Here is a 72,089-nt window from a genome sequence, read left to right on the forward strand (position 1 = left end):
GATACTTTGGCTTAAAGGAGCCTACACTACTTTATTAAAATAATATTAAAGAGCCTACAATATTTAAACTGAGAAAAAGTCTCAGTTACTAATGTAACCTCTGTTCCCTGATGAAGGGAATGAGATGTGTTGAATGAGAGACACTGGGGTCGCACTTGGTAGCCCAATCACCTCTGACATTTTCAGAAAAGGCCAATGGAATTAGTGTGTGAATTTGTAAGCCAGGCCACACCCCTAGACATATAGGTATAAGGCAGCTGGAATGCACACACACTCCAGAGTAGTTTGTAAGGGGGCATCTTGACCCCTTCAGTGAAAATCCAAATTATGGCAGGAGGGACGCAACATCTCGTTTCCTCCATCAGGGAATGGAGGTTACAATATTAACTTTCCCTTTCTGTCGCTCACTTCGGCATTGTGTTGAATCGGAGACACTAGGGGTCCCTATACTAAATGGCACAACCTTTGAACTATGTCACGAGACTTGGCGGTGCAGATCAAGCAGGCAGGCCTCCATGTGTCAAACAAATGAAGCGACGCTCTTCACAACTGAGTAAACCTGTTTGTTAACATTGCTTGAGAACCGAAAGTTGAGGTCATCAGAACATTCTTCTTCAGAAAGCATTTGCACTTCTGCACAAAAAATTCAATAATGCACAATACATCATATCATGAACAAGATTTAACAAATCAAAATCCTTCAGACCAATTTATGACCCATATTTTTGAATATGTCGTATGTGGAAAGTAGAAAATCATATAGAACAGTGAAATCACATACCGTAACATTATCTTCTCCATCTTGCTGATCAACTGGTGTCTCACAAGAGATGGAGTTCTATATACTGGCTTCATTAATGTTGGTATTCGCTGCATTGAGTAGCAGATCATTTGCATGAAGTGAATCTTTTATCTACTTTGTTGTGTTGTTGGACAGTATCATCCTGTCACTGATGCTTTTGCTGCCGGAAACCATCAGGTCTCATTGAAAGTTAACGAGTTCTGGTCACTTGGTTGCTGCAGATCGATGCCAATGTGAACTCTGCTTTAGACTCTGGTAACCTGAGGTCCTTTAGGTTCATATCCTGGAAAAGGGACATGAACTGATTAGTTGTAATGCTGTGGTTTTCCATTACCATGACCTTTTGTTTATTGTTGAGTAAAGATACTATAAGAAAGGAAAAAAAAAGCTTGATCGTGCAAATCAGAGACTGCAGTTCCAGGACAGAAATTCTAGAGACCCTATGTATGTTACAGCTTATCCAATTTTATAGGACTTACTATTTAATACATGTTTATTATTTATTTAATTAATTTATGTAATTTACTTTACATAACCCTCTTGAAATGTTTTACCTAATAAGTTTCATTACCCCTATAATCTGGGTATTTTCTGAGTACACTTTCTGTGTATGCGGAACATTTCTTTATCATTAGCTGCAGAATGCAGAATGTGAGAACGACTTAAAGTGCAGTAAACAGTGTTTGAATTCTATGAATTAAAATGTGATAATAAATACCAATTTACAACATCAAGTAGTTTAATTAGCTGTTTTTGCACAGATAAATAACTGATGTAGAAGAAATGGCTAGGTGGTGCTGTTACAATATATATATATATATATATATATATATATATATATATATATATATATATATATATATATATATATATATATATATATATATATATATATATATATATATATATATATATATATATATATATATATATATATATATATATATCTGCCTCCTACAAAGGAGATCCTAAAACTGCAACCTCCAGCATTGCAGGATTATATTATAGCAAACCACGGATGTGCAAAGTTGAGTCTTATTTCAAAGATTACTCCTGTAGGTTGCAATTGTTGGCTGCAGATGTCATTGAGGCTGTCTCATTTAAAAAAGTAACATTATATTGAAAAGTTAAAAAGAAATGACAATAATTTACACCTCATGCAGCATAACAGGCAACTTTATAATGATTACTTTTCTTAAATGACATATGAGGCTGACAAATGCGACCTCAAGAAGGCACAGCCTTCGAAATGAGCCACAGCTACAGTTACATATGCTTTTCAGGAAACACGATTTAGTCAGTTTCTTAAACAAAGTCTTTAACGATATTTAAGTATGTTACAACTTTGAATGGGAAACACGCACCAGATCTTTAAAATTTCTTTTATTTCTGGATATCCTAGAAGATTAAATTTACCATAGCAATGCAGAAATGTAATTATTTAACCTATGCATGATTCTACTTCAAAATGAAGTTTGATTATTGGAACAGAATGATATTGTGCACAATGGTTCTTTGATAAACCATCACAAATAATATGAAATAATATTTGATAAAAAGAGATCTCACTGTGTTCTAAGTTGGCTGTAGACACAGAACAAAAGCATTTGTGAAGCCAAAGTTGACCAACAACAGAATTATTACACAACAATAGCACTTGGCATTGAACATATGTCCTTTAGACAATGCAGAAACTGTTAAGCTTCCACTGGAAATATTCAAATGAATTCTCACAGCTAAGATCCAGTTCAGGGCAATCTTGACTTTGGCAGGTCACAATGAAAAAAAAAAAAAAACATTTTTCTTCAGAAGAACCCCTACAGTGAACCCCCGCTTGTCTATTTCCCAGCAAAAAGCCTCCATTATCTGTTAATCTGTTCTTGGCTTTTGAGAGTAATAGAGATATCGACCTAAACAAAAAGTTTTAGAAAAGAAAGTAAGGCAACCAGAAGTGCATTCATATTTTTTATTAAAATATATACTTAAAAAATGTGGATATAAAACACTTTGACAACATTCATTCACACAAGCTCGGTGTGCTGCAGCATTCTTTGTGACACTTCTATTTGATTTCAGTGTAATCTGCAGTTTTGCAAATTAAGCAAACTTCACACAAGCAAATTAAGTTGAATTGAACTACATCTCATACAGATATAGAAATACTCCCCTGTTTCTCTGTAAGCTTTCAGTGCTGTAATGATAATGCAGCAATTATGTTTCAACAAGGGAGCACTTCACAAGATATGTAGAGAGGCCGAGTCTGTGGTTTTTCTCCTCTCACATTCAAATGTAGCCAGTATAACTGAAATCCCTCTATGTAAAGTCCTGTTAAATAAACAGTTCACCCAAAATGAACATTCTGTCATCATTTACTTACCCTTACATCGTTCAAAACCTGTACGAGTGTTTTTCTTTTGTGGAAAACAAATTCTTAAGACTGCCTTGATTGCTCTATTTCGTACAATCACAGTGAATGAGAACTGAAGATTTCAAGGTTTAAAAAAGTAAGGAAGAATCCATACAACTTGTGTGCGATAGTCCAAGGCTTCTAAAGTCATAGAATAGCACTGTGTGAGATATACACAAAAATGTAAAGATTATTCGCCAATAATCGTTCCTTCATTGAGCCAGTGTAGATTGTGGGGAACTTATCAACCCAAATTGTGAATGAATAATTTAAAAACAATGTAAATATAATCAGCCAATTCATTGAAAAGATCAGACTGATTTGAGTTCTTAAAGACTGATTAAAATTATCCTCATACAAATGATTTCATAATAGATGAAATACAGTCGAAGCACTTTTATATTTTAATAATGTTTTTGCATCTTTTTTGAAGCTTGAAAGCTTTAGTTCCCGTTATTTGTAACTGCATAAAAAAATCTTTTAACAAAGAATGCAAGCCACGAGGGTTAATGATTCAACTAATCCTTTAAAAACATCAAATTGAAAAATAAATGCATTTGTAGAACTTCAATATATCCGTTTCGTTTTTTCGCCAGTTACTTTTCTCTTGATGTCATGGAATCATGAAGCATGGCATTGTAGCACAAAGTGATTTGTTATGCTGAATTCCTGGATACGCCACCATCGTCAAAGGATGGCCCTGTCCCAAATGGCACACTTCATGTGCACTTGCGCTCTTGTGGACCTATAATGGATGTCCATTAATTCCACAAAACCGTAGGGTGTGCTGTTTGTCGTTTTAGGTTTTAGAAAGGTGTTTGAGAGTGTCCCCTTTGCGGCCGTTTTGCGTTCTCAATGCACACTTGCTGAGCCTGCACTAAAGGCCCTGTCCCAAATGGCACACTTCATATGCACTTTCGGTCTCGTGGACTTAAAATAGCGGCCATGTGCACGTATCCGTTAAGTCAATGACACTGTGGGATGTCCCCTACCCGCGCGGCAACTTTGCAGTCGGTATGTGCCCTCGATGCGCTCTTTTTCTGAACTTGCACTGGACAAAGCTCCGCAGCAGACTTCTTCCCGACAGACAAAGTTACTTTTTAAATGCAAACTCATAGGAAGACCGTGAGTGTTTAGGGTGCCATTTGGAACATGCCTAAAGCAAGCTAGTCTACCCAAGCTAGTCTAGACAAAGCAGCATTAAGGTGTAACTTGGAGGAAGATCGCAAGGGCTTAGGGTTCTCTTTGGGACAGGGCCAAAGAGAAACAGGGAAGAGTTCATTACAATCTGTCATAAGACGAAGGCAGTCTTATCGCTGTCCATGTTTTTAAAGTCACAAAATCATCTATTGTTTTTGCTCCTCCGTCAAGTTTTTTTTTTCTTTTTTTTTTCTGCTAGCAAACAAAAAACAAAATCACCATCTCTTCTCTTAACACAAAATCACCTTACCACAACACTGTCCACAATTTTTTTTTTAAATCCATCATAAAAGTGAAATTCAGCTTGTGTCGGTAGAAAACCAAAGAAAAAAGACTTCATATCTGAAGTATGTTGATGTTTTTTCTTTCAGAGAATATGAATGTCACTGAATGGCAGCCTAGTTGGCAACTCCCGTATCCTTTCCAATGTACATGTCAGCAAGTTTTTTAAACTGCGGCCCCCAGTTAGAGAGGTAATCATATTCATGGTCTCCCTCAGTCACGGAGGACTCCAGAGAGCTCAGTGACTCAGCGATTGATCCATTGCCCTCATAAGCATAAGTGGCGAGAGAGTCGTAGGGAGGTGCGAAAGGGTCTGTATCATTTTCCTGCAGTCTGCTAATAATGAAGTCTCTGACATCCGCGCACTCCTTCATGGGCGAAGGTCTGTGATAGGGAAACAGCATCTCAGGAATGATGTCGCGCCGCAGTTTGTTGCTTTCGATCACCTCTGGGTGGCGCAGTGTGCCGATGTCAAAAGCTTGAGTGTCCTCCTCGCCACCCCCTTCGTCATTGTAGCTGACTACGTTATCCCTGACATCCTCTTTAGAGATGATCAGCGGTTCCTTCCTCCTCTGCTTCTTCAGAGCTGAGAACAGCACCACAATCACTGGAAAAGAGTGAACAGATATGCCTTGGTTAATGTTATTATTGTTATAGTTGGCATGAAATTAAAATTCTCCATATCCATATCTAAATGCTGCACAATCTTATTGTGAATGAATCAAACTATGCATATGTTTTTTTGTCTTGTTTGTTTGTTATATAGTCATAACTGGATTGTCTGGAGAAATTACAGATTTTTCTCTGACGATGCATGCTGAATGAGCGTTTAGTTAACTGCAAGCTCGCGCTCAATCCATTCAACAACCAATCAACACTCAGATGTACGTCACAATACAGAAAAAAAGATCCGTGACAACTTTCGTTACCATTATTGGGGGTAACGCACTAGTAACGTGACCTTCATAATCAGATTACTAATTAACGAGTAAAGGAACGCATAAAATGTGCAACCAAATATCTGAGTTACTATTTCAAATAAGTAATGCAAGTTACTTTGTTTTCCCATTTATTGACTGACATCTCTCTTGTTCCCTTGTTGAGAGAAATTGTGAGTAAAGTGCAGCGGTGTTGTGTGCGCTGTGTAAGCATGATGGTTATTGTAGTTCTAGAACAGGAGTATCCAATCCTGCTCATGGAGTGCCAACATTCTGCAGATTGAACATTGTAAAAACAGTCCGTAAAAATAGGGCACAATGTACAGTATAAATATGAAGGAATTTTCTGTATTGTTTTTTACAGGTGTTTTACCTGTAATTACACATTGCATTAGTTTGTGTTTTAAGGGTTAACAGAAATTTATGTAAAATTACTAGATAATGTACTGGCAGAAGATTACCAGTACATTTTCCATTTACATTTTTTACAGTGTAGCCTCAACAAGCTCCAACCATAGACCGTAAAAAAAACACCAACACCCTTACCTGGAATTTGTTTGGTAATCCTGAAGACCTTGGTAAGATGATTCAGGTTTTTAATTAGGGTCCAAGCTAAACTCTGTAGAACAGTGGCCCTCCAAGAACAGGTTTGGACACCCCTTTTCTAGACTTAATGTGAACATGCATTTACTCATCTAATTTGCACAAAAACAGATTCAGTATTCCTTAAAGCATGCACTATGTAATCTTTCCATCTGCTAGAGGGTGCCTATTCAAAAACAAAAATCATAGTTTGATCACAGAACCTTGGGACGTGGTCTTCACCAAAAAGCCTGTGAAAAAGAATCGGGATAGAACTTATTAACGTAACTGTAGTACTGTATGTAGCAGAGCAGGACCGAATGTTGTGGGAGCTGAGCAAGGTTGCGGCCTGCTGGAACGATATTTTTTTAGTTGCCAGCGTTATTTCCGCTGCTCTGTTTATCATATTAGATACAATGATTATGACGTTACTCTGTGTGTTCGCTCAGCAGTGTGTAACAAATGTCACAGCAGCCGCTAAGAGTAAAGCATTTCTGCCAAATAAAAACCTCCCGAAACCGAGGGTAATGCAGATATGACGCAATTGACAGGCGAATCACTTAGTGATTGAATCACTTAGTATGCTCAGATGTCCCGGCTCCTTGGTTAAAATAGCAATTTTCTCACAATTTACAAATAGTTGGAAACATTTGGGATATTGTAAGAACTCAAATGAACAAAATATATAACACCGGCCTAGTGGTTTTTGGATATTTTACTGCAAAAATACTACATTTTGCACCTTAAAAATAAATAAAACAGTGAAATGCAATAATTAAATATGTTATTTACAAATAAACCATATGCATTTCATCTCACTTTATTAACCAATGTCTTTTGCTGCTGACCAAAAAATGACATCACATTTATGTTGGACTTTCTTCTCCTGTGGAAAATTCTTCTGCAATCCAAAAGGGCAGCATACCTGAAAGGTTTGAGTTGCGCCCCATACAGTAAAGGTGGGAATTTGCATTTCCTTCAGCCTGAGGCTTATTCATTTCACTTTTGGTATGAAAAGGCCTTTACATTTAGCCTGGTCCAACCAGACTCTCGTACATTTCACTTGTACAGAGAGTCTGGCCACTTTCCATTGACAAGCGCTAACCACTCAGCCCAGAGCCACTCTGGATCTGCCATAACAGATGATGTTTAAGTTGAAAATGGAGTGAATACTCCATTTGAGAATACATTCTATGGGGTGGTACTTCCACCTACTTCTAGTGTGACGTTTTCGACGTGATCACGCAATCCTTGGCATGTTGCAGAGCAGCGGAATATGACCAATTTAGGTTAAAAAGTACATCCGTTTTTTTATTTTATTTGAAAATGACCAATCGTTTCACTAGATAAGACCGTCTGAAGCCCTTTGAAACTGCTTTGATTTGGACCTTTAACATTTTGGTTGCCATTATGATGGGGAGAAAACTCCTGGAATGTTTTCCTCAAAAAATTTAATTTATTTTTGACTGAAGAAAGAAAGAAAGAAAGAAAGAAAGAAAGAAAGAAAGAAAGAAAGAAAGAAAGAAAGAAAGAAAGAAAGAAAGAAAGAAAGAAAGAAAGAAAGAAAGAAAGAAAGAAAGAAAGAAAGAAAGAAACATCTTGGATGAGATTAGTGTGAGTAAAATGTTGGGAAATTTTCAATTTGAAGTAAACAATTCCTTTAACATCGGTAAGCATTTTTAAAAGAATGCAGTTAGCACATTATCTTTGGCAGCCGTAAAATACTACAACCAAAATGATAAAATACTCCAAAAACTGACACTAAAAAAACTTTATTTAATGGTAAACAAGATCTATAAAAGGTTGCAACTATAAACTATAAAACTATAAAAGGTTGCAATGTGAATAATAGGACTAGGACTTTTGCTAAGAAGGATACAGTGAGGTCGGTGGGTATGAACTCACTAAGAAGGATAAGGATGCAGAGAAGTATGGCCACTAGCGCCCCAGTGCTGAGGCCAGCAGAGAGCAGCAACGCATCGACACTGCAGGAACGCATGTTGCCGGTGGCGTCACAGCTGCACACACGAATGGTCAACGTGCTGGTGCTGCTCTGGATGGGGTAGTCGCTGTCGGAGATAACCACTGGCAGATAGTAGACACTCATTTCACGCCTGTTAAATCCACTTCTTCTGGTCAGGATTCTGGCTGTGTTATCTTTGGGAGAGGTGGGGGTTAAGAGAACATTCAAACAGTCAGAGCTAGAGATATTATCTCATGCTGAGTCAGACAACAGGAAAAATAAAGCTGTTTTTGTTAGAGCCAAAAGAGAAAAAACTAAAAGATTAAACATGCTTTTTCCCATAAGCTTCGAGGTTTAAACGTCAAAGGAAATATTTATTCACCTTCATTATCAAAGATGGTGAAGTTTGGATTCAACGAACTCAAGCTGAATACAAATTTGTGACCCACAAGAGGATCGTCTGTGTCGATGGCACTGATAGTCTGTATGAGCTGGAATGGTAGACATGTTTTTGAAAATGCAGAATAATATGTTGTTTTCAACCATTTGATTTTATATTGTAAGCATTCATAATTTTATGAAGCCTTTATGGTCATACAGTCAAAGGCAAATATGAAGTATAAATACCTGCCCAGCTTTGACATTCTCACACACAAATGTCTCATAAATCATGGCAAACTCTGGCGCATTGTCATTCACATCCAAAACTTTTATCAAGACGGGAACACGGCTTCTTTGATGAGGGTTATCTGATGAGAGTATCACAGTGTAAAATAGCCAGGAAAGATATTTTCATACTTATTTAGGTTTAAAAAATTGCTTTGCCTGGTGCCACATCATATATATATGCGGTGTCACCATGCGACGCTATTTCATTATGTATGTATTTACTTACTCATCTCACTGGCCAGGACTGAGATGTTGTGCCACTTTGACACTTCCCTGTCAAGAGATTTAAGAATCGTGATGGATCCATTCTTGGGGTCGATGTGGTAGAGTCTCTCTGGGTCTGTGTGGTGATCTATTGCATATCTATGGGCAGGTTTAAGAAAGAAATAAAAAATTATTTGAATAGGCACTTAATATATATATTATATTATAATATATATATATATATATATATATATATATATATATATATATATATATATATATATATATATATATATATATATATATATATTTCATGCATACTGAGCTTTTTACACTGTTAAAGACTTGGATTCCCATCCTAAACATAGACAAAGTTTCAAAAACTAATGTTGGAGGTTTGATGGAGTATTTCTGAGTCAAAAATACTCCTTCCGGTCACAAGTTTCGAAGAGTTTTTTTTTGAGTATGGCTCGGCTTGACGTTAATAGAGCGGAAGGTCCTTGTATGGGCCGTACGGTCTCTTCTCCTATTAGGGTGCGCGTGCGTGACTAGAGCGAGAGAGGAAATGCACGCCCATAAACACTCCGCACCGCGCTCCACTTTATTCCTACGGGTGACATCAAGCGACTTCAACGCTTCAGCACAGCATTCCGGGAAGGCAGCGCTGCATTTGAACCGATTTGAACGCAGAAATGACGGGAAGCTTCACAATATCGCTTTAGTCGCATCGCAAAGTGGATCTCCACCGTTCACTGCTGTCAGCACTTTACCAAATAATACCAAAGAATTGTGATTTTGATGGAGAGGTCCCAGCGAATTAAGGGTTCGGTCCTGCTTTGGAAGCAGCCGGTGAGTAAAACTGCTTCAAATGTCTCTGCTGTTGGCTATCGTCGCGTGAGTAAACATCAGTAAATGACATGATCGCGTGCATAGTCATTCAAATGCACTAACGGACTCCATTGTTGTTCTATGTATAACGTTACACTAGTCTGACGTGCAAAACCGTTTTGCTTGCTACTGCTAAGGTTTAGTCGCATACAATAGTCCATAAACCGAATCATGTCCTCATAAACTGCGAGTAAACACACACAAATGTTGACAGGCCACTAAATACAGTCCATACCACAGAGACGGACGTCCTGCTGTTGCTGTTTCTCCTGTTCAATTTATTTCAGCCTCTGAATGATTCTGGATCATATATCTATTAGCAGAGATCAATAGCCATGAGTTTCTCCACGCTTGAGGACGTCACCGCTTTGCGCGCTCGTCATTCTTTATCTCCGCCCACTCGATACGCCTCCAGACGCTCGTTTTTTTTCCGGAAAGACTCGGTACAGCCTATATTTCTTTTATAAATATAATAAAACTAAAGACTTTTCGGAGATATGAAGGATGCATACTACTCTATAGGTACTCAAGATTGACATGAGATTGACTGAAACTGAGTGTTTCACCCCCCCCCCCCCCCCTTTAAGTAAAGATCATAATCCATAAAGATATTTTGTGAATGTTCTACTTCTACTATATATATATTTCCAATAGCAATTGTAACTTTTCATCTCACAATGTTCACAGTTTTATTGTTAACCTTCTCATACTTTTGTTTTATTTTTTTACCTTGAGAGTATTTTTAAGTTTTCATAATTTAAAAACAGTAGTTTGCAATGCTTAAACACTATCCTGTACTGTTCATACATATTAAACTATACTGTATATTAAAAACCAAAATAAACTTACTGGGGCAAATTCACCAAACAACTGCACCACATTTTGCATTATATTTCAGTGCAAAAACCTGCATCTCATTTGCTAACCACCCACAATCCATTTTCACCATGCACTATCTGCATGTTTAGTACCATGGCATGTGTATTTAAATTGTCATTCGTTTCACTGCACACAAATCTTTTCTATGTAAATTAGGCTTATATACCAAAAGTCAGCACTATTGCTGTGTGTGTTCATTTTCTAGATATCTTGGTAGCAGTAATTCATCAAATGATAATTATATACAAATAAATTGTTTGGATATATTTTTGCAGTTGAGTGCATTTGTGTAATTTTAAAAAGTAATTCGATTCAGGCAGTAGAGCAATGCAGCTCCAGGGTATGTCAGATTCCGGTAATGTGCTTTACCTTCCACAACCTAGAGCAGAATCAGCCTGCAGGACAGGGAATTGCAGCATGCAAATTGCATTCAACAATTTTTTTAGGGTGTGTCTGAGCCGTTGTCTGATTTGCATAATTTATTTAACGATTCGTGTGCAGTGCTGACAGTGTGCGCAAATAAACTACTGCCAGCAGGTGCAAACCACTTTGGTGAATTCCCTGCAGTAAGTGTTGAATTATTAAATATTTCAATTGCTCACTGGATTGGGTAATCTGTGGCATCAGGGTCCCAGGCTGTAATAGTTCCAATTGCTGTTCCTTTTGGCGTGTCCTCATTGACCTCAAAGACATACTGTGGCTTGCTGAAGATAGGAGGCTCATCCACATCTTTGGCTGTGACCTTGACGATGGCTGTGTCTGAGAATGGGCCCAGATGAAAGAAGTTGGGGTCCTGGTGTGTGTTAGTCACCTCCACTTTCACAGTGTACACACGCTTGCTTTCATAGTCCAGTTTCTGGATGAAGAGTGGTTGTACATATTTTCACAGCGTTATCAATCATAGCACATTCATAAATATTGACACAGGTTTTTACCTTTTTGACAACGATAACACCCTCTTGGGATAGCTCATCTGTTATTATATCGAGATATTCTTTGCCGTCTCCTTCTACAATTCTGTATTTCATTTCAGCATTTTCTCCCTCGTCACCATCATTGGCTTTGATCCGGCCCACAGTTGTTCCAATTTCTGCTGACTCATAAGTGCTTAGGTGGTAAGAACCTTGAAAAGGAAAGAGGTTCTATTAATTTCCATATGCAGTATTTTTTGCTTATTTTATTCTTAATTTTAGGCTTTCACAGCCTTTAAAGTCAATATTGACCCTAACTACTTCATGACTACAGTGTCTGTTTTTCTTAAAGCAACAATGTGTGATTTTTTTCCTCATCCAGCGGATATTAGTTTCTGTTCCTCTCAATTGGAATTTTGTTTGAACTCCTACGGTGGCCCATTTAGTCCAAGATTAACATGATCCCCCTCTTCACATTCGACACGGTGCCATCGAGTGTTAAAACGCGAAAGGCAAAGCTTGAATTTACGGGTATGTCCCTCTTTGGCTAATGTACTTTCAAGATGGAGGGCAACATGGCGACCGGCATTCAAACCCCTCACCTGTATGTATTTTCAATGGCACATTATAAACTTACGAGAATACTTTATTACTTGAAAGAAGTAAATATACATTAATGAGCACATATATTTTTGAAAGAACTAAGTGTTTTTAGCTAAGAATAAACTAAGTTACACAGTGTAGCTTTAAGACAAACATGATCCTCATTTTAACAATAACTTGTTCTTCTTCTAAAATGAATTTTGTATTTTTTGCCACCTGTTAAATATACTATCTTACCCAGCCGGATCTCACGGAAAATGCGTATAAATAGCCCCACTACCCTAAACCTACCCAAGAGACCGTGTCATATATACGCCATAAAGTGCGTATCATATGCACGTGAAAAACAGTGTATTATATGCACGTGAAAAACAGCGTATCATATGCACGCCAAAATTAGTTTCGGTGTATACATTCCACGACATTGCACACTCGTGATCGATTGTGTGATCGGGATGATCTTACCTGGAAACATATAAATACAAATCACTGTTCAGGAAGCACAATACATCAGAAAATCTATTCAAACAGTAGATAGGTTAAATGCTCTTTGACTTTAAAAAAAAAGTAACTTACACATAAATTAGAGACTTACTGTAAGCAAAACGTGGTGGGCTGTCATTAACATCTGTAAGGGTAATGTTGACCATGGTGGTTCCAGACAGACCACCCATCTGTCCTGCCATGTCCTTGGCTTGAATAACCACCTGATACTCCTTCCGAACTTCCCGGTCCATATTGGAAAGTGCTATTCTGACAATTCCTGCAATGAAAACAATGATTAACCCTCAAGCATGAAGACGATGTAAATGTAAAATGTGCATATTTATATTATAGGTCAGGGGTCTTCAACTAAAGTTGCTTGGGATCCAGTAAATGAACCCTCCTCACCGGCCAACGTCCGGACAATTATACCTAAAAACATGAATTTATGTTTTTTTGCCAGACTAAAGAAATTAGTGTAGATTAAAAAAATGTCTTCATTGAACAAAATATAATATGTTCTCATATAGATAAACATGTATTTTCATAATGTTAAAGCAAACATAGGTAATCCTTCACAAAATTTCCTAATTTTGAGGTTGTTCTGTTTAAGCTGCTTTGGTACAAAATATTTTCAAATTCAACCAGTAACCATGTCCGAAAAAATATGATGAATGAAAAAAATACCTTCATCTCTATATCTGCACTGAAAATACATTCATTTCAACATTAGTAGAAACTAAAGTGCTTTTTCTGCTGAACTGAGATAAACAGTAACAAACTGAGATTAACTAACGAACGAACGAACGAACGAACGAACGAACTAACTAACTAACTAACTAACTAACTAACTAACTAACTAACTAACTAACTAACTAACTAACTAACTAACTAACTAACTAACTAACTAACTAACTAACTCAATGTATCTAATATTCAACACTATAATATTCAACACTCTCTCTGTGCTCCAAATTTCACTGGTAAAAAATCATTAGCAATATCATCCAGAAACACAAACAGGCAAAAATAAAGTGCCACCAGTGTTGGGAAAATTAAAAAGTGCAAGAAACATTTTATCTCTTTATTTCACCTGTTCCTTTAAATCCAGAAAAACGTAAATAACCTCAAATAACATTTCAAAAGGGCTGAGTTGACCTTAAAGACAGAATGGAAGCATAAACATTTCTGATTCCAAAATAACAAAAAAAAAAAAAAAAAAAAAAATGCAAACATTGCCTGAAGTTAAGTGGGAGAAATTGGCTCATTTATTTTCTGCGCCCTTACCTCAGACTACTGAGGATAAAAGTGTGTTCAAAATGTGTATGGCTGAATCCGAAATTGCCCCCTAACCCTAAATAGGGCATTATTTGAAGGGACAGCCATTTGTAGTGGTGTCCGAAACCACAGTGGACATGTTTGAGCCGATGTACACGATGTCCAACTTCACACACTTGTTTTCATTCACTCCTTTTCATTCACTCCTTCAAGTGAGCTGTAATAGTGGACTAACGTAGTTAATAGTGAATGAGGGTTTAGGGGTCGATGTCGGATTTAGCCTCTGTTTTCGCGCGCAGCTTTCTGTTCTCACTGCATGCGACTGCGTGTCTGAACGTAGCAACAGTGAGCATAGTAACGTAGCCTAACTGTCATCGCAACCGTGGCAACATAGGAAAAACGGTTCTATGGAGCTGCCTGATATAAATGTGATTATTTTTTAATTTTTTTAAATCGCGTTTGGCATTTATTTATTTCATTACGTCAAAAGGCTTCTCGGTCCGGGTGGATGCATCTCGCGGTCTGGATCCGCCAGTTGGCGACTCCTGTTGTAGGTGCACTATGTAGGAGTTTTGCAGTAAAATACCCAAAAACCACCAGGTCAGTGTTTTGTATCTCTGCAAGATTCAGTGATTCAGATTTCACTTTGCACAACTGCTAGAAAAGTTATAACTGTCAGACAGGTTTCTCATGTCACATCTACAGGAGCTGGTCATATAGAATATCATCAAAAAGTTGATTTATTTCACTAATTCTATTCAAAAAGTGAAAGTTGTTTATATTATATTCATGCATTACACACAGACTGGTATACTTTAAATGTTTATTTATTTTGAATTTAATTATTACAACTAAGGCATCTAAGGAAAATCCCAAATTCAGTATTTCAGAAAATTAGAATATTAATACCAATACAAAGAAAGGATTTTTAGAAATCCAGCAGATGACATGGCACCGCAAACCATCATCACTGACTGTGGAAACTTTACACTGGACCTCAAGCAACATGGATTGTTGACTCTGAGACCCTGATTTCCAGATAACAACTTTGGGCCACTCAGCAGTAGTCCTTTTTGTCTTTAGCGCCCAGGCGAGTCACTTCTGACACTGTCTGTTGACACAAGGAATGCGACACCTGAAACCCATGTCTTGCATAAGCCTGTGCGTAGTGGTTCTTGAAGCACTGACTTAAGCTGCAGTCCAATCTTTATGAATCTCCCCCACATTTTTGAATGAGTTTTGTTTCACAATCCTCTCCAGTGTGCTGTTATCCCTATTGCTTGTACACTTTTTTTTTTCTACCCCGTATTTTCCTCTCCCTTGCCTCTCTATTATTGGCTTGGACACAGAGCTCTGTGAACAGCCAGCCTCTTTTGCAATGACCTTTTGTGTCTTGCCCTCCTTGAGCAAGGTGTCAATTGTCATCTTTTGGACAACTGTCAAGTAAGCAGTATTCTCTATGATTGTGTACCCTACAGAACTAGACTTAGAGAGCATTTAAAGGCCTTTGCAGGTGTTTTGAGTTAATTAGCTGATTCGAGTGTGGCACCAGATGTCTTCAATATTGAACCTTTTCACTATATTCTAATTTTCTGAGATACTGGATTTGGGATTTTCCATAGTTGTCAGTTATAATCATAAAAATTAAAGGAAATAAACATTTTAAATATATATCGGTCTGTGTGTAATGAATAAATATAATATACAAGTTTCACTTTTTGAACAGAAATAGTGAAATAAACTTTTTGATGATATTCTAATTATATGACCAGCACCTTGACATCGTCAAGCTCAGTCTTAGGCTGCAGTACGCTCAGGAAGTGAGTGCTTCTAATTGACTTCACTTTTCTCTGTTGAAGTCTATGGGGTCGCTGTGTCCGTTTATTTTACTGTCTATGTTTACTCTTAGCAAGTGCCACAGCAGCCGCTGAGTGAGCGCACAGAGTAACATCATTTACATAATTTAGTCATAGCATCATTTCAAAAACACTTAAATGTATGTAATATGATAAACAGAGCTGTGCTGCTTAATACTCATGACCGGAAAAGCAGAAATGGAGCCAGCGACTGGGTCCCATCATAATAAAAGTCTTGCTGCTTGCGAGCTGTTTCGCCCAACATTGGCTTCTTGTTGCTCCAGCCTTGCTCAGCTCCCACAACAATCCACCCTGTTCTACTTCATACTACAGTCATGTTAATAATCGCATCCATGAACAGTCCTATCCCGATTCTTTTCCACCGGCTGTGAGGTGAAGACCACATGTCCCAAGATACTGAGCTCAAACTTGGCATCATCAAAGTCCTTGTAAAATCAAAATTGACCCTATTTACTTTGTTGGCACATATTACAGGTCTTAGGGTAAACAATTATTCCATGCAAGTTAATCAAAGAAAAAATAGTTTGTTGCCGTAATCTTTAATCAAAATCTGAATAGTTATATTATATAGTCATATTAATCTATTTAAAAATGTATACTTTTAAACAGCAAGGACATATTAAATTGGTCAACAGTATAAATACATGTGTAATGTAACAAAGGATTTCTATTTCAAATAAATTCTGTTCTTTTGAACTTTATTTTAATCAAAGAATCCTGAAAAAAAAATTGTATTATGAAAATAAATTATTCTCGACTACCGAACCTGTAGTAGCCTTATGGCTAAACACACACACACACACACACACACACACACACACACACACACACACACACACACACACACACACACACACACACACACACACACACACACACACACACACACACACACACACACACACACACACACACACACACATGTTGGTCTATGTGGTTTACATAGTCTCCATAGGCGTAATGGTTTTTATACTATACAAACCGCATTTTCTATCCCCCTACACTGCCCCTGCCCCTAAACCGACCCATCACAGGAAACATTCTGCATTTTTACTTTCTCAAAAAAACATAATTTAGTATGTTTTTAAGGCCATTTGAATTATGAGGACATATCAAATCAAAAAAACCACATTTATAGTGTAATACCAGTGTAATACCCATGTAGTTATACAAATTTGTGTCCTCATAAACCACATAAACAGGCTCACACACACACCATTTTTTATTGTTTTTATTATGCTTATATTCTGATTCTGCCTTTTTACTTTTTATTCACAAAGTTTAATTCAGGACAGCTTTTTTGCAGTCCCATGTAACTCTTTATTTGATTTATAGCCAGTATTTTACACTGCTTGGGCTTGCGATTATACCTTCATCTTAATATGTTGTATCCGTAACCTTTATATTGCTACATTTATCAAGCTTAACTTGCATTCTTCTCAGCAAAAGCAATAATACAAGCCTACCATAGTAATTTGTTCCACTTCAAAGTTTTACTCCATTTTGTTTAAAGCAAATATTCTAGCTGGATTTGTAACTAGGCACAGCAATGTGTGATCTTCACTCTTCAGACATTCCACATAAAAACTAAAGTCACATCCCTGCCTCACCTTGTCAAATGGCCTCAGGCATACATCATAGTAGTATGTCAGCAGAGAATATGTTTTCAACAAGATGTTTGGAGGACTCGCCTGTTTCAGGATCCACAGAGAAGTAGGGCTGCCCTTGCAGGATGCTGTACACGAGCTTAGCACTGTTTCCGTACGTGGCATCATCTGCATCAGTGGCATTGACTTCTATTACAAAAGTACCTATAAAAAAATAAATACATACATAAATAAGAACAAAGAGACTTAGACTGGGGATGGGAGAAAATTGAGCTGCTTGATTAAGTGCCCTGCATCTTTTTTATGCTGACACCAAACATTTAAAACGTCCTCAGATTTGAAGAAATACAAAAAAACAAACAAAAAAAAAACAGTACCTTCAACTTTATAATTTGTTTCATCATCATACTGCATGCCAGAATGTATTACTGCTTAGGTATTTTAAGGACTTTATAAGCATCCGAAAAGTCAATATTTTCATCAAGCATAATTGAGAACATAACTTAGTCTGTAGAACGATGAAAGACCAACCTCTGAGAAATAAAATATTCCTTTGGATAGCAGTGGAGAAGATACAGTCGCTTTAGTATTAAGATTAAACAGATTAGAGTCTATATAATCCTTTTTTTTCAGGGTTCTGTTATGCAATATATAGACAGTAAAATATTTATATAGTATTACATTTCTCAAACGTGAAGAACCAAGCTCTCAACAAAGGGGAACATTAATGAAAAGAAAATAAATAGTTAGGTCATTGTTGTTTTGTTTTCAGAACTGAATTATTAGCATTCATTATGTTCAAAGTGCCTCTAACCTAGATTTACCACCATTCCTTAAATTAGAAAACACTGATGGAATTGGTTTTGTCCTAGGGTTGTGTGTCAGAGGGTAATGAGTGCTTCATAATATGATGACACTTTCACTTTGATTGAGGGCAATAATTTCATAAATACGATGTACCGTCCCTTATATTAGATTCTAGATGAACATGAGAGCCCATATCAGAGAAGGAAGAACATCATTAGATTTTCTTTGGGGAGACGATGCCAAACAGAGTGCTTCACTGCTTGAGGACTGACTTGATTGGAAACGGGATAACCAGAGGTTATTATGATATTACTGAGAAGCAGCATGAATCTCCTGAATATTCATGCGCTGTGAATATGTATGGTGCAGTGTCACTGCTAGCACACAGCCACTGATTGTGTGAGACAGTGGTGATAGATGATGTGCGAATGGGAATTAGATGTAAATAGAAAATGTGATAAGATGAGCAAATAGAATCTCTTCCATCAGACACTACATCAGGACTCAAGAGAGGCAGTGCCTTGCGGGCAGTGCTTTTAGTGTTTACATATATTTGCATTTGACTACCTGCAGTACATATCGTTTACTGTACATTGCAGGAATTACAATTTTTAAAATAAAAAATACTTTTAGGTAATATGGTTATTTCTGATTATTAACAGAACCATGGTACTACTTTCATTTGCTACAAATATTTTGATTCACTTATGTGCAAAAAACACAGAGTAATAAACAGAAAATGCCAGTATTCATTTTATCCTTTTTCCCCGTTAGTTTGCCATAGTCTCGTCTAGACATGTCTCTGATTTTTTTTTTAATAACTCGTGGGACTATACCATTGATTTATGACTTTTATTTCTAAATTCAGAGGCACACAAAAATACGATAAATCGTGAACAAAATGTTGAGTAACTGTAGATCAATATGTTAAAAAATGTTATGAAAGTTTAGCTCACTTGTATAAATGCCACACTCCATAACAGTACATGCTTCAAAGACTTCTAAACCCTGTAAAAACCAATAACGCTGAGCCATCCTTGACCTTAAAAACACTGCAGTGACAGAAATATCACACCCTGGTGCAGTATTCCGGCATGACGGTAAATGCACTTCAAATAACAACAACAGAAGAAAAAGTAATTTTCATTCACTCACCGACGTCTGACATTTCAGGTACACTGGCAGTGTAGACAGCTCTGGTAAATTTGGGCTCATTGTCATTGATGTCATGTATCTTGACAATGAATTCAGTGGCAGGCTCCAGGGGGAGGCCTGTGATCTTGTTGAAAGCCTGGGCCTGCAGTGTGTAAGAGGATTTTTCCTCTCTGTCCAGTCTCTGCGTCGCATGTAAATCCCCAGACTTCTCATCGATACGAAAAACTGTGCCTGCTCCTTCCCCGGAGAGAACGTATGTGGCAGTTCCGTCCCCTATGTCTTTGTCTGAGCGAAGCTGCATGGACAGAAAGCAGACAGTGACTCAACAATGTCGCAATGCACAGATTTGAAATTTGCCATATAATCTGTAGATATTTTTAAATCAAACACTCTAATCACCAGTAGAGCAGCATAAACTCCCTCCTTCAGCAAAATTTTAAAATGATATGCTGCCATGTATTATTAACCAGTGGACTACAGTTAGTCTTGTTTTAAGTCATGGTTAGCAGCTTAGAAGAAGAATATTTTGGAGGGAAAGCTCTCTAGGGACAATAGAAAGTCGTAAAAGCGACAGAGTCTTAAAAGTAAGTCTTCAGAACATATTCCATTAAATACTAATGAAGCTTTTAGTCCATTTTTATCACTGTTTTTATTGCATTTCCATTTGCATTTCTAAAAATAAGAAATGGCCTTTTAGTACATGAATGATTTCCATGATGTTAGCAGTAATCAGAATAGTAATTGCCATCTTTGCCCACACTGTCATACCACTTCATACCACTTAGGTATAAACTCACATAACTGGATCTCATCAGTGTCCTCTATATCGTATTACATTAAAATTGATTGTTGTAAGAAAACAAATCAATAACGCTCTGTAGTCCGCCAACTCTCTCTCTCTTTAAAAAAAAAAAAAAAAAAAAAAAAAGCTATTCTTTATATAAAATTCAGTTTTAGAATATTTTACTTTAAATGTGATAATGAGTTTTGGATTGAAACAATTTTATTTAAAAATGTGATTAATTTTAAAATGATTAAAAAACTTAGCAAGCAGCGAATAGATGCTATACAATTTTACAATATGCTTTTTTGGGAAAGCTAGAATTGTATTATACAGTATTTTGTTATGAAGGAAAGTTTTATGTCTGGGTTTATCCACTTAAACTCCACGGAATGACATCGTCATGTATATACTTTCTATTTTAAATGTCTGTGGAGGAGCTATGATATCATATGTGGTACCATTTGAAAGCTTAGAGTCTCTACTTTCTGAATATATGCATCACTTCAGCATTTGTTTTAGACAAAGTAATGTATTTACACTAAATTACTCTGGCGCCATTTCCGCCTGGATTTGGCCCAATTTTACCCAAATTGAAAAGCTTCCCATGCACACATACAGTGGTCTAGGTTTAAAATGTTGGTGTCATTTTACAGGAAACAGTTGAAGTTACGTAAAACACTGCTAAAAGTGATGTCAGCTGTAATAACCCCCAACATGTAGATGCTTTTTGATTTTTTTTTTTTATACATTAATTTTTGAAAGTGTGTAACTCAGGCTCTGTGTGCTCTAGAAACCTGCAGACAGTTTGGGCTGTTTCTAGCATGTATACTTAATTTAATGACACTGGGATATTACATTTATATCACTGTATATGGTGGTGGTGGGCTAGCAGGGTAAGGGTGGGTGGGGGGGGGGTCATCCCTTCAGATGTATAATACGCCATACGCCATAAAGTGCGTATCATATGCACGCGAAAAACCGCGTACCATATGCACGCCAAAACTCATTTTGCCGTATACATTCCACGAGATTGCAAACTCGTACTATTTATACGCATTTTCGTGAGATCGGGCTCGTAAAATGACATCAAAATTTTGAACTTAGAACACTGTGTGTATGGTAAGCTTTTCAATTTGGGTAGTCCAAATCCAGACAGAAATCCCAAAAATGGACAAGGACAAGGCTAAAATTAAACATTTTAATTTTAACACTCTTAAATGCTATGTTAAAGTCATTAAGAAGAGAGTCATTTTTTATTTATTATTAGGGGAAAAGTTCCCCTAACTGAGAATCCCCCTCTCACATCCCAGTGGTTAGGTGATTTAGTTTCCCTTAAATTAGTTTATTTGTCCTAAAGCTGTTCAACTGTCACCACCTGATGCCTAATACAATTTTAACCAGTAGGATGAGATTATATGGGTTCTAACAGGCTTCAGTGAATAATAATAATAAAAAAACAAAAAAACAAATACAAATACAAATAAGCAGTTGTCTCATGCGTTTAAGAGTGCAGATGCAAGTCGAGCATCTGGCCAGAGTCATGTCCATTTAATGCATTTATCCAGGGCTCTAAAGGCTGTTTTTAGAAAATGCTGTGGTCTCTTTCCACCAGCTGACCCCCCAAACACACTCAGCAGGATCTCATAACAAACACTTTATATTATCCACACAAACTGATAGAAAATTCAAATGAAAGACAGGAAAAACACAAAGTGAAATGTTAGCTTTTCATTTGCCCCAACATAAAAGCTGTTCTGATTCACAGGGTCCCTAAACAGTGCATGTTCACTATATGTAACCTCATATCCCACTTCAATTTAGAAATTAATGCATCTTGCGGTACACTTGTTTATTAAACAGTGCATTTATAAATGCAGGCAATTTGTATTAGGCCAATTTATAAATCTTTTGTTGATTCATGTTCTACAAACTGGCACGTGATTTGAACAAACGCAGATTATTTAGTGATGCATTTTTCATGGTTTTATAATACAAAATTATTAAAAGACTTTTCATATATTACTATATTACAGTTAGACTTCAATGAAAACACTCGCTATTTATTTTTAAAAAAAATTGTAGAATGTCATTGATTGTTTTTTTTTTTTTTCTTTGTATAACCAGCAGGTGTCTAGTGTGCGAAGCGTCGAGCGATTCAAAACAGTGAATAATTTTGTGATGCAATTGGATCAAATGATTCTATTTCAGCCAGTTGAGACCGTCTCTACAACGAAAAAGGGTGTCAATAATCTGTGAAGCACGAACATACATTTGCAAGGGAATCCGTAATCAGTGCACAGGTGAGTGGTATTTTGTGTGCTGTCAGTCAAGTTAACGTTACAGTCAAACCACATCTGTCACATGATTGCAGTCAGAAGAACTCGGTTAAATAATATAGGCTACCACACTATAAATAATACCTGAATACAAACTGTTGGACCATTGACTTCTTTACACTGTAGAGACTGACTGGTGAGTCTGTCCTTCTTCCACAGCTAGCGATAGCTACTTGTTTCCAATCCCTTGGCCGTTTGCAATTTACGTCGGCATGAATTTATATGCTCCCTCCCATTCAGATATTATATCTCCTTAAAATGCCAAATACAGTAATTACCCTATCAAGTCCACTTGATCCGAAGTTCCCGAATTTAAGTAGACGCGTTACAATCGTGCACAATTATATAACTTTTATGGTGGCATTATTAGTATGTGTGCAATATCGAAATAAAAAATTAAGGTTTTAAACCCATTTGTCATATTCTATAGATGCCCCCCAAGTTTGTACTTATACAACAGTGTTTTAATAACAGGGACTGTGCCACTGAATGTCAGCATGGACTCCTATTTCATGTTTAATGTGGCATAAATATAGCATGCCTCTAAACTGCAGCTTGATGAATTGCAGTCCCTTCCTTCACACAGCCACTGCAGATGGGTTGAAAGTCAATGGGAGGGGGGGATGAAAAAGAGTGAGTGAAATAGCCTATAATTGTTGATTCCTGTCAGGTCTCTGCGGAGCCACTTTGTCCTGGAAATAAGAGTGGTAAAAAACTAAACCCTGGTACAAAGTATTCTGTCTCGAAACGAGTCTCTCCAACTCTCGTTCGCTTTCTGCCTCTATGAATATTCATGCCTCAGTGAGTGTGTAATTCATATTTGCGCTACTTTATGTTCTTTGATGATGGTATCAAGTTTTTCCAAGTGCCTGCATGCCAGAGAGCACGGTGTTTAAATCCAGTGTCAAACCATATAAAGCTCAGGAAAGAGGAAAACAACAAATCGGGCATTTGCATCTCCTCCAAGCCCTGTTTTGCTACACAAGGAGGCTTGTTCGTTCTGAGCTTGTGAATGTGTTATCGTGGACTCTCACCTTGCCGACATACTGATAGGTACTTCCTGTGTATTCCTCCGACAGGAAGAACTGCCTCCACATCCAATCTCTTTTGGATCTGTGCAGCAGCGCTTTATCTCCTTTCATCAGATGGTTCCAGTTGTGAAAGAGATTCCCATCATTCCTCTCTAGCAATATGACTGGAGAGCTCAGGTGCGGAAAGACCAGTGGAAGCAGCCAGAGGAAGTGATTCATTATCATTGCAGCCAATCGATCGTCACGATGACAGCAAGTCCTTATGAATAAGCTAAGTAGGGTGGGCAGTGCTGAATTGAAAGCGATGTAGATGGCAACATCAGCAACCCTGACATTGTAGAATCGCCTTTGATCCTCCTTTGATTCCCTATAAAAAATAATCAAAGCAAAAATGTTAGTGTGTTGGAGGTCACTGCAGCCCTTGTCAAGATGCAACACCCGTTTCTTCTACTGTAATCCCTTTGTTGTTTGCGGAGTATATCCCACAGGGCCTTCATGCAATATTCTTTTCACAGAAGATCAAACATGTAGCCTCACACAAAGCCTTGCATTTAACATGCCCATACAATTAACAGAAATGCTTGCATTGGTAAACATGGCTAAGATGACATTCTACACCAGGTCTGGTTTAAGGACAGGTCAGACTGTTAACGTGGGTTAAACAAGAAGCTTCTGTTATTTACATTTTTAGGTTACACAAAATAATGAAAACTATTGTAAGTGTTTTCATTATTATGTAACCTAAAAATGTAATCTAATAACAGTAATATTACATGTATGTAATACAATTGCTTTCACTTATTAATGAAATCATACTCTCGGGCGGCATATGATGCCGACATCAATTAGTGAAAGCAATTTGTGTTACTATGATAATAGGATTTATGCTGATAGTCACATGGACAAACAGGAGATAAGGTCTCATTCCATCTGCTTGTCAGAGAAAGTGTTAATGTCAGTACAACTGACGGCAATATCTATGGACTTTTAAGGTAATCAGCTAACCTAGCTAGTATTTTTTATCGTTGCTGTTTTATTCAATATCTAAATGTTAGTGGGAAGAAGAAACAAACTTTTACATATGAATCAGCATATGTGATATCGCTCCCTCGAACAAGGCTTTATAAAACGGCTCTATAGCGCATACAAAAGACCTAAATCAGAAGCAATGAGACCTGTTTTACAGAATACGGAAGTTTGATGCGCATAACCTCCATTCAGGTTTGATCTATACAGAGAACTGGATTGCTATTCTACTGAATAGTTCTATTGAATTCATTGGAAATTATATGATTTCACTGAGAAAACATTACCTAAAGAGACGCCGTTTTTATATCTCTGAAGTCTCCCTATAGATTCTTACTCTCGCTGTGGCATTAAAGGTGCACTATGTAGGATTTTTGCAGTAAAATATCCAAAAACCACTTGGCCAGTGTTATATATTTTGTTCAGTTGCGTTCTTACAATATCCCAAATGTTTCCAACTATTTGTAAATTGTGAGAAAATTGCTATTTTAACCAAGGAACCGGGACGTCTGAGGGAGAACTGCTTTATTTGGCAGAAATGCTTTACTCTTGGCAGTGTGAACAAGTGTTACAGCAGCCACTGAGTGAATGCACAGAGTAACGTCATAACATCATTTTAAACACACTTAAATGTATCTGATAAACAGAGCTGCGTTACCTCATACTCATGACCAAAAAAGCGGAAAGGGCGCCGGCGAATGTGTCCAGTCATAATAAAAGTCCCGCTGCTCGCGAGCCGCATGTTCAGCAACAATCTCTCCAGCGGCTTTGGCCAGCTCCCTCAACACTCGGTCCTGCTCTGCTTTATACTACAGTAACGTTAATAATCGCAGTCATGAACATGATTTCTGCCCGAGTCCTATACCGATTCTTTTCCACCGGCTGTGTGGTGAAGACCACATGTCCCAAGATTCTGTGCTCATACTTGCCGTCATCAAGCTACGGCTTTGTTTTGAATAGGCGCCCTCTAGCGGATGGAAAAGTTACATAGTTTAGCTTTAAGTAAGGTCAGGACAACCTGTCACTCACATTAGATCACAGCAATAGCACACCACAATGATCTAATCAATTTCCAAAGTACAAATTCAAACTTTTTTTTCTTGTTTGACAAGCCATTTTTTCATATAGAAGTCACAATAGGAAAGAAAAGACTATCACAACTTCAGTTTCATGCCAACTTTAAATGTAAATGAATGATAATATCCTGTCTTGCCACCTGACAGTGACTGTGTATGTGGTCGACTATCCTGTCCGTATTTCTGCATGCACATTAAATAATGAAATTAAATATTTTCATGTGTTAATAAAGATGCTAAAGTTATAAGTAGGCTAATGAGAAACCAAAAAAATGTCATGATGGAAATTTGATCACCCAAACTTTCAGGGTGACTAATTAATTCCAGCGCAACCTCGGTCGAGGACCTCAGCATCCTTATTGATCGAGATAACGTTCACATGTCGTGCATTTGTTTTCTGCCTGCAGTCACAAACAATGATTAAACAAAGTCTTCAAGTGAATGAAGTAACAACCTTTATTCACAAATTGAATCTTATTCCAATGTCATCTTCTTATTCCCTTGTCCTCTTAATATGTTCCACATCCAAATCGATTTCCAGAGGTAGCACTATAGTACGGGTGTTATAGCTACATCAGAGCCAAAAGAAATCAACGTACGTAGCGGGATCAATAGCAGACCTTGATTATATGTCACAGAATGACTAGGGTTGGATTCAAATGCTGGTCACACGACCTAAAAGCTCTTGCTCGCTGCCTCAAATAGTGATTGCTGCTGGCAGAGTGGCCTGCCGCTGTGTTTATTCCTGAGCTTTCTGGCTGAGTGTTTAAGCATGACAGCCGATGTGTGATACATTCAATTAACTGGGACTAAGTGAAACATTACTCACCTTCTTTTCACCTTTTAGCAAGGATATTTTACTAGCATCTCCTTAAATGTGGCAAACAGAGTTTTAATCTCCCTAAATGTTTGAATGCCTGTCCCAAGATATATTTAACGCTGCTATTACACTTCTGAACTGCTGAAAGCAAAGACATCAATGTTCAACAGGGCCAGCAGGCTTCAGATTAGCTGTCAAGTTACATGGCTACACACCAAATAAATAAATAAATAAATAAATAAATAAATAAATAAATAAATAAATAAATAAATAAATAAATAAATAAATAAATAAATAAATGTACAGTAAATATTGATTTTATTTTACCAGCCTACAAACAAACAAACACACAAACACACACAGCAACAATATTACAATAGCATTAATAATAAAGTCCTACAATTGATTACTGGCAGAAGGGTGGCCGTTTTGTTTGTTTTGTTTGTAGAGAACAAGTAAAGTGGACACATAACTATTTGTAATGTTTTTAAAATAAGTTTCTTCTGCTCATCAAGCCTGCATTTATTTGATCAAAAATACAGATGATTGATTAATAAATTATATATATATATATATATATATATATATATATATATATATATATATATATATATATATATATATATATATATATATATATATATATATAATTTAAAATATTTGGTTTTCAATTTATTATACTTTAAATTATAATTTATTTCTGTGATGCAAAGCTGAATTTTCAGGATCGTTCCTCCCGTCTTCAGTGTCACATGATCAGGGCCGGCGTTTGCTATAGGCGAGCTAGGCGGTTGCCTAGGGCGACAATTGTGTTAGGGGCGCGAGCGCGCTCTAGTGCCGCCCATTACTTCCCATTAAGCATAGAATCGGAACAAGCGAAATACAACATAATGTTTATTAAACATGATCATCATAGGGCGCCCCCTCAGCCACACGTTTAATTACTTATCAACCTGATTATTAGATTGAATTGATGGTGATTATTGATTATTAGTTCAGGCGTTAGTTCAGGCAAGTGCTCATCTTGCGCGTTCATCAAAAATGAGGCGTCTAAACCCCGCGGATGCACATGGATGGGAAAAAGAGAAAAAAAGAAAGGAAGAAAATCGAAAGAAAGCCCAGTATAGAGGTTAGACTTCTTATCTCAGCCAAAAAGTTGTCAAACAAAATAAAATTACTTAGTATCAATCTTATCAACTAATATTTATTTTATAAATATTATATTGTCACTAGCTATCACCTGCTAGTTTTCTACATAATTACTATACGTATTACAAACATAACTTCACTGAGAATAATCGACAATAACCTACATGGATGTCATTTAAATATCAAAAGTCCAGTTCGTTATGAATATGGATAACGTATGCATGTTATTTATGAAAAGTAGGCTACAAATGCTCTCTACGTGGGCGTCGGAAGGAAATAAATACGGCCTCTCTGTTTTTTTTGTTTTTTTTACTAGAGCAGCCTAACGATAGATGCCATATTATATACATTAAAGACAAATATGCTGTGTTCACCAATTTCTGTGCAGTGGCTGTGGTGTAGTGGTAAGGCGCATGGTATCAAGATTTGATGCAGGTCGATCAGAGGTTCGATCCCACCTTTTGCCACACTCGCTCTATTCCCTTTTCCCATCACATATCAGATCGGAAAGGCATTTATTTTCAATAAAAAGTGAGAAAATGTTTGAAAAGTGGAAATAAAGCGTAGAACGTGGTTAATAATAAGTGCTTCTCGGTTAGGGGTAGGCCTAGGAAAACAGACATGTGCTGAATTAGAGATGATAAAAGTGAGTGGGGTGGAGGGGTGGGGGGCGCAAAACTCCATCTCGCCTAGGGCAACCAAAGAGCTAGAGCCGGCCCTGCACATGATCCTTCAGAAATCATTCTAATATGATGATTTATTATGAGTGTTGGAAATGATGAATAAAAGGTTAAAAAGAACTGCATTTATTCAAAATGAAAACATATCTCTACATCTCCTTTACTATCATTTTTATCAATTTAAAACGTCCTTGCTGAATAAAATTATTGATTTATTTCAAAAAAAGAAAGAAAAAAAATTACTTACCCCAAATTACTGACCAGTAGTGTATATTGTTGTTACAAAAGAGTGTAACAACTAATTTTTTTTGTGTGGCTTTTTATTCATCAAAATATTATAAAAAAGTAGCAGAAAGAAAAAAACTTTGAAAATGAATCATCATATTAGAATGATTTCTGAAGGATCATGATCACTGAAGACTGGAGGAACGATCCTGAAAATTCAGCTTTGATCACAGAAATAAATGATAATTTAACGTATAATAAATTGAAACCCATTTGTTTCAAATTGTAATAATATATCACAATATTACATTTTTTTCTGTATTTTTGAATGCAGGCTTGATGAGCAGAAGAAACGTCTTTCAAAAACATTTAAAATGAATGATTGAGTTATGTATATAGTGCATTTCCTATGTACTACTTTTCACCCAAAGCACTTTACAACCATGTCAGGGGATCTCTCTTCAGCCACCACCAGTGTGCATAATCCACTTCGCATGATGTGACGGCAGCCACAGTGTGCTCTCCACACACCGGCTATAGTTGGAGGGGAGAGAGATTGAGCCAATTCAGTTGATGGGGGATATTAGGAGGCCATGATTAATAAGGGCCAGTGGAGGGAATGTGGCCAGGACCCCGGGGTTCCACCCCTAATCTTTTTACGAGAAGTGCAGAGGGATTTTTAATGACCACAGTGAGTCAGGACCTTGGTTTAACATCTCATCTGAAGGACGGTGCTTGTTAAAGACAGTATAGTGTCTCCATCACAATACTGGGGCCTCACTAGCACCTCTTCTATCAGCAACATAGTTTCCCCAAGAGACTCAACCCAGACTCAACCCTGCTTATAGCTTCAGTGGGCAACCAGTTTTAGGCTACACGTTGATAAAGCTGTGGCGATGATTAACAATCAATGATTAACAACACTGTAGCTCACAATAGGCCTGACACAATAGGTGATTGTTAAAAATCAATTCCCCTATATATTCATATTGAAAACTAATGGGATTTAACCATTAAGCTTCTGGAACCCAAATGTTGTACTGGAAATATCAATAGCGCCCACCTCATTTCTGACTTCAACCATCTTAGAACATTCATCACATTCCAACTTCCTTTGTATTTGCACATAATTTCAGATCAGCCAATTTTCTTGTCAATATAAAAAGGAATTTTCCATAAATACCTTCCAGTTTAACATTTTTGGAGAGTGCTTGAAATGACATGTCACAGTCATCATTCAGCATGACAACAGGCTATATGGCGGTGTGCGTGTGTGTGTAAACATCTTTTTGACTGTTTAATATCGTTTAATGAAGCGCTGTGTATTTCCTTGTTAATTCCCCGTCTTGCCCCCGGCTGGCATAAAAACCATTTCTGTTTTGTAACATGTAATCCACTTTGATTATTATTATGATTAAATGCTGAAGTTATAATTTAAACTCTTTCCGTGAACCTTATTAGAATATTAATCCTAGATGTGCGCTGCATAATAAGCAGCCTTTGACATGTCATGAATTTTAAGGTATAAGTGGTCAGTGAATTGGCCAGGGAAAGAGAGAGATGGGCATTAGATACACTCTCGAGACGTGCCATATATCACCTATTAATTAGAGAATTAGCATTAATGCCCGCAGCTCAGAGTCAAGTACATTTAGTCCTTGTATCTAAGCTATAGTGGAGCTGAATCAAGGCTCCCTGATGACACATAATACCTTTTTTCACTCTTTTTTTCCCCCATGAATTCTGGTGCTATACAGGTGCATATGCAAATCTAATGCAGTTTTTGATGCCCATGACTGTCCTTGCCATATGTTCAGCAACCTAAATCATCTGCATAATTGCATATATGTAAGCACTAGTAAGAAACATTTACATTTACAGGCACTGAAGGCACTCTTATCCAGTACTTTAACGTTTGACACCAAAAACAAGCCACAGATGCAACAGTTACCACTTGGGGGAGCCCAAGACCTTTTTCACTCCTCTCTTCCCTGTATGAATCTCCCCATCACTCCATACCTCATCCTGGACGGCTCTCACAGCTGGCCTATCCCTTGCAATATTAATGCCCTGTCTTCTTTGTTTTGAAACTTTGTTACAGATCAGATATGCACCATGTTGATTGCCTGCCTGGAGGACCGGCTTTGATTCTGCCAGGTTCACAGATTCAAGGCAATCATATATACCCTGAGTTATTAGACAGAACACTTTCTCTGATTTTGTGTGGCTCTGGGAATCTAATGAATTCAAAAGCAGGAGCTGACGGAGGTCCTGTCTGATTAAAGAAATGATGTGTGTTGTCAGGGAAGGGCAAAAAGGAAGGGAGGGCTGCTCAATACAAAGTTGCAGATACTCAAAATGCTCGCCAACGGTGCTAGAGGTTTAACTGTTATGACATTCCCTCTGCAATTCAGATGTATTCAGACTAGCAGAACAGTCCTTGACCTCCTAAAATGCTTCTTTTTTTTTCTTTCATAGGTCGCTTCCTCAGGTCAGGCTGTAAATATTATTACAGTTCCTCCCTGAAAAGAAATACATTGGTTGGATCTTTCACCTCATTATGAGGAAAATTGCCTCGCATTTCGAGGCGGAAAGAAATAGAGGGAGATGATATCAGGAGACAGAAACGGAGCGGGAGAGAGAGAGAGAGATGCCCTGAGTGGAAGCATGTGGGGCTTTATCTCATGATTTATCTCTGTGTTGAAAGGCAATTATACATGTGACACTGGCTCAGAGGAAGTGTGCGCTTTAATTTGTGTGAAACAGTCATGCCATTATGTGTTCAAGTCAGATGTATAAATCACAGTGGCTTGAGTTCAAAAGCACCAAAACATACAAAAATCTGATCTAAACTAAAGTCTATCAAGAGTGGTGTACATAGTCAATGTGCAAGGGCATTTAATATACTTTACCTATAGGCGATACTGCACTCAAGTGATTTGTCTACAGTCTTACATTTGACTTCCACAGTCACAAGTGTTACAAACAATAGAAAGGAAAGCTGCAACATACCCACGGCTATCCATTCTTACGTGAACATTTTAAACAGAGAGCACAGCTTATGCAGGTTTAGTGTTACAGCTTTGCCAACACACTCCGAAATCTGCACCGCTATAGCTAAAACCCTGAGTTAAGGATCACAAACAGTGACAGCGGTGCATGAAAGCAATTTCCTTTCGTCGGCTGCGATATGTTTTATGTCAAGGATCAAACGCGCATGCAGACCTCTAAACACGTGTGCACACCTCCTTGTAAAAAGCGACGGGGCGATTAGACGCATAGGGATAGAGGAGGATTTTAGAAACTTTAGCTGCAGTGATGACTCCTGTGGGTGGCAAAGTTTAACTATATGTGGATTGGTTTGAAGAATGTCACACTTTGTTTACACATAATTATATATATATATATATATATATATATATATATATATATATATATATAGAATTTATTAATCAATTAATTACAGCAAAGATAGATAGATAGATAGATAGATAGATAGATAGATAGATAGATAGATAGATAGATAGATAGATAGATAGATAGATAGATAGATAGATAGATAGATAGATAGATAGATAGATAGATAGATAGATAGATAGATAGATAGATAGATGATAAAATCTAGTCTATAATTAGGTTTTTACAACAACAACAACAACAACAACAATAATAATAATAATAATAATAATAATAATAATAATATTAATAATAATAATAATAATAATAATAATAATAATAATAATAATAATAATAATAATAATAATGTATGATGAAAGATGAATGAGATGAAAGCATTCCAAAGTATTTTGGTTTAGTTTTGAGTTTAGACTGTTGTCAGGTCCATGGCAACAATTTGGAACTAGTAATAAAATTGCATTGCCTTTTCCATGATATTTTAGCTGCCGTTCTCTGAAGAGTATAAAGCGTAAAGCTCTTACCTTAACAAAACAGCCTCCTGTGCTCTTCTGAGAGCATGTCATCCTCCTGGAAGTACGACACTGGCTTCTATGCTCGCCTCTTGGCAGCGCTCAGATTCCAAGACTGACTACAGTTGTGTGTGAGACTCCAGCTGCCTCTCTCTCTCTCTCTCTCTCTCTCTCTCTCTCTCTCTCTCTCTCTCTCTCTCTCTCTCTCTCTCTCTCTCTCTCTCTCTCTCTCTCTCTCTCTCTCTCTCTCTCTCTCTCTCTCTCTCTCTCTCTCTCTCTCCCTCCCTCCCTCCCTCCCTCTCTCTCTCTCTCTCTCTCTCTCTCTCTCTCTCTCTCCCCTCCCTCCCTCCCTCTCATTCTCCTCTCCCTTGCTTACACATAAAGCCCTCTCTCTCCCCAGCTCTATCCTTTCTTTCTTGCTCTGCTGGACAAGGATGCAGTTTGCAGAGGGGAGCAAGCTCTGATTGGCTGCCATTCATAAGATTGTGATTGGGGATGGAGTTGACTGGGGGGAGGGAGTGAGGGGAGAGAAACCAGCGTTGGCTACAGACCAGGGCATTGAAATGAGGACAGTGGGTTTAACACAGCAGGCATCAAGAATTAATCTTGGAATAAAACTTTGGTAAAGGGCAGGAACCCAAGGCATATTCATGACATGCTTAAAATGGCAAATCCTAAATCAGCCTAACAATTTTTTTCTGCCAAATACATTACAAATACATTACTCAGAATATATATATATGTGTGTGTGTGTGTGTGTGTGTGTGTGTGTGTGTGTGTGTGTGTGTGTGTGTGTGTGTGTGTGTGTGTGTGTGTGTGTGTGTGTGTTAGGGCAGTAAATAGATACATTTTTTATCATGAATAATCACACCTGTGTTGTGTGATTAATCGTGATTAATCACATGCTTATTGTGAAATTAAGCTGTCACCATTTGTTATTAAACACGTTATTGAAATGTTGTTATTCATTTAGTAAAGTAAACAATCAGATCGAAGGGTGATTCTCTCAAAACTTTATTTTCTGCAAGCTTCAAGGATCATTGGAGACAACAAATAATCAAATATAAGGAGTCCTTATATAATCTGACTTATATAAAAGTCCTTTTATAATTCTATTATATAATAAAATTGTACACACCTAAGCACCCATGAAAAAAAAAAAAAAAAAAAACATTACTACAGAACCTTTACAGAATTCATCACTGTGTATAGTAGAGAGCAACAACAACAAGATTGTTTTTTGATTTTATACATTTTATGTAAAATGACCTCTCAAGCTGCGTTACCGAACAGAACCACACAGAGACTCCTAACAGACTCCTAAATCAACCGCTTTGACTGCAAACACCTACGATTACTACACACAACAACGTTACTCCCTCTGCTGCACGCATGCTCAGTATATATCATCGGCTGTTAACTGTCAGTGTACTGTTAAGTGAATAACTCTGGGATGCTGGTTTATTTCGAGTCAGACATGTCAAAAAGTGAATAACTTTAGAGATGTGTGGATTAGTGCTTACTAGAGATTCAAATTGTTTGGAACGGTTCAGTCCGATCTGGTGAACTGGTTCACTAAAAAGAACTGGTTCAAATGAACGATTCGTTCGCAAACCGGTCATCACTAACGTTCACACGTGACAATTCAAACATTATTGTTCCTGAGTGTGTGTGGAAACAACGTGAATGCACTGAAATGTACATGAATGCTGTGAGATCAGTGATCGTGAACGTGCGCGCGTTCTCTGTGCGTCAGTTTAACACGTCTCACGAGTTTACTGTATGACACAAAAATTACGCTCTTTAGAAAAAAATCGAAGAATACAACAGAGCTTTTAGAAAATTTTACAATCATACAAAATGTAAAAAAGGGTGGGGAAATAAATAAACAAATTGGTATTTTGATGCAAAGGCATATATTATAAGCAAATATATTATAAAGAAATCTCAACAGTCTCAAACATTAGGTGATTTTCCCAGGGAATGCTTGAACTGATAAAAATGTATTCCTTGAATGTAATGTAAGCTGCTTTGGATAAAAGCATCTGCCAAATGTACACTGGGGAAAAAAAAAATGTTTTTGTTGGTTTAACTTAAAAAAGTAAGTAACCTGGTTGCCTTAAAATGTTGAGTTTATTGAAATAAAAAAAATTTAGTTGACACAATGAAGGAAATTTGTTTAATAAAAAAAAACTCAAAATATTTTTGTATCTGAACCACATAAAAAAAAATTGATAAATCATGAAAATAGCACTATTTGGCATATTTCACTGCATCATCAGAAATAAAACACACACAATTACCCAATATGCTTACAAAATCTTTTAATAATCTTTTAATAAAGGTTGTCGAATCTCAAAACATGTTCATTGTATTAACTCAAAATTTTAATTTCAATGAACTCAAAATTTTAAGGCAACTAGGTAACTTTCAGTGTATGAATGTAAAATGTCAACTGTGTACATATATGTGTAATTATATAATATGAAATTCAATCGGAGCTGTATATTTCTACAATAAAGGTATGAGGATAATATCTAATACTGAGGTGATATGAAACATCTGAATGTAAGTTTAAAAGAGTGTTGCACCAAACCGTGCGTGTGTCTATAGATTTCCTCCAACTACACACAGTATAATTCATACAGATCCACGTTTCACTTTCTTTGTAGAACCAAATTGCTTAAATTTCACATACAAGTCCTCCATTGTATGTATAGCATGCAGTTTGAGGATAAGTGTCACCGTGGATAAGTGGTGGAGATGAGAGTGCATTGAATACATTCTGACTGTCTCTGAGCTAGAAAGAGCCAAGGTGGGGATGGCAAATAAAGCTTTTCATTTGAGCCCTGCTTTGATGTGCTATATGAGGTGGATCAAAGACCACACTGATGTGCCTGTCCTACGGCACAGATGTTGGGAGAAATTCAGTCTATTGCAGAAGAATAAACAAATAAGTTTGTAATGTGCCACATGAGCCAAGATGAACGTTTGCTTTGACTTTTTTTAACAGTCTCATCATTTAAAGTTCAATGTATTTCCAACTTCAACTGAACAGAGCTTTGCTAGTACCAGACTATATATTTAATATAATCTAAAAAGGATGACGATGAGCAATCTTAATTAGTTTAATTTGATCTAAACGTTTTTATTTTTCTATTTCACTATATGCTCAGTTTGCAACTAAAAGGATCCTTCCACTCTTGAGGGCAGATCATTTATTATTGTCACAATCCAAGTGCTTCAAGGATGCTAAAGTAACTGAATTAATAGATTTGATTCACCTTACTCCATTTTTATTGCTTTGCTTTAGTACATTGATTTAACTGTTTTCAAGTACTGTATCAATTCAATAGATCCCTCGCCAACACACTACTCCTTCACTATGTCAGTGCACAGTATCAATGAGATGACTATTTTAATAGACAACATATGTATGAAAGGGCAGTTGCTCTTAGTTTTTATTTTATTTTTATTATTGTGACATATCTGAGTTCAGCGGCTTCTTAAACAAGAACAATAAAATGCATGTTTATAAACAAGAATTCAACATATAACCTCATTAATTATTACATGTAATATAAATGTATGTTATGATTATAAAAAAATATTCTTACTTACAATTCACATTTCTTAACTTAAAAAAAAAATTGAGGCAACTGACTGAGTTTTCTAATTGAGTTTTGCAGACTTATTTGGGTTTACAGTGTGGTCACACACACAAAAAAAACAACAACAAACAAACAAACAAAAAAAACATATTAATCAAAAAAAGGTATCACCGTTTCCAGAAAAAAAGAAAAAAAAAAAAGATCAAGCAGCACAACTGTTTTCAACATAAATTCAACATATAACATCTAAATTAAAAAATATATAGTTTATAGACGCCAGGACATAATCTTCTATTGGTCACACGTCTTCACGTTATGCGAATTTGCCGGTCAAAGTTCTCCAGACTTGAACTTTGGAATGCAATGAAATACAAAACTTTTCCTGAACTTGCGTTTCTTGAATTAAAGTCGATGGAACAAAAAGTGCAGTGGACCGTCCCTTTAAACTGGAAACTTGACTAGCATTAACTTGCTAATTCAATAAATGCCACTTTGCTAATTGTTTACACAATGCTTTTGTAGCATTAGCATATAAGTACTTGCTTAATGAGGACAGCAATATAAGATTTAACATAATCAACTAAGCTCACGCTCCACTCGTCACCATTGTAACCCATAATAAAACCCCAACATAAACTCTTTTCAACTAGCATAAGAAAACATTAATGCACTTTCTTAACACTCTGTTAATCTTGCACACATAAACAAACATAACTTAATTTCTGCATTTTACCCCTTTGAGTGTAATGACAAATCATTCTGGGAAATATACATTTCCAGCCCAGTTTCGGTTAAATTTAATTGAGTCTAAATTAAATGAAAGTTCATAAAACTCAAAACCTTGAAATAATTCAGGTTACTTAAAATGTGTCCGTTTTGAGACCTAAAAAGAAAAAGAAAGTTATACTAATTTGTTTGAACTAATTGGTTTAATTTGAGTTTGCTTTACTCAAACCAATGAATTATTTTGAGCATTAGTGTTTATAGTCACTTTTGATTATTTGTATGCATCCTTGCTAAATAAAAGTGTTATTTTCTTTCAAAATAATCCTACTAACCTCAAACTTTTGAGTGGTAGTAGTGCATACAGCTTATGTTTTATAATATCCCTGATCATTTCAGTCCACCCACAACAGTTTTCTAGCATATTGTAGACCTGCCTCAATGTACTAAAGGATGGAGTAGTGCCAGCTACTGTGTATTGGTCCCAAAGGCAAACCTGCAACCCGTGAGTAAGTGTTGTTACTCATTTCAAATATGAAGAGGGTGACTCTTAAAATTATCATAGCAAAAAAGGACCCCTCAGTTCTAAAGGCTACAGAGAGGGTGAAACTAAATTATAACCATATTGTGGTGGAGAAAACATGAAACTCATGGAATTGATAGAAATTCTGACATTTTTAGACAAATGTGATACTTAAAACATGCTTTTCAAATTATGCACACTTTCAAATACACTCTCATTAAGACATTGACTAACAAATCTCATTGATACATGTGCTTAATGGGTGCCACTTATCACCAGGATTTAAAAAAAAAAAGTGAATTAAAAAAGGTATATATAAACTAGTGTATATTTGTTTCTCTGTTCAGTATATTTTCAGAATAGTTTTTTTTATTTATTTACCTATTCAAATATCATTGCAGGAAGCCTTGCCTGCTTACATCAGCTCAAAACCACTAGTGTATAGCTGTCTTCTTTTACAGAAACTACTTTATTTTCAGTGCAGTCTGAAGTATAAATCATTTTTATTAGTTGTGAGGACAACTCAGTCTAGTGATGCATTGCAACTGCAAGATTCAGATCAATAATCAATAATTAGTTTTAATATATATATATATATATATATATATATATATATATATATATATATATATATATATATATATATATATATAAATGTAGTTTTATATCTAAATATAAAATTATTTACATTAAAAACTTAACTTTATAAAAATCATGTTGAAAAAACAGCGTGTTACTGGTAATGCTACATCATTTTGAAAACCGCTGTAATGTTATTGGACAATTCGTTTTAGTTTGGTACATTTAGTTAAGCTAGATAATCCCTGGCTCTGGTTTGATTTAACTAGCTCATTTTCTCTTGGAAGTGCTGTCAACGCAGAAACACGCTACCAAGAACTGATGACAGATGGATGGTGAATGAAATGTTAATGGATTCAAACTCCTTACCCCATGTCTGGGCACCATTACAGAGATAGCAATGTGAAAACATCAACTGCTAAAATGATTGAATGTCACAGTTAAAAGTCAAAGTAAAGACAAAATGTGTAGAGAAAACAAAAGCAACTTAATAACTATATCCCTCCTTATTTTGGCGCTTGGCATATTGTATTGTTGTAGCATGTGTTATTTCATACAACGCCTCCTCCTTTTCCTCCTGACAGTACCACGCCTCCACCTCCTTGGCTTTCTCCCTGTGTATCTTCCCTTATATTACTCTTGGCCAGTTCTCCTGTCAAGACTAATGATCGCAGATGGGCAGTTTTTTCACACCCATGGACCTGTTAGCATGTCAGGTCAATGCATGTAGCCTATATACACAACACAGTACGCTAATAATATTAGCATTATTTCATGTTTGCTCCTTTTGCAGTGTCATTGTAACCACATCAATATTGTAAGCAAAATCATGGACAGCTTCATTAACACTGCCTTAAACTGTCTCCTGATATGAGTGCTGGCCAATGCATATTTGCACACTTTGTGAAAAATGCACTAAATTATGGGTTGCAAAGTGTAACGTGCATGACTAATTTTGTGGACTGAATTAATCATTGCACTTTAATGCATTTCAAACGCCGAAACACAGAAAGACAAAATGCAGTGGGAATTAAGTCAGCAATTCCTTTTGTGTATAAAACTCCAAAACTAAAAGTGATTTTGTACAGTAAATTATTTTAATTCCATGCCCATAAGGGTGAATGTACTTTGTAGATAAAAAAATCTATACCCATTGGATCACAAAATGAGATGGATATTTTGTCTATTAAAATTAAAATCAAAACAGAAGTCGTGATTTGTGTTTTTTTTTTTTTTTTTTTTTTTTTTTGCATTCAAAATCATTTAAAGGCACAAGAAGACATTTTTCTCTCTTATTCTGTGGATCTGTAGCATTATTTTGATCTGTGCGGTACAGTAGGTCATAATATATAGGCTGTCTGTTTCATTAAATTAATAGTTCACCCAAAAATGTAAATTCTGTCATAATTTAGTCACACTCAAGTTGTTCAAAACTTGTATACATTTCTTTGTTCTGCTGAACACAAAATAAGATATTTAAACTATGGTCAAGTGCCTTCCACATCACAATGAAGAAGCAAAAGGTACCCCTAGGTATAATTTTTCAACATGCTGGGTGATCCATAGCCTGGATGCCAGCCGAACTTAGCCCCGCCCACAACATTTATAGCTCGGGCAGTTTGGTCTGGCCTCGATCCATAGAGGAGTAATTATCTCCGAACAGAAACAGTTTGGACCAATGAAATCATCAGGGTGGGCTTTAGACGATGACGGACAGATTATCAACAGTAATGTAATCATCACGTCATCAAAGGGGCTTGAATTATATTTGCTCAAATCCTAAACGGAGAGATTGTTTGTATATGCATTCACCTTCACAATTTCTCTCAGAAATGATGATCATGTTGGATAAGTACTCCGTGTATCATTAAATTATGTTTTTTTTTTTACAACACGGGCGATGATCCAGCCTGATTTCAGCGCGCGTGCAGACAGGGTTGCCAAGTTTTTACAACAAAATCCGCCAACTACTAGCCCAAAACAATAGCTTCTCGGGGGGTTCTCCAGGGGAAAAATGGTGTTTGGGGGGACAATTGTGTGTTATTTTGGCAAGGTTGCCTGCTAAAATTCCCACTCATGGGTCTATATATCACATAATAGTCGATTCTTCAACCCGCGGACATAGAAAACAACCTCCGGAAAAAAATGCGGACTTGGCAACACAGTGCAGTTAAACTATGTTGACATTTGACAATGCGTCATTTCGTTGTTCTGATTGGTTGTAGGTCTATCCAATTGATGTCTTTCCTGGTTCGGTTGAAACACGCCCCATAATCACAGCCCAATGGAGCAGTTTCAGACTCATATTCTGACTAGAATTGAGTATGACCACGTCAGGCTGATCCATTCATTTCAATAAAAAAACATACACAGACACACTGGGTATAGGAACATTAACATCATGATTACATTTTATTGGTTTATGATTTTGTTGGAGTTTGATTCTCATTTTAATCAGCAAGCATAATTTTATTTACATTTATTTTATTTATGCTATTTAGACACGTTTAAACATGTAACCCAATCACATTCCATCCCTAAACCTATCCATTTGTGTATTATATGATATAAAACACAGGATATAACAGTCAGATACGACTGTATGCACAATTTATTTCAAAAGTACAAATCATCCAGGTGTTCCGAGGCCAAACGATTGATTTGTGTGAAGGAAATCCCCTAAAGCGACCAGCGTCTCCATCCGCCGAAGATCATGCACATCAAATTTCAAAAATTGCCGCCCGTTATGTCAGATTTCATAGTGAAATTGCATTGGCTCTCGTGTGTCTCGTGACGAATTGCGTCATTACATCAGCATCGATTGTAAAATGTCATTGGCTCTCGTATGTCTTGTGACCAATTGCGTCATTACATCAGCATCGATTGTAAAATGTCATTGGCTCTCCTGTGTCTTGTGACCGATTGCGTCATCCTCAAGAGTCGTGTGTATCATCTGAATGAGAAATGAATGAGTGCGTTCACGGAGCGGAGGGATCATCATTTCAGCGATTAAAACATTAAGATCAACTCTTTTCTTTACATGAAGACATCGTACGACTTCAGAAGACTTGGAATGCAACATGAGTTAATACTTTAATACTGTTTTGGTCCGTTTTTACAATAAATACCTGTGACTGTACATTTATTTGCCTGTTATGTGTTTTATATTATTTAGATGTGGGTAGGTTTAGGGTAGGAGTTGGGTAGTTGCTCCAAAATATAAAAGTGGCCTTTAAATATTAATAAAATCATGTCTGCTTTTACAAATGCAATGAATTAAATGCGTCTATGTATGGTGCCAAAGGTTACTCATTGAAATGAATGGAGCACTCAGCGCTTCGAAAAATGATGCCTAGGAGTACCTTTTGCATCTTTATTAAGACACGGAAGGCCAAATTTGGTGTTATTATAAGGGATTTTAAGACATTGTTGCTAGGTGATTTTGTTTTGGAACCTTCAGAAAACTTTAAATGGTTTTATTTTCTCAACTGGCTTTGGTGACTCTATCGACTTCAAACATGTAACTCAGTCATTTTTCTGATTCTAAGAAAACATACATCATTTTGAAGTTTTTTTTTTTTTTTTTAAGGTAACATATAATAGCATATATTTTCATGTACAAAAATATATGAAAAGTATAATTTAAGATGCCGAATATAAAATTATGAATGCCAATTAAATAAAATACAAATAATTAATCAGATATACACATTAATAACATCAAATTTATAATTTATGTTTGTTTTTTCAGATTTTTTATTTTTTTTGCTAAATTTTATTTGTTTATTCCTTTCTTTGAACTTTTCCACAGACCCCTAGCACCCTATTTTGACAACCTCTTTCACTGGCAAATTCCATACGTGCTGTACAGTCCACACAAAGAATGCCAGATAATGGCAGTCTGCTGCATCTTCCTTAACCAAGAACTCTACAAAATCACGACTCACAGTATGCAAATTTCATTCAACACAGATTTTAGAGCTACGGTTTGTGCCATTACCTGATTAACCTCTATTGAAAAGTACATTAAAACAGAGTTGAGAGCACTCGTTCAAATAAACCGCACTGCCATCAGCACAGTTCATTCTCTTTGAATTCCCCTTATGATGCCAGTTTGAACCCCACATCTATCATTCTTACTGTCCAACATTATCTTTCTAAAAAAATCTATAGTCTTGATTTATCAGTTTAAAATTGAGCCCAAATGGAAATGAATGCTCTCATGTGACGCTGAGCTTTTCTCATCAACAGGTTGTGGCGGCTTTGCATAATAAATAGCAAGGCTTACCAGACATGGCCAATTGATTAGCAAATTAAGAGGCGTTCGCTTATGTGTGCACAGACAAAGGCCTGTTTGGTGCCTGGCAATAGCTGTCGAAGATTTTGACTGATTGTTATTATTAGTGAATTTCAGTCACGCAGCACGATTTATCAGCACCGCTGTAGCATCCTGTTGACAGGACCTCTTCCTCTCCAGAAACACAGCATTAGCGGTGGATCTGACTCACCCCATCTCTTCCTCCTGCAGGGCTTCACGTGAGGCTGTTCCGAATAGACTGCCTGAATGTTACCGCCAGATTACTTCGGCTCGATTCTCATATCCTTGCCATAATGTTTGCCGTCTGTAAGGTATTTTAATATTTTGTGTGAACAGTCAATTACAGATGTAAATTCATAAATGAGACTGATGAGCATTGGGCTACATTACGTTTGATGCTTAAATTTGACATTTCATGCCAGGGCTTAATTATATAAGAATCTGAGGCAATCCTTTCACCACAGAGGAACCCCACTAAGCACCCAATACCCCTTTGATTGAAATGATAATTGTCTGTTTGCAGAAAGAGCCCAGGTGCAGTGACATTCTGCTGGTTTACCATGAGCATCAGAATTGCCCAATCAAGGCAGTGCTCCAGCTGACAGACCTGGTGAGGAAATTACTAACACTTGAGCAACAGATGGCTTTGGCCTCCACACAGTCTGAGCGACCATCGCGGATGCTCCATTCGGGAGGGTTTTGGAGGAATTCTCTCTGTGCCGCCAGCTCTGGCTTTCTAATACAGATTGTGGTTACAGATTCATCAGTGAAGGGGTACAGAACTCTAATAACAAATTTAGTCGATATTGTTGAAAATTTGATGGAATATTTTGCAACGCTTTACACACATGGAATGATGCATTACAAAATAGTGACCTGGACAGAAACTGACATACACAGACACAGACAGACAGACAGACATTAGTTTGTGAAATTAGAAAACTGCCTATTTTGAACAACTAATGGCAGAATCGGGGGGAAAAGCTCATCTCTTTGGAAGTGCCTAAACAAGAAGGGGTGTATACACTCTAAAAAATGCTGGGTTAAAAACAACCCAAGTTGGGTTGAAAATGCACCAACCCAACAATTGGGTTGTTTTAACCCAATGGTTGAGTTGTTTTAACCCAGTGGTTGGGTTAAACGTTGCTTAAGACAACCCAATTGCTGGGTAAGAACAACTCAACCATTGGGTTAAAACAACCCAATTGTTGGGTTGGTGCATTTTCAACCCAACTTGGGTTGTTTTTAACCCAGCATTTTTTAGAGTGTAGAACACCATTATTGGAGCTAAATATAAATAAAGGCTTAGTACTGATAGCACCAAAATTGCTAATGAATTTAATAGATATTTTATCTAGTCTGTGGAAGAACATGCTATATGTTTTGAACCTGTACAATTGCCTCAATATGCAATAAAAGACACACCCTCATCCTTTAATATCTCTGAGGTCGATGATTATAAGATACTCCAAACTATTAATAAATTGAATAATTCAAGTGCTAAGGATAGATTTGGAATGGATGCCTAACCTCACCTGAAGGATTATAAGGAACACCTGTTCAATTTCTCATTAATGCAATCATCTAATCAACCAATCACATGGCAGTTGCTTCAATGCATTTAGAGGTGTGGCCCTGGTCAAGACAATCTCCTGAACTCCAAACTGAATGTCAGAACGGGAAAGAAAGGTGATTTAAGCGATTTTGAGCGTGGCATGGTTGTTGGTGCCAGACGGGCCGGTCTGAGTATTTCACAATCTGCTCAGGTACTGGGATTTTCACACACAACCATTTCTAGGGTTTACAAAGAATGGTGTGAAAATTGAAAAACATCCAGTATGCGGCAGTCCTGTGGGCGAAAATGCCTTGTTGATGCTAGAGGTCAGAGGAGAATGAGCTGACTGATTCAAAACTTTGACTGATATAACCACTCGTTACAACCGAGGTATGCAGCAAAGCATTTGTGAAGCCACAACACGCACAACCTTGAGGCAGATGGGCTACAACGGCAGAAGACCCCACCGAGCACCACTCATCTCCACTACAAATAGGAAAAAGAGGATACAATTTGAACAAGCTCACCAAAATTGGACAGTTGAAGACTGGAAAAATGTTGCCTGGTCTGATGAGTCTCGATTTCTGTTGAAACATTCAGATGTCAGAATTTGGCGCAAACAGAATGAGAACATGGATTCATCATGCCTTGTTACCACTGTGCAGGCTGGTGGTGGTGGTGTAATGGTGTGGGGGATATTTTCTTGGCACACTTTAGGCTCCTAAAGTCAAACGTTTCCAGAAAATATAATACTCAAGTAAAGTACAGATACTTTAAAAAGTGTACTTAAGTACAGTACTCAAATACATGTACTTAGTTACTGTCCACCTCTGATTTTGACTGAATACATTTTATAATTGTGAGCATTAATCTTTATTCAATTTGTTACGATGGAGAATATTCAGTATTATTTTACATTTGATTAAGTTTTATAGTATTTCTTACCTGAATAATAATCTACTTTTAGACCCACCTAAAACACTTAAAGCCATGCTTATATTTCATATATTTGCATTAAAGAAAAGTAGATTTTTGTTTGTGTATGCTATCAATTATAGTTCTAAGAAAGAAAATCGCCATCGTCAAAAATCGATGTTGGCAGGTCACACACTTACAAAAAATAAATAGGAAATCGTAATCGGCCCGGAAAAATTGGTGCATCGGTAATATATTATACATTTTCCCAGAAACTGCCGGAAAAATGTTTGGAGGAGATGAAAGACCTGCCAGACTCATTTTACTCCTGTAATCTGATAAATTTCTGAGTGGCACAGGATACTCAAGAAAAAAATATAGAGCGGAACTGTCTGTAATTGATTGAATCATGAAAAGTGGGCTTACTTACCAGAAAGGAGCCAGGTGGTTGGAGCGGATGGCTTGAAAAAGATTGGTAATGTCACCCAAAAATAATCAGCATTGTAAAGTGAAATAAGTCTATTTTTAAGAAAGATTAGAAAAGACAAGCATTTTTTTTTTTTTTTAGAATACCATACACTGATGAATTATGCACAACAAGACCTGGGAAGTGTATTAAGAGAGTAAACGGTCAGTTTCATGTTCATTTCCAGTATTGCTGTTTGCTTAGGTGAATCTGAAAGAAGGAAACGTGTAGATATTTGAAATGAATGGAGACAAAGAATAAGATTAAGAGAAAAAAAACATATTATTTTGTTATTTATACGGTTTTTTAATTTGTGGAAAGGAGTTCAATTAGGAGTTCAGAGCTCAATCAGAAGTTCTGGAAGTTCATAATGTGAAATCCTACATAGTTTGTGGCAAAACCTTTCACAGTGCTTTTAATGTTGTCTTTCAATGCATATGATGATTCATACTCAGAAGGTAGAACTGAAAGGAGAAAGTAGAACTGAAATTACATTCATTATAAGTTGATTAGTCAATTTTAAAATGCACCTGCAGACAGACATTTTTCCAGTCATGAATTTTGCAATTGAGGATTTCTTACAAATACTGTGCAAAAATACTGTCTCGTCTCTTCACACTCCTTACATTATCTAACTAATCAGTGTTTTTTTTCTTTTCTTTTTTTCATCATGTATCATTGTGTAATCAAAATATTGTATTTTATTTTTTGGTAATATTTCATTTAGTTTGTTTGCAAAAGCCCTAAATAGTAAAGTTTCCTAATTCTACAACATTAAATAGTTTGATAAAAATAACTTTTATCTTATAAAAATGTGCCCATAAATCAAACAGTCAATTCTGTTACCGTGCTTTGCCTTTAAATTGGTGGAATTATCTGCTACAACTACGTAAGATACAGAAATGATGTCACTTTCCCTAACTGATAAAATCCGAAGCACTGAAAGGTGTGTGTGCTCTCTCTGAGAAAATATTTTAATCTAAAAAGATCAGACACCAAGAGCATAAAGAAATTCTAGGTCTAATTCTAGTTGGGAAATAATCCTTTTGGGACAATTTGCAAAGTATATTTACATTAATTGGTGGCATATATGATTAGTACTGAGTTCCCTTTCGGGGAACTCGAGCTGCGTCGAAACGCTGTGAGAACGCCTCTGCGTTAATGCGTCGTGAAGCGCCTGTAGAACCATTCCATCGGAAAAAAGATCGATCGTCGGCGTGATGACGTCATCGACCGGAAGCTATAAAGCGTCCGTGAAAACAAACAGGAACTAGCTTCTGAGCCTTCAGCAAGCGATCTGTGTGAACCTGTCTGTCTATTTGGTGTTTTTGTCTGTCTATATCAGAGTTTTTCCACCCCTTTGTTAAATATTTCATTATTAACAAACAAAGAGAAAAGAAAATAGATAGAATATGGCGAGTGAAAGCAGCAATTTCAAGAGGTGTGTTCATCCCTGCCCACGCTACATCACGAGCGGGGATACACACTCTCTTTGTGTAGCCTGCTTGGGAGCGCAGCATGCCCAGGCAGCCCTCGAGGGGGCTGCTTGCGTGCACTGTGAGCGATTGCCATTAAGAACGCTGCGCTCCCGCCGGGCACTCTTCGAGGAGGGTGCCTCGGCTCGTGTTCCCCGCGGCTCTGGTCCCGCTGCCGCCGAGGCGGAGCGAAGGCTGCAGTCGTGGGGATCACAATTGGATGTTGCAGAGGGGTTAGAGACGGGCGCTGCCTTATCTCTGCCCTCACCTGCTCCATCCAGCGGCTCTTCTCGGGGCATGGAAGCACGCATGGCGGTTTCTTCCCCCCCGAGAGAGTCGCCGGTGCTTCATCTGTCCAGCTCTGAGGAGGTGGACGTTGAAAGCATCGACACTGAAGACTCGCCACTTCAGTCCCCTGCTAGTGAGGAGCTAGTTGAGGTTTTGACGCGAGCAGTGGCCAGATTAAACATCGACTGGCCCACTGAAAGATCTGAGGCAGGGAGAAAACGTCATAGTAAGCTAGACGAACGCTTCCTGCCATCTCGCGCTTCAGAACCTCAGCGGCGGGGCCTGCCGTTCTTCCACGACTTGCACACCGAGGTGGCGAGATCGTGGAAGAGACCGGCATCATATCGTGTGTTCAGCCCGCAGACTTCGGTCTACAGTAACATCAGCGGGCTGAGACAGTATGGTTATGGGGCGATGCCAAAGGTTGAAGAGACGCTCGCGAGCCATCTCTCGCCTTCATCGGCATCGTCCCTTAAGGCCCCGACTTTACCCACCAGACCTTTAAAGACAACGTCGGCGCTGGTGGGTAAAGCGTACTCGGCAGCGGGTCAGGCGGCTGCATGCCTGCACACGATGGCTATCGTGCAGGCATACCAGGCTGACCTGCTGAGGGATCTGGACGGTAGTGATGCTGTGGGGGGTGATATTATTGCCGAACTTAGATCATCAGCCGATCTAGCTCTCCGGGCCACCAAGGAGACGGCCAGATGTGTTGGCCGCTCCATGGCAGCATTGGTGGCCACGGAGAGACATTTATGGTTGAACCCCACAGACATCAAGGAGAGGGAGAAAGCCTTTCTGCTTGATGCGCCGCTTTCTCCTGGAGGCCTCTTCGGTGACGCAGTCCACACTGTCACCGAGAGGTTCCAGGAGTCAAAAAAGCAAGCTGCGGCGCTCAAGCAGTTCCTCCCTCTCCGGGTCCAGGTCCCGGGGGCTGCTGCTGATACCTCCAAGCAGCCCAAGCCGAGTACGAGCTCCTCACACAGGGCTCAACAAAAGCAGAGCGTCGCTGCCCGAGCTCCCCCTCAGCGTGGGGACGAGGGGCGGCGCTCTCAGACGAGGCCTTCGAGGGGCAGGGCTGATCTGCGGACAGTCCTGATCGCCAAGAAGGCCTCGTCGAAGCGCTCCTGACGCCAGAAGCGTCAGGGCGCTGAGGGTGGTTCCCCCCGTAGGGAAACGGTGTTTACCCCTGCCTACGGTACCCGTTTCCCTACGGCACCCTCGGGGGGCCGCGCTGCCAACCCCGCCGCAATGCCGGGGCGCAGTCGGTCTCCGCGGGCCACCCGAGGGTGGTCCGTACCCCCTTCGGGGGGCCCCCGAGCAGTCAAGTCAGTTGTTCCCTGCCGGTTCGCCGCTTCAGGGCACTGTGCTTGTTGCTCAAAATACACCAGAGGCCAGCCTCGAGAGGCTGGTTGCCTTAGTAGATTTTCTAGACGAGTGGAAACGTCTATCAAATATATCTCGTTGGGTCCTGCAGATAATAGAAAAGGGGTACGCCATTCAATTCAGAAGTCGGCCACCTCCTTTCTGCGGTGTCCTACCTACAGAGGTGGGCCCGGAGCAGGCTCTGGTAATGGCACAGGAAGTAGAGACACTCCTGCAAAAAGGGGCTATAGAGAGGGTTCCCCCTCCCAGCAGGGAGTCTGGCTTTTACAGCCGTTACTTCATCGTGCCGAAGAAGGATGGGGGCTTACGCCCGATATTAGATCTGCGGCTATTGAAACGCTCGGTGGCCAAGCTCAAATTCAAGATGCTTACACTCAGACAGATTGTAGCGCAGGTCAAATCGGAGGATTGGTTTGTCACCATAGACCTTAAAGATGCGTATTTTCATGTCTCCATCCTTCCACATCACAGGAAGTTCCTGAGGTTTGCCTTCGGGGGAGAGGCATACCAATATCGTGTACTTCCCTTCGGTCTAGCACTGTCACCCCGCACGTTCACCAAGTGTGTGGATGCAGCTCTGGCGCCGCTGCGTCTGCAGGGGATCCGCATTTTGAACTATATCGACGACTGGCTGATTCTAGCGAATACAGAGCAGATGGCGGTTCAGCATCGAGATGCTGTTCTCGCCCATATGTCGAAGCTGGGGTTGAGGCTGAACGCCAAGAAGAGTGTGCTTTCTCCGGCTCAGAGAACCACTTTTCTAGGTGTGAACTGGGACTCGGTAATTATGCGGGCGCAATTATCGCCAACACGCATAGCATCGATCCTGGCAGCCGTCAAAGAGCAGAAGCTAGGCCGAGCCGTCACTGTGAAACAGTTCCAGAAACTGTTAGGTCTCATGGCAGCAGCGTCCAACGTGATACCTTTTGGCCTACTGTACATGAAGCCACTGCAGTGGTGGCTCAAAACGAAAGGGTTCTCCCCGAGGGGAAATCCGCTCCGCACGATCAAAGTCACGCGGCGATGCCTACGTGCTCTGGTCATGTGGAAAAACCCGGGGTTTCTATCTCAGGGTCCCGTGTTGGGGGCTCATGTTCGTCGCGTAACGCTAACGACAGATGCCTCTCTCACGGGCTGGGGGGCGACCATGAGTGGTCGCTCATCCCAGGGTCTATGGCAGGAACATCAGCGGCACTGGCACATAAATCGGCTAGAGATGCTCGCAGTGTTTCTTGCATTGAAACAGTTCCTGCCCGACCTCAGGGGCCACCACGTACTAGTCAGGACAGACAACACGTCCGTGGTCGCCTATATAAATCACCAGGGGGGTCTGAGGTCTCGTCCATTGGACAAATTGGCACATCGGATCCTCCTGTGGGCCCAAGGGAAATTGCTGTCAATCAGGGCAGTATATATCCTGGGGGCCCTGAATCAGGAAGCAGACAGCCTTTCGAGACAGGGGCCGAGGCCCGGGGAATGGAGACTCCACCCAGAGGTGGTGGAGCTCCTTTGGAAGGTTTATGGGAAAGCAGAATAGATCTATTTGCTTCGGCGGAGAATTCCCACTGCCCGCAGTGGTTTTCTCTGACCCATCCGGCCCCGCTGGGGCTGGATGCCATGGTACAGGAGTGGCCGAGGCTGCCTCTGTACGCCTTCCCCCCGATTGTCTTGCTTCCAGGAGTTCTGGAGAGGGTACGCCGGGACGGGGCCCAGGTACTTCTAGTGGCTCCGAACTGGCCGACCCGAGTATGGTTTTCGGACCTGATATCTCTCCTGGAAGGCTCTCCGATGGAGATTCCGACCAGGAGGGATCTACTCTCTCAGGCGGGCGGGAGATTCCTGCACCCACGCCCGGAGATGTGGAAACTGTGGGCCTGGCCTCTGAGGGGGCTAGGCTCATAGAGGAGGGTCTCTCGGCCGAGGTCGTAGAGACCATCCTACACTCCAGAGCTCCGTCCACAAGGAAGCTGTACGCTTTGAAATGGAGACTTTTCTCAGCATGGTGCAGAGAACGCCAGTGGGACCCAGTTAACTGCCCGGTTGGTACAGTGCTGGAGTTCTTGCAGGCAAGGTTCTCGGCAGGGTTGACCCCCTCCACAATAAAGGTGTACGTGGCGGCCTTGGGTGCCTTCCACGTCCCTTTCGGTGGAGTGTCTTTGGGAAGACACCCTCTAATTACACGCTTCCTTCGTGGCACTTTAAGGTTGAGGCCGGCTATGCACTCGAGGGTCCCAGCATGGGACTTGGCCATTGTTCTGAGGGGCTTGTCCGGACCACCGTTCGAACCTCTGGAGGAGGTTTCGGATAAGTTCCTCACTCTGAAAACCATTTTCTTGTTGGTCATTTCTTCTCTTAAGAGAATAGGAGATATTCAGTCCCTGTCGGTAGGGCCCTCATGTTTAGAGTTTGCGCCGGGGACGGTGAAAGCATTTCTACATCCCAGGCCGGGTTATGTCCCCAAGGTTCCTACGAGCCCACGGGGCCCCATCGCTCTACAAGCCTTCTGTCCTCCTCCGTTTAAGACGTCAGACCAGGAAAGGTTAAATCTGCTGTGTCCTGTGAGGGCACTGGATACATATGTCCACAGAGCTGCCCTGTGGAGAAAATCTGAGCAATTATTTGTCTGTTTCGGACCCCCTAAGAAGGGGGCTCCAGTATCCAAGCAGAGGATGAGCAAGTGGGTGGTCGAGGCCATCTCACTTGCTTATGAAGCGGCCGGGCAGCCGTCTCCACTGGCTGTCCGGGCGCACTCAACCAGGGGTATGGCTGCTTCAAAAGCACTCTTGTCGGGGGCTTCCCTCCACGATATCTGCAACGCGGCCGGATGGTCGTCTCCGTCTACCTTCGTCAGGTTCTACGAACTAGACCTGGCATCTACAGTAGGGGCACAGGTTCTCTCGTAACCGTGTGCGCTTCGGCTTCACACATACGAGACACTTGGTCCTATGGCGATGTGGGTATAAGCGTTCTCACAGCGTTTCGACGCAGCTCGAGTTCCCCGAAAGGGAACGTCTCAGGTTACGTATGTAACCCTAGTTCCCTGAGGGAACGAGACGCTGCGTCGCTCTGCCATACTCCCCGGCGTGTCCGTGATCACTTACTTCAGGCTTTATCAGAAGTTAGTTCCTGTTTGTTTTCACGGACGCTTTATAGCTTCCGGTCGATGACGTCATCACGCCGACGATCGATCTTTTTTCCGATGGAATGGTTCTACAGGCGCTTCACGACGCATTAACGCAGAGGCGTTCTCACAGCGTTTCGACGCAGCGTCTCGTTCCCTCAGGGAACTAGGGTTACATACGTAACCTGAGACGATTCTTCCCATTAGTGAATAAAGAGATAGATCTGCTTTATCAATATATAAATTCCCTTGTGGTCTGGTATTATTTATACTGTATTTATTATTATTATGTTTCAGGTAATCTGCTCTCATATAGTTTTTGTTCTTCATTAAATCAAAGATGTTCATGAATTATTGTATATTAAGAGCAGGGACACGTTTGTGTGCATTTTGTTTTGTGATTTCACCGGAAAGAAAAGTCTCCGCAACGGCGATAGATTGACGCACGTCTGTGTCAAGGCTGTGTGCACGAGCCAAAACAGAACGAAAACCCCGCCTACTTTGATTTGGTTAGCCATCTCATTCATTTTGACATTGACCCGATTTGGCCTTTTGTAAATATACTCCCTCAGTGTCTATGGTGGTTATGGCCCTGCTGAGAAGGTTTAATGCCAGATTATAACAGAGTTAAGCCTGCCCGATTTTTAACCCCGATTTTGCCTCGCCAACAGATTTTGGCAAGATCAGCAAGGCAGTTCTCACACAAGACTGGAATTGTTATTAAAAATGATAGACTGCAGAGAGCTTGCTATCCAAATTGTATGTGTGCTGATTTGCAGCGAAAAAAAAAAAAAAAGATTATGGAGGAGGAATGTGTTGGGGAGATGTGGGGAGCAAGGATTGTGTTAAAGAACATGTTTTTGATCAGATTCAGAGTGATGATCAAACACAGATGGAGGAGATCGCAGATGGGTTGACATTTCAGTCAGTAACATTAGAGTTTTGATTTATATGATGTTTAATGTTGATGATCCTGTTGTTTTACATATGCATCTGCTTACATACAATCGCTTGTTTTATTGCGTCTTCTTCACCTGTGTTTTTATCAGGATAATCTGAACTCATTCAGGAGATGCGTAATAGCGTCCCCTAGCATATAACAGTGAAAACATGGACAATTATTTTTCATGAAGCGTTCAGGGAAGCGTTCTCCCAAAAATAATGGAAAAATTCTGTGTTTGGAGTTAATCATTTGAGATTCCATTTGAGACTTGTGTTCTTAGCATTTATGCTAGCAAGTAGATTTTTTGGCTAAAAAGTTTAAAATGGTCAATTATGTTACTATCAAACTCTGTTACAAAGATAGAGTAACAATGTTGATCGCATGTAACAACTGACAGTAACAGAGCTAACAATACTATAAAGAAATCAGTTTTTTTTTTTTTTTTTGTATTCAATGTTTTCAATAAAATACTGGAACACATTTCTGTTAGTGAACAGTTTTCCCCCCCTTAACTTTTTGAAATGTTAAATCTCTCCTGTAGGTTTTATTTGCCTGTACAATGTCAGAAATGCAGTCACTTGTAATGGTATCAATTTACGACGACGGCTTTCAAGTTATGTGTGGTAGTCAGGGGGGTTAATTGCTTGTCTCTGTGTGACATTTACCAGAAGTGTTAGGACAATCTGACTCTGCTGTGTTCTACCCAAGGTGCAATAAAAATGCAATGTTTAAAGTTGTAGTATAGCCATAAGCTCTGCCCTTGTGTTGCAGGATAATGTGAGCGGTGTGTCATGTTGTGATTAAATCAAGCATCTCCCTTAGTGGTCGATCAATCCTCTCTCGTTTGCCCAGCTGTGAATCTGATGCTAATAGCTATTTTTGTCAGATATCCTTCTTTATAGTTCAGGGCTGATGGTTTGTTCCATCTATTGATGTACTCAATCTCAGCACTCTTTTTGCAGATACAGGTACTTCACGACAGGAAAAGAGCAGTATCAGTACAGTATATTAAAATGGTCTAATGGGTTTTTTTGGAGAGCGCTATGTATTACACAACATAAGCTTATTAGAAAAACATGCCTCTACCTAAATTTTTGCTAATATCCAAAACATAGTTTACAATTCACTGCAGTTTCTATGTGAAATGAGCACTTGTGACAGAAAAACAGCAACAGATATCCTATTCACACAAATTATGATTAAAGGGCAGATTATCGATTAATAAAGACTTGTGTTTTTGCGTTTCCTTGTACAATAACACAAACAGCTCCATGTGTATGTATTTTATGACAAAGTAAGATTGCTCAAGCTCACTTGGCGCAACATTGGCATGGTTTCTTAAAGGGGTCATATAATGGTGCATGCACTTTTACAAGCTGATTGTATGGAAATGTGTGTTGGCAGTGCCTGTACACAACCATCCTATAATGATAAAAATCCATCCAGTGTTTTTTTGTTTGTTTATCTCCTTATATGTTTTCCCCCTGTCTCAAATCGAGCCGTTTGACCGCGTGACATCACACGACCCGACACCCCTCCCACGACTGTTGATTGACAAGCAGTTTCATCTCAGACCCGCCCTGCGCGAGCTCTGTCACAGTCTGCCATTGTGGATAGGCTGGAGCAGAATGGCGTCTAAGCGATAATGGTGATCTGTTCTTTGGTGTAATAATGAACACAGCAGTCATTCTGATGTTCCTAAATCGGAACCGCTGAAGACGCAGTGGCCAAGTTTTGTTTTCGTCAATGTTTTTATGTCTGCGCGAAACCGTAAAGCATTTCTCACCAGTGAGTAGTTTGAAACGCGTAACGTTACACGTTTAACGATGAATGCGGCTAAAGTGGGTAAGTTACATTATGGCATGCTTCCTATGTATGACATTCTCAATATAATTCATAATCCCACGTTTATAATGAACAACGCGTTATGGTTATTGTGTTATTACAAACTGTGTACGCCGGTTTTAAAGTTAACGTGGACGTGGTAACTAAGCTTAACTATGTAGTTTGTTTATAAGTTACTGTCAAAAAAAAAAAATGAATCGTGTTGTAACCCCTTACGAAACAAAAATATATTGCAATATACTAGAATTTATATTGCAATACATTAGAAAATATATTTCAATGTATCAGAAACTTCCTCATATATTTGAAAATATATAGCAATATATGGATGGACAACCTATTGCTATATATTGATTCATATATTAAAATACATTGATATACAAACAAAACTGAATTATTTCATGTATGTTTATTGAAACAATTTTTTTTTTGTGAGTTAAGCAAGCTCCTGCATATGTTTACAGAGGTTGATTAACAATAGCCCAAATCAGATGGTGCATGACATTCAATATATTTTCTATATTTAGAAAATATGATGGTGCATGACATTCAATATATTTTCTATATTTAGAAAATATTTCTATTAGGGCCGGGACTTTAACGCGTTAATTAAGATTAATTAATTACGTGACTTTAACGCGTTAATTACGTGACTTTAACGCGTTAATTACGTGACTTTAACGCGTTAATTAATTACGCAAAAAAATTAAAATAAATTTACCACACTTATTTTTGCACCGCGGAACGTTTTTCAATGAATGAGTTTCGACGGACCAATTATACTGAAACACCAACTAGCGCTCCGGAGTCACGACAACAACGAACCATGTGAACATGAACGAAGCTATGGAACGAAGAAGCTGATGAGACTGCTTTGCTTGGCCCCGTGGATGGGAAATTTTGTTTTAAAAACGAAAGAATGGAAGCGTCGTCAAGAGCATGGTTGTGTGCAAGCTATACAACAAGGAATTTGCGTATCACCGCAGCACATCGAGCCTCAAATATCACAAAAATGCTTTTGCTAAACTGGCAAACATGCACTGGTCTGCTGGACTGAAATAAATAAACAATATTTTGTTGATTAAGCTTATGTATTCAGTCATTATTCAATGGTATACTAAAAATACATGTGAAAAATTACTTCTCATTGTTCTCAGGTCAAATATTTATATGCAATTAAAATGCGATTAATTAATTACAAAGCCTCTAATTAATTAGATTATTTTGTTTAATCGAGTCGCGGCCCTAATTTCTATATTATATTTTAATCTGTTATATTTTAAAATATATGACAGACAGTGTACATTAGATTATTTCATATTTACCATGTATACAATATATATGATAATTATATACTATGTAATATAAATCAATATATTTAAGACATATGTTCCCATATAAATCTGATTATATTATCCAGTACATTGAGGTATATTATCTCATATAATTTTACATATATATTTACATATATATATACAATGACTTCCAATATATAATTTCATATATTGTAGGATATATTTCAATATACATAGCAATATATTGAATAGTATAATGATATGTATTTATTCAATATATGAAAACGGCAATAATTGCAGTATTGTCCCATATATTGCAATATATAACTTGCATATATAATATATTATTATATAATATATCATATGATATATTACCATGTAAATTTCACAATATATGGAGACACATGAAATATATTGTCAACTAATATATTGAGAAATATATTGTCAACTAATATATTGAGAAATATATTTTTGTTGCGTAAGGGACAGTTATTACACTGCATTGATAACGTTAAGCATCACTGACAAGCCGACATTTACAGAAAAAAAGTTTTTATTGGCATTTGCTGTAACCTCAATCTGTCAATGAACTAATGTAAACATCAGTAAACACATAGCATTCATTGCTAAGGTTACCCTGTCTGTTCATAAAGACAGATCAGTGACATTACTAACCAACCATTCAGAAACGTCCTGTTTAGCCTTAATTGTCGAATTTCGTTGAAGCTGTTGTCTTGTCCCGTTGGCAGACACCGGTTCATATTACTAAAGTTGCACAAATCTCCTCAGAGACTTGCGTGGCCATTCTTTCTGCTCTACTGTTGTCAACGGCGACACTCCTTATGTGTGTGTGTGTATCATAGACTGTAAAAAAATATGGACGTATCCGTGACGTCACCCATAGGATTCTGATAAGCCGTTCTGAAGCTTAAAGTAGGGGCGAGCTGGGCGTTGCCATCTTGTGAGCGGGTCAACGCGTGTCACTCCCGGATAACAGAAAATGGGCAAAAAGGCAGGATGTGCGCGGAGCTGAGGTGACGCAATAACTATAGACGGCGGATAAATGGCTATCCACTTGTAACCACGCCCTTAATTATGCAGAACCTTAAGGCTTTATATAAAGTAAACGAATGAGTTATAAAAAAATTCACCCCCCTCACAGTTGTCATGAAGATCAACATTAGCCTTATAAGCCAAAACCACAATTTGTACCAGGCTGTAAACATGTTTTTTTCTGCTTTAAAGTTGAGAATTTTAACATGGGGCTCAATGAGATTCTGCTCCCTTCTGGAGCCTGTCCCTAGTGGCCAGTTGAGGAATTGCAGTTTACATTACTTCCGTATTGGCTTCAAGAGAGATCGCGGGAGGTTGCCGCTTGGTGTGTATGTGTGTATAGGCTTGTTTGAGATGAGCAAAATCTGCGCAGAATCGATCACCGGTGATCAGCGCGAGATGCATGCCGGTTAGAAATGTGTCCGAGGGCGGTCCGCCTTGCTCTGATGTCATGCCGACGTATGTCAAAAATCTCTCGCGATGGCGAGGCGGATGTGTCGGATTCTGCAGTCGAGCGCAGTTGCTCTCCACCGACTGCGCGGAGCAAAAGCATGATGGGAAACGACTTGCTGACGACACAGCTTAATGCTTATTGGTTTAAATAACCGTGATGCAAGGTTGCTTTTTAATATATTTGAATTTAAAACTCTGGTATCATGTTTTTATGTGTATAAATTATGTGTGCATATTCTCAAACTCTCAGACAGTGCGGTCTTTCTGTGGGTTATGTGATTGTTGTCATATTAATAAAAATATATAAAAACATGTGTGTAATTAAAGTAAAAATGCTTGATAAGCAGGCCTTTCGAAATGAAATAAATAACAAAAACTTTGGGTGCCTTGTTCATAATATTTATTTTCATATAAAAGCAACAGAACTTAAATTACATCCAGTTTATCAGCAACAGAGCGCACAAGTGTGAATCCCGCGATATCTGCAACTGATCTCGCAGGTGTCTGATCCACTACGAGAAGAGAGAACTCTAATCTCACACACACACACCTGCTCTCGCTGGTGTCTGATCCACTACGAGAAGAGAGAATTGTCCGGCTTGCCTGCTCTTTTTTCACTCCTCCCCTCACTGCAGCCGCCTACTCTCGCCTTTATTTCAGGCGAGGCAAGGCGCATCTCAAACAAGCCTAACGTGTGTGCAAAAGCGCCCCACAGAACCGAGGGGCGGGGTGAGCAAAGCTCATTAGCATTTAAAGCCGTATGCACGAGAACGGCTTGCTGAAAACAGAGCTGTTATTGACCAGGTAAAATAAGTGTTTTCTTACAATACAATGAGAATTTTTAATTAGAGTATGTTACAAAGTTTTCATTTAGACACTAAAGAATCATATTAACAAAAATGGCATTATATGACCCCTTTAAATGCGTTTTTATCTCACGCTTGATCACTATCCGTTTACGGGTTTAGTGCGGGGATGGTGGACATTATTTAAAAACACAATGGAGCATTAACTTTTTAACGCCACTTACTGGGCATTTCATTTATGAACTGCTGCAAAATGTACAATTACCAACACAACACATTTATGTTCATCTGTTTTGGAGAACATTTATTTTAGCTTAAATTTCACTCTCTGGACATTTCACTTTGAAAGTGCCATGAAACTTGCAAGAGGGAGCATAATATAATTTTGCAGAAATGTCACCGCAGGCGCATTAATGTTACAGCTTATATTAAATACAAATTACTTAAAAATAATATGTTTCAAAATATTTTGAACTTGTTGATCATATCCATAACCTAATGGTAATTCTTCATTGGTATGGTAATGGCAATTAAAACCTTCCTAAACGTTTTTTTTTTTTATTTCTTTTTTTTTCTTGGCGCAACTATAATTAGAGGAACACACTGTGTGAATACAGCACACAAATAATGTATTTTTTTTTTACTGGTTTATTTGTTTGTGTGGAGTTGGAATTATGTCCACAAAGATTCTCCATGGTATCTCGCATGCCTTTGTTTTGAATCCAGAATACAATCCCAGCAGATGCTACCGCTGATGTGAGAGCTCCGAGAATTCTGGTCATAGTCACACGGTCAGGGATTAAAGTATGTGTACAGCTTAAGGTTAAGGTGGGTCGCACATGCGAGTGAAGAAAAGGCTGCATGTGTGAATTTGTGAGAACTTCAAGGGCACTAAGGCAGGTAATCCCTCAGTGGTTTCTCCGCTGGTTCTCAGAACCATGAAAAATCTTTCAATCTTTTTGGGAATCTTTGGGAATTTTTATGTTATCCCAGATGGAGGAGGGGTGGTGCAGTCTGGCAATCACAACATAGCCCACTTACACCGGGAGCTCTGGGGGATATTGTGCACATCTGCTGTTCAGCATAGCTTGCCTTTGCCCTAAGCGTCCTTCACTGCATGCTCTGATGGTGGCTCTTGTAAAATGTGGGGGTTGTCCGGTATGGAAGATACAACTTTGAGTTTTGAAGAGATGGATGAACCTACTCTAGTATCTACTCTGGTGTGATTACAATAAGTTCAGACCTATCTTCATGGGTCATGAAGGGGTCATCAGAATGCATAAACCGATGGCTTTGTTGGGGTTCTGAAGTAATCTGTTCCTCAGCAGACTCGGGCTTCTAGACAAGGTTATTTTGTCAGTCATTGCGTAGGATGATAAAAAGCCTGTCCTCACTTAAAGCGAACCACTGGCTCTGCCGGCAATGCTTGCCCCCATTATTATGAGAGATTCCTCAGAGATAGAATGAAATCTTTCGTTATTGACCTTTTCAGTCTCTGAATGTTCTATGATGTTGTGATTTCTTTCTTGAAGGCACATCAGATGCTCTCCGGCTAAGCTGAGGTGTTAGGGGTCAGAGTGGAAAGCCACTTTATCTTCTCCAAGGCTGTAATTTATGTGTCTTTGTCCTTAGCAACATATAAACTTAATTTACGAAGAGATTGAAGGGAGTTTGAAGATAGAAGCTAGATGACAGATAATGGCTACTTATTTCTTGTACTTGTTATCGTAATTTCTGTTCGAAATTGATGCAGGGTCAATAGCATACTTTGATGTAATATAAAGTATAAATAAATACATTTAAAATGAATATTATAAATAGAGTCATTAAATTAACTTTTTTTTTTTCAAAGGGTACCTTTCTAAGAATATATTGTGATGTAACCAAACAAACACCAATGGCATATTTTCCTTAAATATTGAGTGTACACGTCCTAATTTTTAATCTTGATCGCTACACGGCATTTACAACCCTGTCATGTCTGAAAAGTTCAAATATCTTAGGTTTTAAGATATAAAGCCTATAGGCTATGTTTACACTGCCAGTCCAAATCCGAATATTTGTGTATCCCGATTAGAACTTGATATAAAATCATTGATTATCCATATTGTGTATCGCAACTGTTCAGATTGGATTTGTGTGTTCATGCCAAATTTGTTTCTACAGCGACTGACGCCAGACGGTCCAGACTCCGTCGCAGCTTTCATTGGCCAAGGACCAGACGTTTGACTGACACATAACACAATCGATCACTGTTTGTTTGGTTCCGAGCCATGTTTAGGGCCGTGAAAATCTAAAGTCGATGTCCCTGTAATAATAGACCGGCGTGCGTCTATAAATGATTCGTTGTGCAAGTGCAACGATGGAGCCGTAAACTTCACATACTTTTGAAATCCAGTGTTTAGTTGATCCTGGTAAGCACTCGTACACAATATGAAACTCTTCTTTCACCGGGGAGTTTGCCATCCAGATGACCGTTAAATGAATGTGACACACACATCTCGCTGACATCCTGTAAAATTCAACCAATCAGAAGACGACTTTGAAAATGTTTCCAGAAAAGTGTGCCATATGCATTAGACTTTCAGCCAACGGTCTATGGACTGAATATTTCCTAAAACAACGCCTGAAGTTTACATTTTACGTGGCGTGAAAAAGTCACATAAACCATGCATAATCCGATCAGGGCACTGTCTGTGTTTTTTACAGAGGCTAGCATATTTTTTCAATTGTTCTGAATGGTAGCACCATATTTTTTAAACGGCAGTAGTGAAACGAGGTGCTGAGCGACTCTTTCACACTGTGTTTTTTAGTAGAATAGAATGTTCAACTCATAGACATAAAACCTCATAGAAAAAAAGGTGTATACTTACATGTTATGACATAAATGCATTTTTAATGTTGGCCTTTTTTAAATGAAATTAATAAATAAGACAAAATAATGAGCATCACATTATCGATTGATCCCATATTGGATTGCCCTTCTTTTGGGTGTTAAATAATGCTGCAAATACCAGTCAATTGACTAGTGCAAACCTTAGTAACTTACCTCGCATGATTAATTTAAATTGTCTCCTCCAAAAAAAATATGTTTTAAAGGGAAACTCCTGCGAATGCATATGCAATAAGTTCAGCCGCAAAAATAACTGCTCTAATGCTTCAATGCGTGTCTTTAATAAATCCTGACAGTTGTATTTTTTATTTTTTTACTGCAAAAGAGCGTTGTCACAGGCGCAAGCAGTTGATAAATCGCCCCAAAGAGTCTGTACAAGTTGCTCATGTTTCATGTGATGAATCCAGACTATTTAACGCCTGTAATTACATCAGTTTCGCACAATGCATGCTATGTTTAATAGTATGATTCACTATATAATGACCCTGGAAATAATTACACCATTCCAGTCTTCATCCAGCTGAGAATTAAATAGCTTGCACCTCCAAATTACACATTACTGAGATGTAGTTTTCTTGCCTAATGGAGGCACAAGGTCAGACATCAGGAATGAACTTTCTTAAAAACTCAAAAGGTTTTATAATAAACTTTGCAAATGGGCTGCTTGTTCAAAACATCATAGCTACATCTCTCAAGGTTATTGCATGTCTAAACAGATTTTCGATTCTGTTACAACCTAAACAAATAGCACAACTGGTGAACCTTTATAATTAGTGCACATTGGTAAGTAATGGAAGCAAAATTTCTTCCACCTAAATTAACAAAAACAACTCTTATTCATTTGCATAACTATTTAGTTTTACTTAACGGTGTCATTAAACTTTGTATGCTCTTGTCTGAGGTTGACGTTTGTTCGGATTTTACCTTCAAAAACACCCTAATGAATAAGTAATAAGGTATTTTCTACCCTGGTTTTAAGCCTCTCTCATGGACTGCTCAGTTTTTATGGACGTGCCGCACTGAAGACTTGGAAGTAAACGCTCACTGCTATGATTAGATAAGCTTTGCATATTATACTGAGCTCTGGCTCCCCCGTGAGTATTCGTGAGCGATTGTCTTGAAAGCGTGTGGGAAAACAGCAACCGGAATAATTCAACCACATGGCTTGCAAAATTTCTTTATCAAACAAACACAATGATTTATCTCTCATCCACCCGCATTTAATTGGAATATTATTTTGTATTACTTGGAGCGCCCGACCTGTGGATATAACCGCAATTGTATTTTTCCTACAAATTTCAAGTCATGAGAGTGAACAACGCACATCAGGAATCTTATTTCACTTTTTAAGATTCACCGGCCTGCTAATGGGCTTACATTTTGGTAACGCGTCTGGAAAACACATAAGTTAGCCCCGGGATGTTGGGCTTTGCAAGCCCTGGCCTGAGTCTGCTCACAAATTGCTGCACAATGAACCAACAACACCTCAAATAAAGGATTCTCCAGCCTGTGACAGCATGCTAAATTATGTTAGACACATACACATAATCAATAGATAACAAACGATGTGTAACAATTCAATGCTTTCACATATACATATTTTTACTCAAATTAGTGTTGCTTCATTCATTCATGTAATTTCATCTTGTCTATAAATCCAGTCTCTTGATTGACAGTCTCTTGATGACAAATTAACCTGTAGCAAAATGAAGGAACAAATGTGATTTTTTTAGCTCCACGAGTCAGTGGGCAGGGCTACAGAATATGGCATACTTCTTTTTCTGTTGAGGCTGCGTTTCACCACACGCTGGCGTCACAGCTTGGCACATTCAGAGATCGAGCCGCGATTTGTTGGGCCTGGTGTCCATAAAAGCTTTTCTTTTACGAACAAGGACGTTTTCAGCTCCGAAACTTACCGGATATTCTTATATCATGAGGAACTTTTATAAATCAAAGGCTGAATGAAAAATGTATTTCTCAAATTATGACCCCTTTAAAACGGCTTCAAAGTGACTATTATTTTAAAATCTGATTACTGTATAAGGCTAATAATGATAAGCCGAACTTTAACATCTAAAAGTGCTACATAAAAACGTAATTATAGATACATGAAAGGACTAGCGGAATTGCAATAACAGTGATGCAATTGCGGTGTCTAAAATAAGCTATACATAAGCTATCCTTTATTTATTGTTAACTTGATGAGAGTATTGCATTTTTATATAATGCATAAGCTTGCATTTTATTAGTTTCTGTCATGTTATTTTCTAGTTCTTTATGGTTTGCATCATGCAGCTCATATATTTGAAGATCAGAATTTTCCGCTGTTATTTCTCTTTTTTTTCTTTTCTTTATCTTTTATTTTAAGTACACCCTGAAGGTTAGGCATTATCGAGCTGAGGCTTAGGATATGTGAAGATCAATACAATTAATTACTTGAGTTTATCATGCCTTTTGATGTTATTGTTGGTGTTGATGTTATTAAAATTATGGCTGTTATATATAAGTAATGTTGAGGTTCAAATTGTGTCAAAATAAAGAACATAATAAACAGTTGTTGGATCTTTTTTAATAGACCGTCCTCAACCAACAAGCCTGATATGACTTTCCATGGCTTTATTACTCGGCTTTATTAGCAGACTATTTTTTTTTTCATCCAAAGTGACTTACATTACACTAATTGCATGGAAACTGCCTCTGGAGCATCCTGGGGTTAAGTGCACTTTGAACACCACAATAGTGATAGGAGATCTCATTAAGTCTCCAGTTCATGGGCAATGCTTCCTCTCAGCTGCATGCAAGCTCATGTGTGCACACTTCTGATGTCGCTCCCGCATAGACCTAAAGAAAATCTGGGCAGGAGAGAGACTCAGAAATGTGTGGAAAGAAGCTTTCTTGACTTTGAGATTTCTATTAAATTAGAACTAAATGAATAGGCAGTGTTTCAGCTGGAGTTGATCCACATGTCTGCTCATTTTCAGTGTGGAACTGAATCTGTGGGAAGTCTTGAGCATGGAAATATGGAACACTGATTAATTTGTCAGATAAACGCAATCCTAGAGGAGTATGGAGACTTTCAGTTCTTACAGGCAGCAGATATCAGGATGGGTATAGAATATGTCTGCATAGAGACACAGAGACTCTCATGCTTGCGGTTTTTATTTAAACAAAAATACAGTAAGACAGTAATATTGTGAAATATTAGTACAATTTAAATAACTTTTACAGTATATTTTAAAATGTAATTATATGCCTAAGATGGCAAAGCTGAATTTGTGGCACATTTTAGAAATCATTCTAATATGTTGATTTGGTGCTCAAAAACATTTCTTATTTTCAGTGTCGAAAACAGTTGTGCTGCCTAATATTTATTTGTGGAAATATCAGCCTAAGTTCAAAAGAACAGCATTAATTTGAGGTAGAAATCTTCTGTAGCACTGTAAATGTCCTGACTGTCATTAATTTTTATCAATTTAATTAATATGTGTATGTTAATATATATATATATATATATATATATATATATATATATATATATATATATATATATATATATATATATATATATATATATATATATATATATACACATGTCAAATATCCTTTCTTTTAAAGCTAGAGGGTGCCTATTCAAAAGTTTGAGCTCAGAATCTCGGTAAATGTGGTCTTCACCTCACAGCCAGTGGGGGAGATGGTCAGAAATCATGTTCATGGATGCGGTTATTAACCTTACTGTAGTATGAAGCAGAGCAGAACCGAGTGTTGAGGGAGCCGAGCAAGGCAGCTGGAGCGATTGTTGCACAACACACAAGCAGCAAGCAGCGGGACTTTTATTATGACGAGACACAGTCGCCGGCGCCGTTTCCGCTTTTCTGGTCATGAGTATGAGGTAACGCAGCCCTGTTTATCAGATACATTTAAGTGTGTTTAAAATGATGTTATGACGTTACTCGTTATGACGTTACTGCTAAATAAAACCAGAAACCGAGGGTAACCCAGCTATGACGACAGGCGACACACTCAGACGTCCCGGTTCCTTTGTTAAAATAGCAATTTCTCAGATTTGACAAATAGTTGGAAACATTTGGGATATTGTAAGAACTCAACTGAACAAAATATATAACACTGTCCTGGTGGTTTTTAAATATTTTATTGCAAAAATCCTGCATAGTAGCCTGATGTGGCCATACTCAATTCTAGTCAGAATATGAGTCTGAAACTGCTCCATTGGGCTGTGATTATGGGGCGTGTTTCAACCGAACCAGGAAAGACCTCAATTGGATAAACCTACAACCAATCAGAGCAACGGAGAGACGCATAACGTTAGTTGTCAAATGTCAACACTACTCAAATGCACTGTGCTGCCAAGTCTGCGTTTTCCCCAAGGGTTATTTTCCATGTCCACAGGTTGAAATGACCTCAATTATATGTTATATAGACCTAGGAATGCACATTTTAGCTGGCAACCTTGCCAAAATAACACACATTTTACTCCCCAAATGCTATTTTTTTCCGAAACACCCCCAATAAGCTATTGTTTTGAGCTATTAGTTGGCGGGTTTTGTTGTAAAAACTTGGCAACTCTATCTGTACGCACTCTGGAATAAACAATCTATGCCAGTGTTGTAAAAAAAAAGATTTTAAGTATACACAGAGTATTTACCAACATGATCATCATTTCTGAGAGAAATAGTGAAGATGAATGCTTATATGAACAAGTTCTTCATTTAGGATTTGAACAAATTCAACCCAAGTGCCTTTGATGACGTGATGATTACGTTACTGTTTATCATCTGTCCATCATCGTCTCAAGCCCACCCTGACAATGTGATTGGGCCGAACAGTTTCTGTTCACTCCTCTATGGATCAAGTCCAGACGGAACTGCCCGAGCTCAAATGTTGTGAGCGTGGATGAGTTCGGCTGCCATCTAGGCTACCTACATAGTGCACCTTTAAGTCTTTGCTCAGAGACAACAAAACACAGGGAACACTGTTCATGGGTCATTTTAGCATGTGGACTTGTCATTATTTGCCTTGAGTCTAGTCCAAAATCATCAGAAATGAATGATATATTATCGATTGTCTCCATTCCCTTAGATTCCATTACCTAATTGAAACTGTAGATGATTGTTAATTCAAACAATATGCATTTTATTTTGTTTTTGTTTAAAATGGAAAGACACAAAAAAAACAAAGTCTGGCTGTATTTACTGTTTAATGTGAGATTATAATTAAGGTAGCCAATCAATGGTCTGAAGTGATTAGAAATTACAATATCCTCAATTTGATTAGAGGCACTTACTGTGGTTTTTCGGCAGTGTCTGCAGGGGGAGAAAAAATTGAGAGAAAGGGGGAGAGGGAGCAAGAGAGAGGCAGAGTGCTTGGCTAAATAGAGTGCTTTCAGAGCAATGGGCTCTGCTCGAGAGGCTTGCCAGCGGAATTTAATGTCTGTAAAAATTTCTTTTGATATCGCTCTCCAATACAACATTCTACTTTCATTTCTTCAAAGGATAGCATAACTGGGACATCTTGGCATTAAATGCAGAGATTTCTGCTGAGCAAGAGTGCAAAATCACAGGCTTTGTAAAGATTCGAGTGCACAGTAACCAAAACAGACTCACGACAGCTTCATCAGAATGTAACAGTCACACCGTCATCATTTTTTATTTTTGAGCGTGTGTACAAAGTATTACATACAAAGCTAGTCTGATTAATTATTACAAGAAGTTTTAAAAGTTGAGCAACTTTTAACTTGACAGCACATTCACATACATTTTTAAGCTTTGATTTAAGTCAGGGTAAAACATTAAGGGGCCATTCACACAGAATGCCTTTTTGTGGTTAAAAATGCATGACCCCGCAAGGTCTAGAGTCGAGCTGTCATGGTACCAACATTTTAGAAGTCGGTAAAATGTTGCGGTTCCAGAGCAAAGGCGAAGTACTTTTAAAGAATTTTCTCGTATTTTTGTCTCATCCATTGGTTAGTTTTGGGGAAAGTTACTTTTAAAAGCACTGTTAGATGAACAAAACTTAACGTTATGAAGTGAGGAGAATACATTTTGTGCGCAAAAATCAAACAAAAATAACAACTTTATTCAACAATTTCTTCTCATTTGTGCCAGTCTCCTACGCAGATCACATTGTAAATACAGTGCAGTGATTTCAAGCTCTACGGCAGAACGGCAGCTCACTATTGGTCAGCTCCTGCGTCAGCATCAAGCATGCACCGTGGTGCTTCCGTGAACAGCATCGGCCGTCGTTCTGATGTAGAACTCAAAAGCACTGAGCTGCATTTACAACATAAATCTTGACGTTTCATAACATTAAGATTGAACCATTGACATCACATGCCGTCATATGGACTATTTTCTGGGACTTGAAAGTGGAAACTTCATTGCTGTCTATTTGGGGTCAGAAATAATTTCATCAAAAATATCTTCATTTGTGTTATGAAGAAGAACGAAGGTAGCCTAGAAATCTAGACGCACCCTAGCGGCAGCAAATCTTATCTGCCCGCGAGTGTCGTCTAGCAACTCTCAATACCCTTCTGAGCTGTATTCCCCTTACTCTTGCCGGGCCAATCACATCATGTATAGAGTTGGTGGGCGGGGCCATAATGACGACGGCCGAGTTGCGTTTGCGTGCTTCCAGTAAACAGAAACTGGCGAACGGCGGTCTTTCGAATCAGCTTTGACCGCGACTCTGGAAGACTTGGAGTTAAGCTTTTCTCTGAGAAAAGAACAAAGAACGGCACTGAAGTCATTCTTAAAAAGGGAAGATGTGTTCTGAGTTTTGCTGACCGGATACGGCGAATGTTTAATCTATCAACAAGCTCTGTTTCACCTTCGTTGCTCTGGTTGGTTGTAGCGCTATCCTATCGCGTGCAGAGGGAGTTTGAAAGACAACCGTTTATCCCGCCCCTCAGATTGAGCCCTGTCTATGGTGAGTTTTCAGACCAAACATCTTGATTTGGGTCTGGCTTGTCAGGCTAGAACAAAGGTCTAATGGGTTTGGAACGACATGACGGTGAATAATTAATGACAGAAATTTTGGGTGAACTAACCCTTTAATGCGTAGGCCTGGGCTGGGCTTGCTTGATAGTTTTTTAAAAACAAAAAAAGGTTCTATTTTGGCATATGTAAATGCCCTTTCACACCAAAAGTGCAATGAATAAGCCTCAGGCTGAAGGAAATGTCAAATAACACCTGTAGAGTAGAGGGGGAAGCTCATACAAACCTTCCGGCTGTGCTGCCGTTCTGGATTGCAGAAGAATAGGATGCATGAGAATAATGTTCAACACATTTACTTAAGCAATAAAAAACAAACCAAAGTAATTTTTGATTATTGGTATGGTTAAATTGAATTATCGAAGTTCAGCAGCAAAGACTGACAATACAATGATTAAATTTGTATTATTTAACATTTTTAAGTATTGTAGGTTTGCTTAATATTCTGAGTTTGAGTTTTCAATTTTTATTCTTTTTGAGGAATATTGAATCTGTTTTTGTAAGTGAGATAAGTAAAGCATGTTCACAACTACAATAATATAATAATAATAATTTGTTACATTTATATAGCGCTTTTCTAGGCACTCAAAGCGCTTTACAAATAAGGGGGAATCTCCTCAACCACCACCAATGTGCAGCATCCACCTGGATGATGACAAGGGGGTAATTTAGCGCTCGGAAAGCGTTCCACCCCTAGGGGCTCCCATTGCTAACCAAGCCATCACCTGCTGTTAGCATCCCATTGACTCCCATTCATTTTTGAGTCACTTTGACAGTGAATAACTTTACATCTGAGGCATTTAAAGACTCCATTTGTCCATTGTTTATTTCTAAAGAAACACGACAGTGCATAAAAGGCTCCATTACCTTGTATCTTACACTATCGCCCCGTAGAAGCTGTTTTTGTAAAAATAGGCTAACGATTGCGTCATAACCAACGCGACTCTGTCGCACAGTTGAGAAATTACCGTATAGACCTGAGGAGACGCTCGCAGACAATCTTTTACTGTCTATGAGACAGACGGGGGGACGTGGAGACATAAAGTCTGATAAAGTCAAGGGGGAAGAATGGGGAGAAGCCCATAGTGAGCCAAAAGCAACGGGAGAAAATATTTAAACAACGTGATTCAGCTTTCACTTTCCACATCTACTAGAAGACCTACAGCTGTCAGACAGGAGGCTCACGTCACATCTACGTCGTCAAGCTCAGTCTGAGCCTGCGCAGTTCGCTCAGCCATCAGGAAGTAAGTGCTCCTATACTGACATCACTTAACGCCGTAGAAGTCAATGGGATCGCTCGGTCCATTTCTTTTACTATATATGGATGATGCGACGGCAGCCATATTGCGCCAGAACGCTCACCACACACCAGCTGATTGGTGGAGAGGAGACAGAGTGAATAAGCCAATCATTATATGGGGATTATTAGGAGGCCATGATGTATTGCCCAATGGGCAAATTTGGCCAGGATGCCGGGGTGTAACCCCTACTCTTTATCGAAGGACATCCTGGGATTTTAATGACCACAGAGAGTCAGGACCTCGGTTTAACGTCTCATCCGAAGGACGGTGCTCTTTAACAGTATAGTGTCCCCATCACTATACTGGGGTGTTAGGAACCACACAGACCGCAGGATTTGCGCCCCCTGCTGGCCTCACTAACACCTCTACCAGCAGCTACCTGGTTTTCCTAATTGGTCTCCCATCCAGCTACTGACCAGGCTCAGCCCTGCTTAGCTTCAGTGGGAAACCAGTCTTGGGCTACAGGGTGATATGGCTGCTGGTTAACAATAAGCATCATATTTATACAGAACACACCTCTGCACTTTACTCACGATTTCTCTCAATAAGGGGACAGGAGAAGTGTCAGTCAATAACTTAAAAAAGTAACTCATTTATGTTGATGTAAATTTAAAAGCAATCCGTTACTTTTCTAGGTACTTGAAAAACACGCTGTAAATAGAAACCTTTGACGATCAGAGAGCAAACAAACACAACTAGAGAATTTGACAGCAGCATCTATCAGCGGGTACCGAATGTGTACTGTTACCAGGTGTATCAGTACGTTTGACGACCCTAGTCGAGAGATTTAAAAAAAAAAAATCTTTCTATAGCATTAACAGTAATTTCCATTATTTGTGGGACAATGCTTCCCTGCCATTGACTGAATTTTACAGCTTCCTGTGTTTTCACTGTTATATGGTAGGGGGCACTATGACACATCTTCTAAAAAAGTGAAAGACAAAGCGCCTTGATCGCCCCCAGGTTGTTGGTCCCAGTATAGCTCATAAACCCCGCCCCCTCCATGTATTCTAATGGGACGTAAGACAAACAAACCAATCAATTACACTTTAAATACATTTTTACAAAAATGGTTTCTGTCATTTTAGGTAGTTTTGACAGAGAGTGTGAGGTCTGCGGTCCTGGCCATTAGTTGATTTACTTGTTTTGGAGTAAGTAATACATTGAGTCAAATATATTTAACCTTAAATAGACTACAAGTAATTATGTCCCTTTGTATTAATTTGTCCTGCGCACCCAGATGTTCGAATAGTTCGAATATTCGTGTTTTTTAGAGGGAATATTGGAACATATTTTTTGAGCAATTTTGACAGCCCTACTATACTGTAACAAGCACTGTAACAAGCACCCTTCTTCGGATGAGACGTTAAACCGAGGTCCTGACTCTGACTCTGTGGTCATTAAAAATCGCAGGATGTCCTTTGGAAAAAGAGGAAGGGTGTAAGTTTGCCCATTGACTTCTGTCCATCATGGCCTCCTAATCATCCCCATATAGTGATATAGTGATCTCCTCTCCATTAATCAGCTGGTGTGTGGTGAGCGTTCTGGTGCAATGTGGCTGGCGTTGCATCATCCAGGTGGATGCTGCACATTGGTGGTGGTTGATGCGATTCCCCCCTTCCATGTAAAGCGATTTGAGTAGGTATAGAGGCCCTGTTCTTTCTTTTGGCAAATAGTATGTTCAAATATTCATACAATAAACATTTATTGGGGGCCATGACAGTTTAGTAAAAATGATCAAAAATGCTAGTGGTGGCTGGAAACTTTTTAGTACATTTAGTACATTCGTACATTTACATGGACATGGGACATTGCAATGGAAAAGCAGTGCAGTTGAATGCAAAAACGCATTTGTGAACAGCTCACAATAGTTTTTTTTTTATTTTTTTATGTCATGTAAATGCTTTTGTCTGTCTACTAGTCCGTTTTTTTCCATAGTCAAACTAAACTTAGATAATGTGACTATTAGATTAATCCGGCATGTTTACAGATTAATCACTCAAAAACAGGCCTTAAAGGTGCAGTAAGCAATATTTGTAAAACACAGTTGAAAAGTGGATCGTGCTCCAAAACGCACTAGTAGCCAATCAGCAGTAAGGTGTGTATGCGTATGAGGGGTGAGGCCTGAGAGCTCAGTGCACAAGGCAGACATTAGCAGAACAATTACAGAAAGAGAGATATGGCAGAGAAAATACAAAAGAGGAAAAGGCCAGGGGAATTTAACCTTTAAAAAATAGGTTACGATCAGGCAAGACACAGGACTACATTAATATCAGAGAAGCTTTCCAGTGCTGGAGAGAAGGGAAGCGGAAAGGCCTAAACGGATGCAGAGGTTGCTTTATTTTTTCTCAATAGGCAATTACAGATGGTTTTGCTGTGATTCACATAGCTAAAATATGCTGTCTCTTTCTTGAATATTTGTTTCATCTTCGCTTCTTTGTTCATTTTCATCACTAGTATTATTATTTTTATTATTATTATCATAAGCCTGGATTGTCTAAACTGCTCCTGTCAAGCATCAGCTCTCAGTGTGTCCGTAAATTGAGATTTAACATAATCCTAATGTTTTTTTTTATGTATTTTATTAGTTCCCCTTTTAGTGATCGTTATATAACCCCATAATCTTATCACATTTGTAATATATTAGTTACTTGGACTATTATACTGTGTGATGTAGGGAGATGTTTGTGAAAGTGCTGTTTTTTTGGGATGGATCAGTGTTGGGGAAACTTACTTTGAAATGTAATGCATTACAATATTCTGTTACTCTGTAAAAAAGTAACTAATTGATTTACTTAGTTACTTTTTTACGAAAAGTAATGAGTTACATTGTTATTATTTTTTACAATACTTTTTCTTATGGAGCCAGAATGGTGACTTTAAAATTTGGCATCACAAATTAAAATTGTCATTGAAAACAAAAGCAGAACTGAAAAAGGAAACAT

The 72,089-nt window shown here is 38.5% G+C and overlaps 1 protein-coding gene across 1 annotated transcript; it reads right to left on the minus strand.

The window, feature by feature from the left end:
• Positions 1 to 4,448: 4,448 nt before the first annotated feature.
• On the minus strand, positions 4,449 to 32,732 carry cdh10a (cadherin 10, type 2a (T2-cadherin)). Its single transcript, XM_067453682.1, has 12 exons — positions 32,601 to 32,732; positions 23,690 to 24,053; positions 19,536 to 19,830; positions 17,658 to 17,777; positions 12,924 to 13,091; positions 11,750 to 11,937; positions 11,417 to 11,670; positions 9,070 to 9,206; positions 8,802 to 8,923; positions 8,557 to 8,665; positions 8,117 to 8,368; positions 4,449 to 5,298 (listed from the first exon to the last, which is right to left on the minus strand). The coding sequence occupies exons 2-12, from the start codon at positions 23,909 to 23,911 to the stop codon at positions 4,808 to 4,810; spliced, it is 2,358 nt and encodes a 785-aa protein (XP_067309783.1). The 5' UTR covers positions 23,912 to 24,053; positions 32,601 to 32,732; the 3' UTR covers positions 4,449 to 4,807.
• Between the last annotated feature and the right edge of the window lie 39,357 nt (positions 32,733 to 72,089).

This window comes from Pseudorasbora parva, chromosome 9, assembly GCF_024679245.1.
Source record: "Pseudorasbora parva isolate DD20220531a chromosome 9, ASM2467924v1, whole genome shotgun sequence".
Lineage (NCBI taxonomy): Eukaryota > Metazoa > Chordata > Actinopteri > Cypriniformes > Gobionidae > Pseudorasbora > Pseudorasbora parva.

Excerpts from the sequence above, each read along its gene's own strand:
- cdh10a (XM_067453682.1), bottom strand. The coding sequence starts at position 23,911 with ATGATAATGAATCACTTCCTCTGGCTGCTTCCACTGGTCTTTCCGCAC. Across the intron at positions 8,666-8,801 it reads AGAATGTCAAAGCTGGGCAG|CTCATACAGACTATCAGTGC; the intron begins GTATTTATACTT and ends CTACCATTCCAG. Across the intron at positions 5,299-8,116 it reads CTGCATCCTTATCCTTCTTA|TGATTGTGGTGCTGTTCTCA; the intron begins GTGAGTTCATAC and ends ACTCTTTTCCAG.